This window comes from Theobroma umbraticum, unplaced genomic scaffold (assembly GCF_002168275.2).
Source record: "Theobroma umbraticum cultivar Fairchild unplaced genomic scaffold, ASM216827v3 scaffold_302.0, whole genome shotgun sequence".
Classification (NCBI taxonomy): domain Eukaryota; kingdom Viridiplantae; phylum Streptophyta; class Magnoliopsida; order Malvales; family Malvaceae; genus Theobroma; species Theobroma umbraticum.
The window spans coordinates 177,344-248,192 of NW_018397287.1; the positions used below are offsets into that span (position 1 = coordinate 177,344).

The 70,849-nt window shown below is 32.0% G+C and overlaps 7 protein-coding genes and 1 pseudogene across 16 annotated transcripts; 6 read left to right on the forward strand and 2 right to left on the reverse strand.

The window, feature by feature from the left end:
• Positions 1–3,608: 3,608 nt before the first annotated feature.
• LOC110428562 (cytochrome P450 93B2-like) lies at positions 3,609–5,731 on the forward strand. The gene is made up of 2 exons (XM_021444420.2): positions 3,609–4,582; positions 4,849–5,731. Exons 1-2 carry the CDS (start codon positions 3,674–3,676, stop codon positions 5,500–5,502), a joined length of 1,563 nt encoding a protein of 520 aa, XP_021300095.1. The 5' UTR covers positions 3,609–3,673; the 3' UTR covers positions 5,503–5,731.
• A 6,339-nt stretch (positions 5,732–12,070) lies between these two features.
• Positions 12,071–17,183, forward strand: CPB (Subunits of heterodimeric actin filament capping protein Capz superfamily). Of its 2 annotated transcripts, none has more exons than XM_021444433.1 (8): positions 12,071–12,474; positions 14,032–14,102; positions 14,804–14,917; positions 15,148–15,230; positions 15,319–15,392; positions 15,542–15,661; positions 16,671–16,766; positions 16,849–17,183. In XM_021444433.1, the coding sequence occupies exons 1-8, from the start codon at positions 12,346–12,348 to the stop codon at positions 16,948–16,950; spliced, it is 789 nt and encodes a 262-aa protein (XP_021300108.1). In that variant the 5' UTR covers positions 12,071–12,345; the 3' UTR covers positions 16,951–17,183. The 2 variants fall into 2 exon arrangements, with proteins under 2 accessions (XP_021300108.1, XP_021300109.1); XM_021444434.1 differs by having other exon boundaries at positions 16,867–17,183.
• A 2,028-nt stretch (positions 17,184–19,211) lies between these two features.
• LOC110428567 (co-chaperone protein p23-1-like) lies at positions 19,212–21,871 on the reverse strand. Its single transcript, XM_021444427.2, has 6 exons — positions 21,726–21,871; positions 20,187–20,373; positions 19,936–20,101; positions 19,794–19,831; positions 19,655–19,706; positions 19,212–19,515 (listed from the first exon to the last, which is right to left on the reverse strand). The coding sequence occupies exons 1-6, from the start codon at positions 21,728–21,730 to the stop codon at positions 19,415–19,417; spliced, it is 549 nt and encodes a 182-aa protein (XP_021300102.1). The 5' UTR covers positions 21,731–21,871; the 3' UTR covers positions 19,212–19,414.
• An 11,107-nt stretch (positions 21,872–32,978) lies between these two features.
• Positions 32,979–35,254, forward strand: LOC110428574 (Tetratricopeptide repeat (TPR)-like superfamily protein). Its single transcript, XM_021444437.1, has one exon. The coding sequence runs from the start codon at positions 33,135–33,137 to the stop codon at positions 34,857–34,859; it is 1,725 nt and encodes a 574-aa protein (XP_021300112.1). The 5' UTR covers positions 32,979–33,134; the 3' UTR covers positions 34,860–35,254.
• A 152-nt stretch (positions 35,255–35,406) lies between these two features.
• On the reverse strand, positions 35,407–40,208 carry LOC110428575 (very-long-chain aldehyde decarbonylase GL1-9-like). 2 transcript variants are annotated; one of them, XM_021444439.2, is made up of 3 exons: positions 39,990–40,208; positions 39,364–39,733; positions 35,407–36,197 (listed from the first exon to the last, which is right to left on the reverse strand). In XM_021444439.2, exons 2-3 carry the CDS (start codon positions 39,592–39,594, stop codon positions 35,655–35,657), a joined length of 774 nt encoding a protein of 257 aa, XP_021300114.1. In that variant the 5' UTR covers positions 39,595–39,733; positions 39,990–40,208; the 3' UTR covers positions 35,407–35,654. The 2 variants fall into 2 exon arrangements, with proteins under 2 accessions (XP_021300114.1, XP_021300113.1); XM_021444438.2 differs by having other exon boundaries at positions 39,966–40,208.
• A 3,261-nt stretch (positions 40,209–43,469) lies between these two features.
• On the forward strand, positions 43,470–44,775 carry LOC149526229 (protein ANTAGONIST OF LIKE HETEROCHROMATIN PROTEIN 1-like; annotated as a pseudogene).
• Positions 44,776–54,696: 9,921 nt separating this feature from the next.
• On the forward strand, positions 54,697–58,840 carry LOC110428545 (NAC domain-containing protein 17-like). Of its 7 annotated transcripts, none has more exons than XM_021444399.2 (6): positions 54,697–55,116; positions 56,417–56,694; positions 56,780–57,472; positions 57,602–57,724; positions 57,803–57,956; positions 58,272–58,840. In XM_021444399.2, the coding sequence occupies exons 1-6, from the start codon at positions 54,924–54,926 to the stop codon at positions 58,616–58,618; spliced, it is 1,788 nt and encodes a 595-aa protein (XP_021300074.1). In that variant the 5' UTR covers positions 54,697–54,923; the 3' UTR covers positions 58,619–58,840. The 7 variants fall into 7 exon arrangements, with proteins under 7 accessions (XP_021300074.1, XP_021300075.1, XP_021300070.1 ...); XM_021444400.2 differs by having other exon boundaries at positions 57,608–57,724; XM_021444395.2 differs by having other exon boundaries at positions 56,780–57,724.
• Positions 58,841–62,801: 3,961 nt separating this feature from the next.
• CSTF64 (cleavage stimulating factor 64) lies at positions 62,802–70,592 on the forward strand. 2 transcript variants are annotated; one of them, XM_021444429.1, is made up of 10 exons: positions 62,802–63,147; positions 63,403–63,481; positions 64,558–64,732; positions 65,877–65,910; positions 65,974–66,218; positions 66,304–66,381; positions 66,881–66,916; positions 67,012–67,500; positions 68,073–68,321; positions 70,012–70,592. In XM_021444429.1, the coding sequence occupies exons 1-10, from the start codon at positions 63,117–63,119 to the stop codon at positions 70,159–70,161; spliced, it is 1,566 nt and encodes a 521-aa protein (XP_021300104.1). In that variant the 5' UTR covers positions 62,802–63,116; the 3' UTR covers positions 70,162–70,592. The 2 variants fall into 2 exon arrangements, with proteins under 2 accessions (XP_021300104.1, XP_021300105.1); XM_021444430.1 differs by having other exon boundaries at positions 65,992–66,218.
• The last annotated feature ends 257 nt before the right edge of the window (positions 70,593–70,849 follow it).

Below are 70,849 nucleotides of genomic sequence, written 5' to 3' on the forward strand. Positions count from 1 at the left end.
TTATTAAATAAAATTATTTTGAGAGGGCCATTAAGAGAATATTTAAAAATTTTATATGTTATGAAAAAATTTTTAAACCCCCATCAATTAAGGAGGTTCTACCCCTGCTTTTACCTGATTTTGTGCTCTCCAATTTTATAGTAATGATTCAAGCCTTTCAAAAAAAAAAATACTCTTACTCATTTTATAAGATTAATTTATTGTAGAGTTTTAAGTTAATTAAAATTCTAAATCTTATTTGATTAGAAAATTTGTTTGCTTATAAACATTGAATGGCTATATAATTTTAAACTTTCTATTTTACATTGAGTCCTAATCCTAAAGAGGGAACATTTTGTAACTTTATCTTTTACTCTAGCTGAAACTAAAATGGGTGTGAGTGAGTATTCTTTGAAGATTATTGACAGAGTGTGTATAAAGGTCTTTAAGTTAGTTTGGAAAACCTTGAAGAGACATTTTATTGTATTTTAATTCCATAATAGTAGAACTGTTTCACTTTGTAGTCATATGCAAGAAGTTGAATTGCGTATGTTAATTCTTGTATTTTTTGTTTGTTTGATTTCTTTGGATTTTATTTTTGTTATTTTTAAGTGATTTTTATACAAATTGATATAAAGTTTTAGGGTTCGGTAAATTCACATTTAACAAGTATGTCGAAAGTTGTTAACTTTACAATTCTTCATTAAAAAGTTGATGAAAACTAGTTTCATATAGTGGTAGAGAGGATGAAAGATCTCTTTTAGCAGTAAGGGTTTTATGCAACTTTTACTAAGGAAAAAAGAGAAGGCAACTGAAGGTACGAAGGACGCAAAGTAGGCAGAATTAGATACAATTTGCAGGTTTCATATCTATTTACAGGTACATAACATATTTAATAATATTTTTACTAAAAAAATATGTCAAAACACTATTAAATATTGTATTGCAGAACATATAGTATTTATGAAAAATGATCTGTTGCCTAATAAGGAAAAATATGACTAACTATTGTTAGATCTTTAGAAGCAAAATTTAATGAAACAATTTCGTTATAGAGATACTTATAGATAAAGGATAGGTCTAAAGTGATAATGCATGGCAGTTTATCTATAATTATTTTCTATAAGAACTAGGTATTAATTGGGCCTCCTATATAGGATTAATTTATGATACAAAGATAATTACGTGGGACAGAGATATAAATAGATAATGCATAGATTTAGAATGAATGTAGAGAAGGTTGTGGTGGGTAGGTTTTTCACTGTATTCGAGTATTTAGTTTAATGATAAACACATGTATTTATGTTGGGCGAAAACATTTTTCTTGGTTTATTCAATTTCCTCTTGTACCAGTCCATTCTATGCTGTTTTTCTCTTCTACATAAGTTTCTTCTGCACATTTCTTTTCACTATGGAAACCTCAAGGGACAAAGATTTCCAGAGTTTGAATTGCAAACGTCATTCACTTATATGTTCCATCAATTATTTTACAATAATTCTCTATAGCTTTGGCTTGTGGAAACTGAATGATTCTTTATTGTATGAATGGTACATAACAGTGGACTGGTTGCTGACATGTCTTTTATCAAAATTAAATTCAATATATAATTCTTTTAATGCTCTAAATTCATGTAATTTTTCTTTTTTTAAAAAAAATACTATCAATATTATTTTCAGCCAATCAAGTATTTTCATTAAAATCAATGAGCAGGTACAAAGGTCGGCTTAAGAGACCATAGGCACAGCAACGGCAAGCAACGGGTGAGAAAAAGAACAATCTGAAGCCGTAGGACAGCTCCAGCTATCAAGAACTTGGAATAGTAAGCAGCTACAGAGAAAAGAGCCTAAAGCTACGGCATAGAATTAAATACATAACACGGCATTAAACAACACAAAATCACAACAGAGCATTAAGATTGAGAACAAAAACAGAGTTACGGTATTAAACGTCATGGGAACGAATGTTATATATATATATATATATATATATATATATGTTTGTATGTATATTAAATTTAGTATAATATTTATTAGATTTAATTTTTTTTTTCTTAAACTCCATGAAGTCAAGTAAAAAAAATACAAAATGAAGTGGAGGTATAAAAGTTAAAAGGCATTTTTAAAAATAACCTTTAAAGATAAGAAATTTTTAAAAATAACTCTTTTTATAATTTTAACTATTTTTAATCAAGTTGTACAAAAAATTTTTTAATAAAATTACACGTCATGATGTTACACGTTATGTACAAAAGTATACAACAAATCAAGGTTAAAAAAAGTTGTTACATATTATGTTGAAATAATATATTATTGTTATACGTCATGTACAAAAACATATTACATGTCATGGTTAAAAAAAATTATTAAATGTCATATTAAAAAAAATATATTGTTGTTATACACCATTATAAAAACATGTTATACACCATGGTTAAAAAAATTGTTACATGCTATTTTAAAATACCCTCAAACACATTAAAACTACCGCTTAGCGTCTTGAAAGCATAGAAGAGAGAAATTTGAAAACACGAGAGAGAAGTCAAAAGAGTAGCAGATGAATGCTGAAGAGAGAAATTGATAAAATTACAGAGAGTTGGGTGGTTAGAGAGAGAAATCGAAAGCACAAATGGAGAGAAATTGTAATGAATGATTTAATTTATTTAAAATAATTTTAAAGATATTTTTGTCAAGTTATAACTAAATATAGTTAAAAATAATTAAATTTATTTTTATGTTTATTTTTTAAATACCCTTATTAAGGATGGTTATTCCTCACAATTTCCTCTAAAAGTTATCTACAAAATGTTAATTGAAATATATATATATATATATATATATATAGTGTTAATTGAGAACAGAAATGATCAAGTGTCATATCGAAAAAATTGACAAAAAAATATAAGATGTGTGGATTGAATTTAGCTTTTATTTTATTAAGTAAATGTTTTAACGTATATTAATGTTTTCATTGGTAGATACTCTTTGGTAGGTTTTTCTTTGCTATACATAGGAGCCTGGTTCTCATAAGGTATAATATTCGAAAAAACTCTTAAATTATTTAAAAAAATTTAAATAAGTATTTATTCTTCTACTGCATTCAATTAAGCCTCTATATTTTTAATTTTGATCAAATAAGATTTTATCACTAATAATTAACTGATATCAATTATTCAAAATATCATTTATTATTTTATATTCGCATGGCACTTATGTTGCATTAATGTGAAGGGATGAAAAATATCACATAGCTATATCTAACATGTCACGTTAATAGGTAGTGTTATAAAATAACAAATGATATTTTTACTAAGTCGACCACTATATATAAAAAATTATTTGACTCAAAATAAAACTATAAAGATTTAATTGAATGTAATAAAATAATAAAAATATATTTACAATTTTTTGAATATTTTAAGATATTATACGTTTTTGTAATGTTTTCACTTTTGGTAAGCACAAATTGCACTAAGTGAAAAATTTAGTTGGACAATGCAAATGGAAAAACGAACATTAATTTTGAGAATTTAGGTAAAAGTGGTAGGTAGAGAATATTTATGCATTCTCGTTTTTACCCTTGCAAGGATGTCAAAATATATACGAGGTTCTTGTGAAGACAACGTAGGCAAAATCCTGTGGGTTGAGAAAATTTGTCACCAAAACTCTCTGTTTCAGTCATTGAGTTGAGGTAGCCATGATGCTTCAACTTCTATCGTATTTCACCCTCTACATTGCGTCGTTTCTTCTTGTGAAAACAATATTAATCTCCATCAACAACCGTCCCAAGCTTCCCCCGGGCCCCATTGCCTTACCAGTCATCGGCCACCTCCACCTCCTCGGCCCCTTCCTTCATCAAACTTTCCACAAGTTCTCCTGCCGCTATGGTCCCTTAATGTATCTCCGTCTTGGCTCTATTGGGTGCGTCGTGGCTTCTAACCCAGAGCTTGCAAAAGAGCTTCTCAAAACTTACGAGCTGGCATTCGCCGCCCGCATGCACACCGCTGCCATTACCCACCTTACATACGACTCTTCCTTTGCCTTTGCACCCTACGGACCTTACTGGAAATTCATAAAAAAGTTTAGCACCTATGAGCTCCTAGGTAACCGAACTCTTAGCCAGTTTCTTCCCGTTCGGACCAAGGAATTGCACCATTTCATTAAGTTTCTTCTTGACAAGTCTAAAGCAGGCGAGAGTGTGAATGTAACTCAAGAGCTGTTGAAACTAACCAACGACACCATATCACAGATGATGCTGAGCATGAGGTGCTCGGGGAGCGGAAACCCCGCCGATGGGGTTCGAGCTCTAGTGAGGGAGGTGACTGAGATCTTCGGAGAGTTCAACATCTCAGACAGCATATGGTTTTGCAAAAACTGGGATCTGCAGGGATTCCGAAAGAGATTTAGGGACATACATAGAAGGTATGACGCTTTGTTGGAGAGGATCATAAGAGATCGCGAGGAAGTAAGAAAAGGAAAGAAAGAGTGTGACCAAGGAGACAATGGAAATGAGGTCAAGGATTTTCTGGACATGATGCTTGATGTATTGGAAAATGATAACTCGGAGATGCAATTAACCAGAAATCACATCAAGGCCTTAGTTTTGGTTAGCATCTCTAATTTTCAATGGCCTTAACTATTCTCACCTTGATTACTATATCTTATTAATAACTTTATTGGGATCACCTTTCTTTTTTTTTCTCGAATAAAATTGGAATCACATTTGATTATTGCTAATATTTTATTATACTACTTATTTATTTATTTATTCGTTATTTATAATATTTGACTATAGCTAATATTCCAAGATAGTGAGAATGTTATATTTATAATTGCCAATTTTGATCATTACTACACTTGTGACTTGTCCAGGATTTCTTGACAGCCGGTACGGATACAACAGCAATTGTACTTGAATGGGCATTGACAGAGCTCATCAACAACCCGGAAGTACTAAAACTAGCTCAAAAAGAGATTGATATAGTTGTGGGAACAAGCAGGCTGGTAGAAGAATCTGACAGTCCTCGTCTCCAATACATCCAAGCCATCATAAAGGAAACTTTTCGGCTTCACCCACCGGTCCCGATGATCAACAGAAAATCAATCCAATCATGCAAAATTAAGGGATACACCATCCCTGCCGACTGTTTGGTGTTCGTAAACATTTGGGCTATAGGAAGGGATCCCAAGGTCTGGGCAGATCCGTTGAAGTTTCAGCCTGAGAGGTTCCTGAAATCCTATGAGGGAGATCATAGTTCAGGGCCTATAGATGTTAGAGGCCTCCATTATCAGCTGTTGCCTTTCGGTACTGGGAGGAGGGGCTGCCCTGGTGCTTCTTTCGCAATGCAGGAGCTGCTCACCACTTTGGCAGCCATGATTCAGTGCTTTGACTGGAAGCCTGCGGCTACTTCCAAGACTGGAGATGGTGTTGACATGTCTGAACGGCCTGGACTTACGGCTCCCAGGGCAAAGGATCTAGAGTGTGTTCCAGTTGCACGCTTTACTCCCACTGTCTTTGCAACTTAAGCAGGTGACCACTTACGTCTCAATGTGATGAGCAATCGAGCATCAGTCTCCCCTGTTCTCCTGATTTCCTAGGTTCTGTTTCTTTAGCGTGGTTAATTGTTTAAGTGATGTCACTATGATGGCATGCATTTGGGTAGAAATAAATGCAATAATATTGCATATTTGCTTGCCAAAAACAAAATTAAAAAAAAAATGTATTAATAGTTTATGAGTTTGTCTGTTTGGTTTATTTCTGTTACTTCTTGTTACCTAATATTTGCTTTTATTTTCTATAAAATTATTAAAAAGTAAAAATGAAATTGAATGTCCGAATTTTACTTAACAAGACATTAAGAATTGATAAATTCTTTAGCGTACTTAATTTTTTGTAAAATTTTTTATAGCATTGATAAATCATAGAAGTTTTTAACGTCGAAAAATGTCAAAGAAAAATAAAGAGTCATAGGTGTTAAAAGAAGAAAGTACCTAAACATAGTTTTTAAACGGACTAAAACGAAAATGTGAACATTCAATTTACACAAATAAATAAAAGAGACGATTTTTTTTTAAAACTTTCAATGATAAGGTGTTTTTGAAACTAATATTTTTTTTAATTTGAACTATTTTTAATCAAAAAAATATTTTTAAACAAAATTATCTATAATGAAAACTCCTCGTATTCAAGTGCAAAAAAAAAAAATGATTTTTAAAAAAAAAATGATTTTTTTTAAAATAAAAAATCAACACCATCACTACTAAAGAAAAATGATACAGAGGTGCAAAAGCTAACAACAAAAGAGTTAAAGTATAAAAATGAAAGATGAAAAAAAAGAATCATCATAATCATCCTCTCATACATACAAACGAACATATGGAGAAAAAGGAAAAAAAAAAAGTGAAGACAAAGCTATTTTATTTTTTAATGAATTATTTTTTTTTCTTTAATTGGCGGGGTTGTTGCAAAAAGATCCCAAAGCCTTGATAGTTATAGCCCTAAGGATGTATTAGTAGTAAGCAACTGCTATAAGAGCTTCAACAAAAGAACCAGCCCAGAAAATTCAAAAAAAAATATTGTTATATATTATGTTGAAAAAAAATAATTACACATTATATTTAAGTTGTTTAACTCTAAGAGTTTATATTTTAGTGAAATATAAAAATAGAGATCAAGTTACATGTCATGTTTAAAAATAATACTGTTGCACGCCATATTTAAAAAATGTTATTACACGTCATATTTATCTTTTTGTTCAAATCCATTTCATCTCTAACCTTGAATAATTTTTTAATATGTATTCATTTTCATGCTAAATTCTTTTTTTATTTTAAATTTTATCTTTATCATGAAGGTGTTTAACTCCTAGAGCTTATGTCCTAATGAAATACAAAGATAGAAAACAAGTTACACGCTCTATTTAAAAAATGTTGTTATTACATATTATGTTCAAAAAAATATTATTACATTTGAAAAAAAAAAGTTGCTAAACATTTTAACTTCAAGAGTTTATACTGTCATGATATACAAAGAAATAAATTACACGTCATGTTTAATAATAGAAAAGAAAAACAAAATGACATTACAAGCCTAAACAGATGTTGCAAACTTCAGTAAAAGATGCTACACACCAAAACTTCAGCAGCAAATGTTACATGCCAAGGTCAAAACTTTAACACCAAATGTTACATACCAAAGTCAAAGTTTCAGCATCAGATGTTACATGCCAATGCCATAGCTTTAGCACTAGTTATTACATGCCAAAACTTTCTTCTTCCTATTGATGTTACACACCAAAGCATGAATAACTTTATTATACACTAAGAAAAGTTCTACCAAACTTGAATCACTAAAACACTCAACATCAATAAACCCAAGAACATATTGTTAGTCACCATACCATGCTTTTTGGTCTATAGATCGACGATGATATGACGAGATGGCGAAAGATAGATAAAGAAATGGTTTTGTGATATAAATTAATAAATCCAAAAATATATTGTTACCTTTCATGTTATGCTCTTTGATTTGTAGATCGATGATGATATAATGAGATATCGAGAAATAAACAGAGAGATGGTAATGGTAGTAAAATTAAAGAGAGTTGAATGGTGAGACCAAAACTTAAGTTTATGAATATATAGAAATAATATGTATCATCTTCAAGCGATGGTCACAATCTCTCTAGAGAATGAGATGTGACAAATATCATATATCGAAGTTCAAACTCATGTTGAGGCATTTAAATGAATCAAACTCCCATAAACTACACTTAACAACTAGCCAAAGGTCCTTATATCTTACACCTTGTTCGTGCACTAGATGATTCGAAAGAGGCCAAAAGACATTTATATATTTATATATTTGTTCATGTAACAATAACCTTATTCAAAATGCACAATGGCTAATCATGTATCATTGTTAGATTTATTTTGGTTTAAATGTCAACTTCTATTAAAATGGTCTAGAAAGTACATAAACCACTTCAAAATTCTACTTTATTGATTAATAATTTTAAAAGAGTTCAAAAGATAACTCATAATATCATAGTAGATCAAATGTTGTCAAAATGCTCTTAATATATTTTAGAACACACATATTCATAAATAAGTGCAATACTTCATTTCCACTTAAAAACTCAACTCTTATGATTCTAATTGATGAATAAGCTTTTAGACAAAATCAAAGAGAACTAGATTGAATCAAAACTTTAAAGTTACTCTAAATATTGATAACCATGCTAAAAGCACTATAAAGGGAACTAATCAGATAAGTTTCATTTATAAGTAAGTTTTTAGATGAGGCCAGCTATACCATAAAGCCACCAAAGCTCTTGCTTGAGGTTTCAATTTTTCATAAGTCTCATAATTTTATAAAAATATAATTAATTATGTTAAAATATATATTCATAAAAAATTATGCTAAAAGTATATAAAATTAAAATAATCAATAAAATATCTACCTATTCTTTCCCTTCTTAAATTAAGTGCCTAATAAATATTTATTTTCTCTCAGCTTCCATATCCTTATTAATTCTCAACTATTTATCTTATTTCCCATTATGAATATGTAAAAGTCAAGATGATTAATAAAACGTCATATTCCCTCACTTCTCTAATTATATGTCTAATAAATCTTAAGTTGTCATCACTTCTTAATTCCCACAATACTATTAATTCTCAACTATTTCACTTATTTTCAATCAACTAATAGTGATATGTATTTAATGATCCCAAACAACTATGTTTTCCTTAAATATAAAATTATTTTTTAAAAATTTATAATATCTACTTTTGAATTCTTCTTTCTTCATTTGCTCGTTCTTCTTTACCTTCAATTTCCTCCAAAAAATACATAAAAAGTCTATTATTTAAGTATCCTCATAAAGTTGTGAGCCTCATTTGTTGTTTTAATAAATATTCAACAATTAAGTACTATTGTTTTAATCTTTGCAAACTTTTTTACTTTAATTTAGAGTTTATATTGTATTATTATATTGTCTCTATTTTATGTAATAGTTAATATATTGAATTAGAAATTTTGATTAATTTTTTTTTATGGAAAGCAAAATTTTATTGAATTAGACTTTTGATTATTCGAATATTGATTTTATATTAGCCATTTCAAAAATATAAGATAATTACAATAACTAAATCTTTTTGGTACTTCATAATAGAAATTTGAATATCTCAAATCAAAAATATAAATATGGTTATTCAAAGCTTAAAAAAAAGGAAGAGTTGAAAGTTTAATACAATCTTTAAAAGGAGTACTTGATAAATTTTTTACAAATAATAAAAATAATGAATTAGAAATCATTAATGAATGTCCCTTAATAAGTTAATAAAATTTTTTTCTTAAGTTTAATAAAAAAGACTTTATTTGAATATTTAGTTTTCAGCTTTTCGAGGTTATTGAACTGCTTTTGGGATCTGATAAGATTCAGTTGTAAATAAGTTGTTGGCATCATTTTAGTACACTAGACGTATACACAGAGGCTTTAATCCAAACTTAAATACAAATTGACAGAAAGAGACATATAGATTTCAGTAGCCAGAGTGGCATGGATGCTTCTTTGATTCTGTGGTATTCATTACATCCACGTCAAGTGATCGATCAGTCAATTTTGTATAGGTGATGGATGCATTACTGGACACTGAGAAGACACGAAGAAAGCCTCAGAACGCTATGGCTCTAAAGATACCATTGGTCCTTCAATCATGTGAATTGAAGATGCAAGGTTAGGTACATGACACACAGAAATGCACCTCGTTTCTTTGACTCATACTGCATGTAGGATACTGATTTTTTTATGCCACAATTTATTCAGAAAAAATGAAGAAAAAGCTTGTGATATTGGCAACCATTCGAGATTGAAACATTTGAGTTATCCAGTGGTTTTATGTGTGGATTTTGGGTAATCACTAAATATACACTTGGAAAATGAATGTCAGACATGTACTAGCTTCAACCTGCAACTTTTCATGAGGCTGTTCTGAGCAGCTTGCCCTTAGCAAGTAGTGCAGAAACCAAGTTTCAACTTGATTACTTCTATCAGAGTTTTAGTTCTGTTTGTTTGTTGATCCGTATTGCTGAAACAGCTTTTGAATTTTCAGACCAGAGCTTATTGAATGAGGGAATGATCAAGAAGGTGGCTTGTTCCTCCTCTTGAAGCAATCATCATTCTCCTGCAACCCATAGGTCCCTCGGAACCTTAGGCCCAAGGGCAGAGTAGAGTTAAATCAATTGCTTGAGGTATTACGCTTTAAAGGTCAGAAGCAAATAACCAAACCAGGGGTCGTGGTGCTAATCATATTGGCCAACTGTAGGGGAGCTGCTTGTGGGTCTAGCCCATCCTTCCAGCCTACACAAACAAAAGTTTTGTTTCCAGTTCTCTCCCAACTCTTTGCTTGGCTGTGCTGTGAATGTCTGAAGTGTCTTCCAATCAGCCTCTCATACCTCATCATGGCTAACAAAAAGTAGAACCAAAAAAGCTAAAGGAAAGGGTTCTCAAAAGGGCCAGACCACCTAACCCTCTTTTGTTTTAGATGGGGGAGGGGCCAATATTTGTAGGAATCATGTCCATATCCCCTCCAAAATTACCAACCAACCATGTTCAAATTTTATAGCAACAAGGAATGATTATTGATTAGTATGGGATGATAACATAAAGCAATGGGTCATAATCAAACAAAAGTGTTTAAATGCGGGTGAAATATGCCTATTCAAACTAGGTGCCTACATGAATCTGTTTATGTATCTACCCAACTTCGGCTTGGGAATATGATTACTTCGAGTTTGACACATGAAATTACTTTATTTGTGTCACATGTGTCTGGTCTATATTTGGAATTAGAGTCCCTTCTTATTCATGGTAAATCTTCTTTTATTTTGATAAATTAAGTATAATATAAATAAATTTTTTTTTGCATAAATTTGTTTTTAAAAAATTTAAATAATTTTTACTTTTTTATTATATTCAATCAAGCTTATATACTTTTTATCTTTGAATAAAATAAACTCTTATAACTAATAATTGATTAATTATTATCAGTGAAAATACTACTTATCATTTTATGTCACGTGATATTAATGTGACATACTGGCATAATCAAGCTTATATACTTTTATCGTTGAATCAAATAAACTTTTATAAGTAATAGTTGATCAACTATTGTTAATTAGTCAAAATGCACTTATCATTCCTTGTCATGTGATGCTAATGTTACATGCTCATATATCATGATGGATAATGACGTAGTATGATGATATGATCATATAACATTTTTACCTTTTATGTTAATATCTCGTAAGCAATAAAATGACAAATGGTATTTTAATTAATGATAATTAATGAAACATTTGTCAAAACAACTTATTTGACCTTACAATAAAAAAAAAGAGACTTGATTGAACGTAAAAAATAATAATTTTTTTGAAATAATTTAATTTTTTTAAAATAGTATGCTTTGTTATTAATACTGTAAAATAGAAACAAAATTATTATATTTTATAGAGTAAAATACTTTTATTTTCTTAAATTTTAATCGAAATTACATGAAAATCTATTAATTTTTAAAATAGACACTTTATCCTAAAAAAATTTTCACTGAATATATAGATCCAGCTAATAATCAATTATTAATATTTCTGTTAATTTGATGATGTGGTAATATTAAAAAAATATTTTTTAAATTTTAAAAATTATTATTATATAATTTTATTAATTTTTTCTTAATTTAAAAAAATGGGAAGAGAGCATTGCTGCTTCGATCTAGTGCTTCCTTTGAGAGCCTGATTGAGGCTCCAATACTCTCAAAGAGCATCAATCTAGGATTCTTGGTGATTAGTCGATGCAAGAAGCATTGTCAATTAACCTGTAAATAAAAAATTAATAAAAAAAATATTTTAGATATTTTGTATTTAATATTAATATCATTTAAATATTTGAAATGAAATATTTATTTTAAAAATTAATGATTCTCTGTATAGTTTTAATTAAAACTTATAATAATAAAGGTATTTTACCTATTTTATATCCTCCGGTGAAACATAATGGTCCCAATTTTTTAGGGTAAAAAAATAAAAGGAAAGAAGAGTTTTGTATACACAGTGGTGGTTCCCGCGAGGGAAACTCGGATCAAACAAGGCGCTTCTTTCTTTCGTTTTTGTTGTTTTTTTTTTCTCTTTGCATTTTGTGTTTTCCCTCAATTGTCAAAATCAAATACTACTGACATCGCCTTTCTCTTCTATTTCTAACCAAAGAAAGAAAAGAAATCTCCTTTCCCTTCCTCTGTTTGGGGTTGTATAATAGTAAGTGCTGGTTGTTGTTTGTTAGTTCAGTTGGGAGGGGAAATAGGAAGGAACAAATGGAGGCAGCGATGGGACTAATGAGAAGAATGCCGCCTCGTCACTCGGAGACAGCGCTCTCCGCTCTTTTAAGCCTTTTGCCTCAGCACTCCTCCGATCTCCTTTCTCAAGTCGATCTCCCTCTTCAGGTCTCTCTCTCTCTCTCTCTCTGTGTTTACTTCATTTTTGGAGATTTCGCTGCATAATCTTGCTGAAATCGAGTATTTGCTAGGTTTTTTGTTCTTTTCCTGAGAATGACTTGATAATGTGTTTGCTTGATTAGGAATGGAGTAAAAGTTTAACATTATCGTCCTTTTTAGGGTTCATTGCTAAGAGAGAGTTTTCTGTTAAAATCGATTGAGGGAAAATGTACTTGCAAAAATTTGATAATGAAGTTTGAGATTTAAGCGAACAATTATTAAAAAGTTAGGCAACGTTAGCCACAGAAGAAAAATAAAATGCAAAAAGTGGCTTTGGAAACTCTTTTTTTAGAAAATTAAAATATTTAACTTTTTTTTTTTAAAATCAGAATGCCTGATTTTATGTTTATATGGCTATTATGAGAGAATTGTTTTGTTAAGATCCAGCGAAAAAGAGCTGGAAAAATACTGTTGGACAAGACTTAAAAAATTGTCTGTTTCTAAAGAAGTCCTTGAATGTTAGTGTATCACATCTGCAACCTACATTGTGTGCTAGTTCAAAGTCATAGCAGTGGTTTAAATCTTTTGAAACAGTGCATGTCTTCATTTTGGTTTTCATTACTTCATTTCTCAAAGCTGTGAAACAAGTGTATTTGGCCATTGGTTGTCAAAGATTATGTTATAGCTCAGTTGAGAAGAATTTAATTTTCTCTTCTCATATACTAAGAGGAATTGAGCAGTTTGACCAAATAATAGGATTAGGGTTTAGTTGTATTGGGATTTTAGTTTTTTAGGACCTTGATTGCGTGTGACATTCAGTTACTCAGATACTGGAATTGAGTACTTTCTCTTCTTCCTCATTTTTCTAACCAATGCACGAGCCTAATTGTTTTCCAAGAGATATCCCAGCTTGATAGCTCCGCATTATAACCTCATTGTAGTGGCCTTGACTTATGAACATGAGAAAAGGGTGATTATGCGTTGTTCATAAAAATTGTCATGTTATAGATCCCCTACTTCACTTCAATTTTTACTTTCACCAAATCCATTGTTTTGTTCAATACGTGCTAGTCTCTTTATATGTTTATCTCCTTCATCAATGAGTACAAGGTCAAATGTCTATCTGCATCTGAAATGGAAATCAATTTGATCTACCTAAATGGGGTGTCATGATGTGATGTGAGAGTAAAACTCTCTATCGGTTGGCCATTTGAGTCTTGAGTGCAGCCGTATGAACAATAAGTGTTTCACTTTTAGCTCTTCATTTAATTTATGGAGATAGCAGTTTTCTGTTTTGCACTCTTCTGTAATCAATTAACTTATATTGTTGCTGTTTGGGTTTTAATCTCTTATATAATCATCCATTACTGGGATTTTTCAATTTTCCGTTGCTAGCAGTTGAGTTTATGGTGTCCTCATACCAACCAACTTGTCAAATACAATTCAATTGTTACCAATAATTTTTTAAGTTTTGGTATGATTGGAAACTTATTAACATGAAATGAGTTTTGTACCCTTAATATGGATGAATAATTGATTAGGTTCTTGTATTTTCCATGCAAACAGGTTTTATGTGATGTGGACAATGGGAAGGAGTTCATTTTGTGTGAATACAACAGAGATGCTGATTCATATAGGTAGCTCTACATATCTGATTAATTTATCTATTTGTAAGTTATACCATGAATAATTTTCCCTCTCCCTTTGTAGCCTAATCATCACCATGATCTTGCCTAAGAAAATAATGGCTATGCTAATAATCTTCTGGAGTTTTTTTTTTCCTTAATTCCTAGATTTGAATGGGGGTGTACAGTTGTTTGCCACTCCTGGGGCACTTTCCCCCAAAATATCCATAGAAAAACCGTTGTAAAGTGTTTGTCATAGAAGAAGCATGCACCTATAATCCAGAGCACCTGCACTTGTCACCATGATGCCTATTTTGAATAAACATTATATAATATAAGAATTATGCCACTGTCGTCTCTCTTTTCCTCTTTCTGCTCTGTGTCTTTGTGTGTGTATATATTTGCATGTTCATTAACCATATGATATAAATTTGCGCATGTGAACTTTAATACCAACACTAGCTTCAGAATTAGAGTGTTTTTTGAAAGTCAGTGCTCTCTCTGTTTGCTCTGGTAGGGAACCATGTGAGCCACAAATCATGCTTACTTCAATTGCTGCTGTTTCTGTTTCATGTCTCATAGGCTGTGCTAAGGCCTTGTTTTGAGTTACATGTTAAGCTCATTTTCACTTGCTGAATGGCTTGTGTTCTATTAAAAATCATTGTAAGCAACACAATTTGTGACTCTGTTCTGTGCAATTTTAATGTTTGTAGATCACCTTGGTCAAATAAGTACCATCCACCGTTGGAAGATGCGCCTTATCCATCTTCAGAATTGAGGAAACTTGAAATTGAAGCTAATGATATCTTTGCAATCTATCGTGACCAGTGAGGTTCTTACTTACCTCGTGCTACAGTTGGTTTATTTCATTTTCTTTTAACATTGGTTTGATTAAAATTGATTTCAAATATCTTCTTGTTTTACCTTTTTTCTATCTCTCATTGGACAAGGGGTTTTAAGGCATAACTCAGTCAAATTGGATTTTTGGTGCAATTATACTAGGCAATATTTGCTTCATTTATTGTTCATTTGTTTATTTTAACCAAAAAAACAATAGGTATTATGAAGGTGGCATTTCATCTGTCTATATGTGGGAAGATGACAATGAAGGTTTTGTAGCCTGCTTTTTGATAAAGAAAGGTAAGCAGCTTAATTTTAATCTAAATAAAACCAGTAACCCAATGCTTTGTTACTTCTACTAATTTGCTGTCATTATTTTTGGAGAAAGATGGCTCAAAGACTGCGCATGGACGAAGAGGTTGTTTGGAGGAGGGAGCTTGGGATGCTATACATGTTATAGAGGTGACCTCAATGTCTTGATACAATTAGGGATAAAACTTTCATTCTTATCTCAAACCTTTATGTTCTGTTTACCCATTTATTCCTCTATGGACAGTAAGTTTTGTTAATAAATTCTTTAACTCATGCTGCAATGCTAACCTTTGAAATAGGTTGGACCTGAAGAGGAAGGTACAACACGATATTGCTTGACCAGCACAGTTATGCTGTCTTTGACTACAGATGATGAGTCATCAGGCACTTTCAGTTTGTCGGGATCACTAAGACGACAGGTAATTGGTACTGGGATTTTGTTATAAAATGAAAAGTAAGCTTTTCCCTAGTGGGAAGCTAATAAATTGCTGGAGAATACAGCTTTATGTTTATTGAGAGTGGTTCATTGACACTTTTTCTACTTTTTGATTATCACTTAGTGGTGTAAAAATGGAGAAGTACAGTATCATCTTTTCTTTTTGGAAAAACTAGGAATGGGTTCTGGAGTTTCTTGACCCCCAATTTTCAATGAATAAATGACCTTGGACATCGCAGGCAATGATTTTCTGGATCTGTTAGAAAACAGGTGCATAACTAGTGATGGCCATCTAAAATCCTGTACTTGTCCTAGGTGTTGCTTCCACAGCACCATTTATAAATAGGATGATGTAACCTGAATTAGGATTGAGAATGCTATTTTGCCTAATTATTATAGATGTTTTCACAATAATTGAATGTCACTTGTGCTCCTTCTGTACTTGGGGTAAAGGCAACAGCTTGACTGCAGCTCCACATTGCCCACCCGCTACCCCAAAAATCCAATAAAAGAACAAGGCCTCCGTGGTACAAATAAGAGGAGAATACAGCAGAAGAAACTTTTTGAGAACAAGTTGCTTGGGCTTTGCATTACTAAAGTTAAATATGATTGCAATTTATTTGGGTCATTATTCCATAGATTATTAAAATTTATTTTTTAAGTTTGTTCCCAGAGTGGAACAGGGGGAGGCAGAATGCTTAGTTCTTCTTGTCATTTCTATCAAGAAGGCTTTCTTTTTGGTTTCCTCTTGCCCCCCAAAAATGTGGAGTTTTAAAGATGGATTTGTTTCATGATGATACTGATATGTCATGAAATAAGCATAGGTTCCTATACAAAAAATAATTGAAAAGCGTAGATTCTTGTTTGATTAATGTATTTATGGCTAGCGTAATACTTATTGACCACACTTTCTGTGTCTATGCACTCATCTTATAAGTTCTTGATTAGGGTCTAAACTCCCTTTTTAACCTTAAAACTATTTTTGTCCATAGATGAATATGAACCTCGCGGTTGCTGATGGTCATCTTTGTAACATGGGAAAGATGATAGAAGAAATGGAGGGTAAGCTCCGGAACTCATTGGATCAGGTATGTTGACTACTTTCTTGATTTCAATTGCCTTTGCATGTTTTCGATATTGACAATCAAGCAGATGGTACTCTAAGTTCAGAACATCTACGTATTGCAGGTTTACTTTGGCAAAACAAGAGAGATGGTTTGCACTTTACGACCGCCTGCTGAAGTGGCACAGCTGAGATTGCCTGACAGCTGATGTGGCTTTTACGCCATGTGAGATCGAAGATTGTTTCGTATTTGCAGTACTAGAGTGACTAGCATGCTTTCTGTATTAGATATTCAGGTCCATACTAATGACTCTTGTGGTTGACATATTTGCTGTCTGCTGTTACAACAGAATATGTTCCTGATGAATTTCGCTTAATACCATCCATCAACTTTCTTTAGAAAAAAAAGAAGAAGAAGGGAATGCATAGCTTTTTATTATCTTATCGCTGGAAGTCGGTGTGTATACTGGGTTGTGGATACTGGATTTGCCAATCATTTGGCAAGAAAAGCTTTCACTTGGAAGTCAGGTACTTGATTGCAAGACTATTTTTGCCAATGCCTCAAACTGATAGTAAACATGATACAGGAAATTTTGTTTTGTTGCTATTAACTAGCAGGTGCGCAAAAAGTTGGTTAAAATCGATCTAATCGAGTTATCTAACAAAATTAGATTAATTTAGATTGATTGATTTGATTAATTTGATTAATCAATTGGGAGGTTTGGTTAAATCGATTACGTTTAGTTGATCGGATTAAAAAATTTCAAGTTGGGCAATCAATGTAAATTGATTTTGAATTTAATATATTTTAAAGAGTGTTTTTGCATGTATGTGTTCACACAAATTTTTCATATATATATATACACACACACACACACAAAGGATTCAAATTTAATCAAGACATCAAATAACAAAAAATAAAATACAATAAATAACATAGTCTAATTAGTAGTTTAATTTTTTTTTTATTTTTAATATATAAAACATATAATTCATGTCTATATTCTAATTTCTATTAAAACATCAATTTATATAATAAATTCTTATTTAGACATTAATATCATTGATATAATCATACAAAAACCTATATAAAATTAAACATAATGCAACATATAATGAAAATAATATAAAAATTTTAAGCTATTAATATATTAATATATTAACAAAACTTATTATATTAGCTTATTAATATACTCATTAGACAATAACATATATACTAATAATATATTACTTGATTAGTATACTAATATACTATACTATATATCAACAATATATAGTAATATATAGTATATTGTTATTATATAGCTAAATATCCAAAAAAGCCCCTAAACTATGTCAAAAAATCAATTCAGTATTTATCCTTTTATTGTGTTCAAATAAACCATTGAATTTTTATTTTAAGTTTAATAAGCCCTTCTCCCTAATCGTTGACTAATTTTTATTAATCAACCGTACATGTGGTACTTTTATACCATGTTATCTGTCACGTGATAGATAATGTGGTATTAAATATTATTAATTAAGATTGAGTAAATAGGTAAAAAGTAAGCATACAAATCCTAATCAATAATTTTTAATGTCATGTTATGTATCGTTGACTAATAAAAATTAGTCAATGGTTAGAGAAAATGGCTTATGTGATCCGATATAAAAATTCAACGGTTTATTTAAACGCAATAAAAGGTGTGGGAGATGACGTGGGAGATGACATGGCATAAAAATGCTATATGTGTCATTAACTAATAAAAATTAGTCAACGGTTTAAGAGAATGGCTTATTTGATCCGACATAGAAATTCAATGGTTTATTTAAATGCAATAAAAAGATAAAGACTGAATTGATTTTTTTCACCTAATTCAAGAACTTATTTAAGTATTTAACCTTATTATATTAATAACCCAACCATTCAATTACAATGGTGAAAAAGGATAAAACTCAATCATATGCATTAATAACCCATGTTCTATGTAATTTTTAGATTTCCTATTGAAATATGAATTTTTTTTAACAAATTATGATTTATGAAAAAATTTAATTAATTTTTTCTCAAAATAAAGTTATATTAATCATACAACAAATACAATACCAGTAATTTCTCTAAAACTTATTAAAAAGTTTTAAAAATTTGATTAAATCAACTAATATCAATTTAACCGACTAAACTCAATTAACGGTTAAGTTGTTCTTTAAGACAGGCTCACCCCAGACGGATTTTGTACATCTTGACAAGAAAATAATATTAGATTTTTTTATAAAAAATTCCTTAATGTTTCAAAACAATCCTTGTGACTTGGAAATTTAAACTTAAGGATTTCTAAACCCTTTTCAAAAAACTACATGCTGATCCAAAATGAAAAGGAATTTACTTGCTAGTTCAAATTCCAGAGCTACAAGACCTAAGCAATATAAGACCATTGCCCATATATTTAGACTGCAAGGAGCTACAACATCTAAGCTATATAAGATATAATTTAGACTGTAACACCAGCCAGATTATAATTTCACTATCTATAGTTGATAGAGACAACTATCCAACTCTCACAATCTAAAAATCTCATAATAAACAGAGGTTCTCACTAAAAAAGAGGCTCATCAAGTAAAACATTTCATAATATTTGCTGTAAAAACATTTAAAAACCCAATCTTGATACGAGCGTGGGCCAAAACACAGCTTTAATCTTTTTTCACTTCAGGTTGAGCACCAGCTGACGAGGCGTCTTCCTTCGAAGGTGGTACTTCTTGCACATTTTCCTCCTCCGTATCACTGTCATCATCTGCAAGCCAAGGAGAATGCATTGACGTTGGTTACTTTAATAGAAGAGAAATTAGCTGTTTCAAAACATGCTTCCAACTCAAGATCCAGATAGCTAATTGGCACGCTCTAAACGATACTGGATGGATCATGAAACTTACCATCCTCACATTCAGCTGTGCCAAAGCCTTCACCACCACCCATGTTCAGCTTCTGTAACAAAAAGGAAAAGCAAAGCATGTCAAGGTCTGTTTAGATGCACTCAAATCATAAGATATTGGGCAATGAAGTGCCACTCACTGAAAAGTCGAAGTCACCATAGTCCATATCAGGTGCAACTGGCAACAAAAATCCCCAGTAAGTCAAACTAAAAAGGAAACCCTTCACCATGAAGATATAGTAGTGGAAAGAAAATTTAAGGCATCAAGGAAATAAGACTCACTCTTGTCGTCCTGATCCTCCTCATCTTCATCAACCCATTTATCCCAATCAACTTTCAAAAACACAGGAGGTTTCCCCTCCTGTTTCAGCAATCTGCTCCACCACTTGTTCTCAGCCTTTTTCACAAGGTAACAGATATTTCTCTTGCCAACACTAGCCTTGCTTTCCTGTAAGCATCACAATTATATAACTGCATAGGTAGAATATACTAAAAGTTAGTCATAAGAATTGAGATTTTAACTGTGGACCTACAGCAGCATCAACTTTGTCATGCAGATCAATATCAACTTCATAGGGAATCTTATCCACTCCACTAGTAGCAGAGAAGAACAATTTCCCTTCAGGCTCCAGTTTAAGCTTCACATCCTGTGCATCAGGAAGCTCAATAGTTATGAAGACTACATCTGACCTCTGGGCCCATTTCACTGTAGGATGTCGGCTGCAATATGGAAGTCCAAATGGAAACTTAGAAACAAGTTCTCATTCTAAGAACATATTTTGTTCTTAAAGCAATGTACTCAATCCTTGAAGCAAATCTTAAATGACGTATATTTTGAATCATAGTTCAGAACCCTCACATCATTGCTCCAAGGTAATGTATTACCAGAAAACCCTATTGACTAAAGAATGCTGAAATAGATAACTTACTTCCAAGTCAAACATTTACAGAACTATTATGTAGAAAAGAAATTCCACAAACATGAAAATCTATGCTACATATGATAATAAAGGTTGATAATTTAAAAGATGAATAACATGAGGCAATAAAGCTGATGTAAAAGATATATAAACAAGAAAATGGATAGACGGAAAGATCAGGTCATGATCTGGCAGCGATAAAATGCATCCTAGAGACATGACAGGTCTATACACACACTTCCTCTATTTAAATGTGTTCAACCCTCATAAATATCAGCAAGGATAGCATAACAAAATAACGCAAAAACTATATCAATATTTATGTGCAAGTTTCCTGATTTGAAATGATAGTATTGTCAAATTTTAACAAGTTTTTTAGATTAAATAAGTAAAACTCTCGTCTATGAATACCCTTGTATCAAAGACACTAAATTGTAAGAAGGGTATGAATTTCTTTAAACTTCCAACAAAGAAACACAGTCATCCCAATATCTCGCTCATTCAACAGAAAGTGCACTTCTCGGGCTTCATCATTCTATACTCCAGAACAAGAAACGTCTGACATCAACATCCTCTAACCAAGAGGCCACGAACTATGATATAACCCAAAGACCTCACAAAAAATTGAATATGAGAATGAGGGCATCAACTTACTACTTCAGCCAAATCTAACAAAAGGGTTTCTCATTCTCATAAAATTTTACTCTTTAAATTGCAAGTTGCGGCATTAAACAGCAATAAAATTATGGCAGAGGTCGGGTGTCCAAATTTACCAGTTATCCTAATGTCATGAGGGGGAAAAAAAGCAATTAAGCCAAATATAACTCCTTGGAGAGTTGCCCGAAGAGAAACCCTTGAGAAATCATAGTAATTTGATAATTACAATTCAAACCAAACCTTCTGTGTACAGCAATCTAAAAAAAATTTATAAAACAGAGAAAACCCAAAAATAAAAATAAAAAAAAGACAGCAAAACAGTCAATAGTGGCAATGGAACTTCATGTTTAATTTTACATGCCTTTTTCCTTTCAGTTTCCTCCATTTTCTAAGCAACCAAACAAACCAGACACACAAGTATAAAATAAAAAATGAGCAAAAAATTAAAAAAAAAAGGAAAATTAAAAGATTTTAAAAAAAGAAGAAGAGAGAAACCTCATCTTGGGGATTCTTAGCGTACTCGGTCCGTTTGCTTTGCTCAAAGAATTTATCAGAGAACGACAGAGAGAGAGAGAGAGTTGTAGACTATATAAAGTTTTAGGACGTCCCGAATTTATTTACAGGTTAAACAAAAAAGTTAAAAACAGGATTACTAAAAATTACTGCTACAGTAAAAAAATACAGAAAGAAAAGTTGCCTTAGCCTCTAAGTGTATATCTTTCCTCTGTTGTACGGCCGCTTTGGACAACTTTGTAAATATCAAAAGATAAAACATGACAGGTGATATTTATCACTTGATTTTAAGATAATGAATTAAATTTGTGATCCATGGGTAATTTTATTACCACTCTATTTTTTATGGATTTCTTCTGTTCTGTTCTAGTTTATCAATAGCTTTAACAAACTAAAAAACAAAAAAAAAAACCCATCATTGATATCTAAAGTATAAAAAAGTAGAAAAGAAAAAGAAAATGAAAAGCATAGATCTAATCAAAGATTGAAGATTGGAAAAGTCTAGGCCTTGGGGCCCTGATGCAACAGTAAATAATCTCCCCATAAAATCATTTGCTTCCATTTCTCCTTTCTTGAATGCTGAAGTGCTATTTTTCAATTGGCCCGAAAAGGCTCTCCATTGTCTTCATGGGTTGTACAAATGAAAGCATTAACAACAAACCAAGTCAATTGAAATACATGATTGCCACAACCTAAATCCAAAGGCTATGACTAATGGCAAAGTATAATGGAATGATCCCATTTAACTCAAGCAAGCCTCAAAATAAATAAATTCAATTATTTGAATTATATCATGAGACTCATAATCATGGAATCATATACAATACATGTATATTTATATATGTCAAATATCAAAATATATCAGTTTGCATGATTCTATGCTTAAAATGTGAATGCAAAACATTTCAAAGGTCAAAGTATAAGCTTACTCATGGCTTATCCAAAATATGGGCACCTCATGGCAAATCCCAAATTATGACATTTATTTACAAAGTGTAAAACAAAGTTCAATATCATAATAACAAATAAGACTAGACCAATGGAGTACAACTTAAAGCAAAGGATTGACACCTATTGAATCAAACACCTACCAAAATCGATTGTAGAAGTAGCTCATCCTAGAGAACAACGAGCTAGGCAATCTACTAATCTAAAATAACAAATGTATCTTACATGTGTGAGTTATAAATAACTCCACAAGTAAATACGGGGAGGGAAAACAAGCTTAAACGGAAGAGTGTTTGTCAAATACACTTTCAAATTAGTGCAAGTAAACCATTTCCAAAACAATTTCCAAAGCCCGCTTCCCAAGTGTAATCAAATTTTCAATATTTCCAAAGTTTCGCTTCCAAGGCATAATTTGCTCCTTTCAGAGTAATTCAAATGAAAACAAAGTATTCATAAAGTTTAGTAGTTTAAAATAAAATCTTTTGCATTTTAAAATCTTAAAACACGGTTTGAATTTTAATACAATTAAACAAGTTTTCAAATATTTCCAAAATTCACTTTATAAATGTAACTTTATCGTTTCAAATTGTTTTCAATAAAATTAAGCAGTTATAAAACTTAATAGTTAAAAACAAAACCATTTGCATTTCAAACATGCTTTTAAAACTATGAAATTTTGAGAATAACCTTAAATATCGTTACAATGCTCAAATGTATTGATACATTTCAAATATAATGTCTTCCAAGATTTCCTGGACCAAATGTGTCAATATATTTATTCAATGTATCGATACTTTTTATCTATAATGCAATTCTGGGAATCTCTGAAGAACATATATCGATACATTCTCAAATGTATCGATACATTTAATACAAAACCTGATTTCTCAATCTAGAACACCCTTCTAGGACCTCATACAAGTTTAATACTCTTCCATATTCAAATACTCAATGTTCAAATATCAAAATCGAGTACATTTCAATTCCAAATCAATAATCATTAAGAAAATTTGTGGAGCACTAATCTTAAGAGGAACTTTCAAAAAGGGTACAATAACATCGACTATCAAGTAATCACCAAGTTGTGCTGAAGCACCAAATTAGTCCAAGACGCAAAGTCACCAGCATTTAGAGATCAAAAAGGTAGGCTCGCATCAACTACCAACCAAATACAGAGTTGTGCCGCAGCATTAAATGGTCTGGTATATATAGTCACTGACCTAAATTATACAACTTATTATGCACAATTGCTAATGTATACTATCACTCGCAACAAATCCTTAACTTAAATAGGCCCTATTAAAATATTTTTACAAGTCTCAAAGTTAACCAAAAGTCATTTTCAAAACGAAAAGTGAATCTATTCACCAAGAAATCAAAGAGGTCATGACAAACTATTCAATTGTCATCAATTGATTCCATCATCTCAAACATAAAATGACCCAATGTTATGGTCTATACAAAGACAATCATTTTTCATCTCAAATTTCACAGTCATCAAATCAATTATGCAATCATAGACAAATATTAAATATTTGGCAGGTTTATTCCCTATGCTCAAAACTAATACATAGTAGACATATTTATATAGCATATATAGCTTTCATCAAAACATACTTAAAACCATCATTCACATCACAAATCATCGAAATACGTTTTAATTCAAGATTATGGAATAGGCATACTTAATTATATCAAAATAATTAAGAACGTCGTATCTACTCACCTTGTTGAAGCGTGCCTTTCCTCTTAGCACATTTTGTAGAAAGCTTTACTTCTTTAAAAGTTAAACTTCTTCAAACAACAACTATCACAAAGTTCCCATCATAAATACGTTGTTCTATAACTCTATTCCTAATATATATCCAATTATCCTTTCATAAACTTCATCGCTTAAACATAATCCAAGATCAGCATCTAAGTCTAATATAATAGTGAGCTCTAAAAGTTTACTAGCTAGAGTGTCTTGCAACCTTACCTTGGTGAGCTTGAAAAGTCATGCTGAGAATGAAGGCGACTAAAGGGTTTTAAGGGTTTAAGGTATGTTTTATTAGATGAAAAGTCTGAAATACCTTTATTTTTTTTGAATCTAGGATGTAAGCATCGACACTTTTGGTGTAAATATCAATGCTTTTGGTTTTTGGGTAAAGATATTGATACCTTATAAACAAGTATCGATACTTGTTCATTAGAATGGTTTTCTGGCTTTACAGGTATTGATATTTTTGGTCCAAAATGTATTTTGGGTGTCTTTAACAAGGCTTAAGCTTATATGCATTCAATACCATTTAAGTAAATGTCTTCATTTTTATTTCTTTCCTTTGCAATCCCCATATGCTTAAGATATTTAATGTAAATAAGCAAATACCCCCCTCCAATTTGGATTCCATTAAACTATCTAAAAAATTCAATTTCAAAAGAATAAAAATCTAAGCAAGCATACTTATAAAATTAAGGAAAAATCATTTTAAGCTATTTTAAAATCAAAGGAACCATTATCGCATTTTTTATTCTCATTTAATCATTTTATAAAAATTACATATTTTTACCCCTTCCAAACTTAAAAAAACTTTTACTTTTAATGGAGATAGCCAAACAAATTTGTAAGGTCACGGGGGATAGAAAACGTGGAAAGAACTATAATCCATAAATAAAATCATATATGATAGAGGATAAAAGGCTCACCAAGTAAATATCCATATTACCAATTTGTCCTTATGTAAAAATTAAGATCTTATAATAATGTAACAAAGTGGCAAAAAAAAAAAACCCTCCAAAATATAAGAGAAAAACTACAGATAAAATCATATGCCACACAAGAATAATAGTGTTACATCCCGTTTTGTGGTGGAATCGTAATCAGTGCATGGCCCTAAACAGGTTATATCCATTTATTCGTAATTTGGTTCATTAACCACTATTGTAATAAATAAAGGCAATCAACATATCTTTCACTTGCATACATCCATAACCAATAATACATGGTTATGGAAATTCTCAACATAAGCAATGTATTCGCTTCCATTCATTAATAACATCAATGTCAAAACTCATACAACATAACATGTGATCATTCATCTACATCGTTGGGTGTTCATGTAGGCTCTCAAGCCACCTTTATAACATTTAAACATAACATCTATAAAGTATATGCCATTGTTGGCTACACCATCATTTATATGTTCATTCATATATACTCATAAAAGTAAAGAATGATTTTTCAACGAAACATAACTCGACCTCTAGGCAACAAGTGAGTTGCTAGAGACCTACCAAAGAAAGAAGACTGGGAGCTCATCTCTGCAACAAGGGTAGTAAGCTAATCACTGTTCTGTAAAACAAAATGAAAAACTAACTTATGAGTCATAATGACTCCATGAGTGGCTATGGGGAAGGGAGCAAGCCAAATGAGGGAGTTTTTTTCATAAACATTCATAAAAACTTCCTTTATTTCCATAATACTCTTGAAACATGACATTTGGACACATTTTCAATAAAATTCAATTGAAAACAAGTTTGCATAAATCATCAAAAACCATTTCCCTTTGAAAAACCTTGCAAAAACATTTAAAAATCTTATTCTGTAAAGAATCTATCGATACATTTGGAAATGTATCATTAAATTTCACATAGAATGCTTTCTACAGCATTTTATGTCCAAAATCTATCGATACATCTCCCTCATGTATTGATAGATTAGGCAAAAATCTCAATTTCTTGAGCAATTTCTTGCACATAACCATTCATTAAGTTATACTGTTTCATAGGACTGTTCTATAGGCTAAATTTCAATGTAGCCAAGCTTTCATTCATCACATTCTAGTATACATCATATAAACAATATTCATTCAAACATAAACATAATCTTAACATCATCAATTCCATAAAACTTTCCTAGTATATCATAAACATTTAAAGGTTTGTATAGTCCCTTCAGATAAGGCTTATTAGGGCACCATTTAAATACTAACTTGGAAACTAATATTGTAGGTAAACTCTATCAATGGAAAGTGTTGATTCCAAACAACTCCAGAGGCTAATATAGAAGCTTTCAACATGTCCTTAAGGTTTGTATAGTCCTCTTCAATTGCCTATCTGTTTATAGGTGGCAAGCAATACTAAAGTTAAACTTAGCCCCCAAAGCTTTTTAGACTTTCCCCTAAAATCGACGAGTGAATAATGTGCTTCTATTCAATACTATAGTGATTGAAACTCCATGCAATTGCACTATCTCATCAATATACACCCTAGTATATTATACTATTCCATAGGTGGTTTTCACCGACAAGAAATTGGTGGACTTAGTAAGTCTATCTACTACCACCTAAATAGAATCATACCCCTTGCTTGTGCAAGGTAGTCCAGTCACAAAATTCATAGAGATAGGTTCCCACTTCCATTCGGGAATAGTTAAAGTCTAAAATAAACTAACAAGGCCCAAATGTTCTACCTTAGCCGTTTGACACACTAGGCACTTGACCATGTACTTAGCCACGTCCTTTTTTAGGCCTTCCCACTAGTATATCTCCCTTAAATCATAGTACATCTTGGTGGTGCTTGGGTGCATTATGTATACTGCCACATGAGCCTCTTATAGGATCTCTTGCCTCAAATCATCCATATCTAAGTAACATATCTACACCTCTAGTGAACATTTGCTCTTTACTCCCTTGAGGTTCCTCTAAAGTCTTAGCCACAAAATCATCCTTGCCTTGGGCCTCCTTAATGTAGTCCATCAACATAGATCTCATTCTAAAATAGGCTAACAATGCCTCTGTACTGTCAACTTTAAACTCTGTGCCTTTGGCCAAACTCTTAAAAACACAAGATCCCTGACCTCAAACTCCAAATCTAAACGTCTATTGTCAGCATATGCCTTTTGATGACTCTATGCCGTCAATATCTTCTATCTAATCAACTGTATCTTGTCGGTAGTCTCTTATACTATCTCTAGTCATAAGAGTTCCTTTCACCAACCTCAAACCAACACATGAACGATATACATCTCCACTCATATAAGACTTCATTAGGCACCATTTGATTAATAGCTTGAAAATTATTATTGTAGGCAAACTCTATCAATGGCAAGTGTCGATCCCAAGCGACTCCAAAGTCTACAACACAAGCTCTCAACATGTTCTCTATGTTAGGAATTTAAGAAAATGGTGCCTTGAAAAGCAAGTATATTCTCTTGTTTAATTCCATTTATTTTATTTGTAACGAAAGTACATTTTGATAATAAGATGAAGAATTTGTTTTAAGTAAGCATTTATTTTCTAATTATAAAGGTACTATGATTTATTGAGATATTAAAATATATTTGTATGAATAGTCATACATAATAAATGTGTATTTTAAGTGAATCTAAAAATCGTTCACAGCCATATAATAAAGTTAGTTACTTTATTATGTTAAAGCTATAGTATCCAAATTACTTCCAACATAAAATTGGGCTAAATAGAATTTTAAAAAGTTCTTAAAAAAAGTAATTTTTTTAGAAAACAAAATCTTAAAAAAAAAAGTTTCCATAAAAGCTTTAGAGATGAGCTTTCTTTTTTTCTTCTTTTAAAAACATGCTAGCTTTTCAAAAGAAATTTTTTTTTTGTTTCAAACATGTCCTCATCTATTAAAAATAATCTCAATGTTATCCTTTTAAAAAATACCCCCTCTCTTTCAATCGAAGGAAAATAGCAATCATTTATTTATGAATTATTTATGAATTGTGTGTTACTTATAAATTATTTGTGAAACTCCTTTTTTATGATTTATTATTAATTATAAACTTTATGTTATATAAAAATATTTTTTATATTTATAAAAATTTGTTTTAAATAGATAAAATATATAAAGTTAACCTTTTTTCATGAGAACAATGGAATTCTTGATTAATAGAAAATTATTTATTAAATATCTTTTATGCTAATTTAACTAAAATTAGAAATTATATAAATTGCTTTGCCAAACAACTTATCTATTAAAAAAAATTATAAAAGCAAATTTACTAAACAGTTTTAAGTTAATTTTAAAAGTTATTATTTTTTATAAAAGCTTCATAATAACTTTTAAGATTAAAAAAAAAGACAGGCTAAATAGCTCTAAGAAAAACCACAAAACCTTTGAGCTTTAGTATTCAACAGAAAATTTGAGCCTAAAAAATGCATTTTTAGTGTTGAAAAATTCATGAATCAATGGTTCAGAGAGTCGAAAAACATCACCTTTGCTATAAAAAATCAAACCCCAGCTTTAATCTTCCAAAATGATGATTGGGTTGAAAAAAGGGGTTGAGAGAGCTTAAATTTAATGCAAAACTAATGGAAAATGGTTGCGAATAATAAGGCCTTGTAAAATGTGACCTATTTATATTTTAGGGTGTGAAAATACGTTTTCATCTTTTTATTTTTCTGAAATCGATGAAATCTATCAATAGATTTGGTCATCTATCGATAAATTTGGCAATGTATTGATAGATTGTAAAATCCATCGATACTTCTTCATCAAAATTCTTTTTAAAAGCATTCTAGGTAAAATCTATCAATACATTCATGCCATCTAATAGGTAAAAATAAACATTAAAAACTTGTCCAATTGAGTTTCTTTTTACGCCAAACTTTGCAAAACATCTTAGTAACATCAAAACATGAATTTTTCCAATATTAAAAATTTAATTTGATGTTTCAAAACATGAAATCTATATACTCACTTAAGGATTTCTTTAATTTACTTTCCTACTCAAAGTAGGGTTTCACAAATGGTGTCAAAAGGTTATAAAAACATATATAGAAATGGTAAATAATAATTTGTCTCCATAATTATATATCCCCTTCTAAACTTCAACATATTTTCAATTCAAAGACCATTATAATGCAATTCTTCATTAGTACCATGTTTAAACAAAGCCACGTAACCTAAAAGAAAAAAGTAACCAACCTAAAGCGTCACAATTCAACAAGACACCAAACCCCATGCAACAAAAGAAACCAAATAGAAAACAATCATGGCAACCAACAAATGGTAAAAAAGTTGATGCTTTTGTCATGTGCAACCCCATTGAACGAACAGAAACAGGCAAAAGAAACAAACCATGGGCAGCCAAGCAAAGCCACGAAGAAATCAGAAGGTGAACAATAAAGTCAAGAACAAACAAAATCGCAACCATAAATTAGCACCCGAAAAAACAAAAAGAAAACCTAATGTAACAGACAGAAACTAATAACTAAATCCAAGCAAAGTAAGATGATTAAATTTATTTGCTATTGATCTTTAATTTAGTCAAAACTAATGTAAAAGCTAATACCTCACTACACACATTGATAATTTACAAACTTCAGTTAAACTCTCAAACTGCTAAACCCTAACATTTAGGCTACGTCCACATATAAAGATGCATGTCTAGTTCATTGTTAAAATTAGACAAGCTTACTCTCAACAAGGAATCGAGGAAGATTTACTCAAAATTATTATGTTTAGCACGAACCTTAATACGATAGATAAAATTGAAAATCTTATATCCTAACAGTTTTAAAACAAAGACATATATCTCTTCTAATTGTACGTAATGTAATGTTGTAATTCTTCATTAAATCAAATGATTACCTTAAAAGGATAATAAATCTAATCTCATGATAACAATATGCAACTTTTTATTGATAAAATAGTTAATTGATGGTGTATAGCAAAAATGAGATTTCAAATCTATCCAATCGCTCACATGTGAAATGCACATGATATCGAATATCATATCCATATGCTTGTAGATATTCTACATATGGGTGACCTACATTAATTAGCCAAAAAGAGCAATATGACCACAAAATCTTCTACACCAAGGTTTTGATACAATAACTAATAGTAATGTCTAAGTCCAACCACTCATAGCCTATTAGGTTAAACGGGCAGCTTTTCTAATTGTAAGTTCACCAATAGATTTTAAAAAATATATTTGGAATTGGATACAAAATTTTAAAGGTTCTAGAAAGTGCACCTCTTAAGTTCCACTAGGATTCTTTGCAATTTTCAATCAAATTCAGATATAGAAACCACTCAAAATGTTTGATTAAATATCTACAAACATATATTTCAGTGGACATGTAAATAGATCTGGACGTCTAAGTTGAACGGTATCAATTGTTAAACAAAAAGGAAATGGAAACATCATAGTTACTTCAACTAGCTGATATGCTCTTAGTTTTCAAGCAATCATATAATATACTTTTGCTTAACATTTCAGTCAAGTGTCAGCTATTGAATTTTCTTTCTTTCTTTCTTTCTTTCTTTTACCATAAATCTTAATCAACATAGAAAATTCAAAGATCCCACTTTCCTTATCATGTAAACAGCCATACAATCAAAAAGCCATTTAAGATTATGACTCCACATAGGCTAGAACTACAGTAGCTTGGAATAAAAAAAAATAAAGATAAAGAAAAGACAAGGTAAATGACCCACAAAGCTTACCCTTTATGACCAAAGCTATGAATCTGAATAACAATAAATATAAACAAAAACATTTCGGTTGATTTCTCTTTGCACAACAGAAAAGGGAAAATGAATTTAGCAACACTTAAAGTAGAATGGATATGTCAATAACCCATGAAATCCTATAGCCATAAACAATTTAGCTTACTCAAAAAATATGGGCAAAAGCTTAAATAAAAAGAAAAGAGAAAAAAAGAGAGGTAGAAAAAATAGCTAAGCAAAGCATAAAATTTACACTGATTGTAGTACGAGCATGAAATTGATATCTTATTTTTCCTTTCCCGAAAACAAGAAACAAATGAAACAAAAACGAATGGTAATATTGTTATCGAACACTATGTCCATATGCTTGCAAATATTCTAGACATGGATAACCTATGTTAATCAACCAAAAAGAGGAATCTGACCATAAAATCTTCTACGTCAAGGTTTTGATACAATAGTTAATGGTAAAGTGTAAGTCTTACCATTCACAGCCTACTAGGTTAACTAAATAGTTTTTTCAATTGTGAGTTTGCCAATAAAGACTAGAAAATTTATTTGAGTTTGGCTACAAAATTTTAAAGGTTTTAAAAAATGCATCCCTGAATTCCATTAGGATTCTCTACAATTTTCAGTCAAATTCAAATGCAGAACCAATTAAAGAATTACTGCCTGTAACACCAGTAGTTGGTCTGACAGAGAAAGATGCTTAACAACGAAGCCAGTTGGGAGCCAGCTCATCCGTTTTGGTAATTTTAGGAGCTCATCAACTAGTACTATAAGCAGCAAGCGACGAAGGTGTTGCCAAAATAATTAAGGGGCAACATATGCCACGCCCTTTTTGTCCTCTCAGACATAGATAGTGCATGTGGAGCCAAACTAACCCAACAAGTGGTAGCCTGCCTAACGCCCAAAAGAATGGCACAAACAGGCTGCAAACGAACCAACCTAGGCCACAGATGTGGGGGATTATCTGCCCAGTTGTAGGACTATGTCTAATGAGACAAAAAGAACGATAGGCTGCATTTTGAATTAGAATGGCTTCCTAACCGTTTGTACAAGGCTTCAAGTCGTTTAGGATCATTTGAGATAAGGCTTTTGCCTATAAATATGCTCCTCAGTACTCCTTGTAAATGTTGGTTCTTTGTCCATTCAATACATCATTAATACAAAGACTTCCCTTATTCAATTCTCTTTATTTCTCTATTAGACTATGTGTGCGAGCTAATTTAGACTTGAGTGAGATCTTATCTCAAGGAGGAGAGGATCGAAGGCTAACTTAGCTAGGAAGGTTGAGGTTTGGCCCAGCTAAGGCCGCACGAGAGTGTTCTCAAGCAAACACCCTATGACATATATATCAACCTTAGTAGAGAATTCTGACTTTAACCCTTAGCCTAATAAAAGGCTCAAACCTCCAACCATGGGACAGTTAACGGAATCCTAAACACTCAAGTTTAGGGATGTAAATGGATTGTTGTTATATTTGTATTTGTGGGTGCTCAACTCTATAACTTCTGATATACTTCCCGTATCACTTTTAGAATACCCTAAACTCGAACTTAATTATAAGTTCATACATATATATATATATATATATATATTAATATTATATATAATGTTTTATAAATTTACAATTTGTGAGATTCAAAATATTAAAAATATTTCAAACTTTATACTTTAAAAATATATGTATTTATATAATAATAATTATCATTATTTAAAATAAATAAAAATAAATATTACATAAAGCACATGTAATGACAAATACAAATAAAACACCTTTAACTACTCTTTCTTTCTTTTCTCTAGCCCTCCATGCTTTCCCTCCTTCATTTCTTTTGTTACACTAACTGATCATAAATGGTGAGTGAATGAAATCCATTTTTAAGTCAAGAAAGCAAATAATTTTTATTTATAAAGAGTTGCAGTTCTCTAATGATTTTATTTTAGACATAATTGTGAAGAACAAATCCCAAAATCCATGGAATGGCCAATCTTGAGTCACTCATAGAGAGATGCACCGCCTTCTCCCACATAAAGCAACTCCAAGCTTACTTCATCACCACCGGCAACTTCCAATCCTGCCGCACCCGCTCCAAGCTCCTCGACCTTTGCGCTGTCGCCCCCTTCGGCTCTCTGTCCTTTGCCATCGTCCTTTTCCGCCAAATCCGAAGCCCTTTTACCAATGACTTCAATGCCATTATCCGCGGCCTGATCCAAAGCCCTGAACCCTCGACCGCCTTCGAGTGGTACAGAACCATGCAACGTGGGTCTTTCAGATTGGATGCCTTGACGTGCTCTTTCACTCTGAAAGCTTGCGCACGCGTCTTGGCTGCTACCGAAGCTCTTCAGCTTCATGCAAACATCGTACGTTTTGGGTTCATGGCGGATGCTTTGTTAGCTACTACTTTGCTAGACGTGTATGCGAAAGTTGGCGACCTTGGTAACGCAAGGAAAGTGTTTGATGAAATGCCGCGAAGAGATATCGCCTCGTGGAATTCCTTGATTTTGGGGTTGGCTCAAGGGGATCAAGCGAGTGAAGCCTTGGATTTATTCAAGAGAATGGAAGTTGAAGGGTTAAAGCCTAACGAGGTTACTGTTCTTGGTGCTCTTTCTGCATGTTCGCGCATGGGTGATTTCAAAGAAGGGGAAAAGATTCATGGGTTTATAAGGAATGAAAAGTTGGAGTTGAACGTGCAAGTTTGTAATGCAGTTATTGATATGTATGCGAATTGCGGGCTTGTGGATAAGGCGTATGGTGTGTTTGATGACATGGGTTGTAAAAAGAGTCTCGTTACATGGAATACCATGATAATGGCCTTTGCAATGGATGGAGATGGACATAAAGCGCTTGAGCTTTTCGGGCAAATGGATGGAACTGGGGTGCAGCCCGATGCTGTAACTTACTTAGCTGTGCTATGTGCTTGCAATCATGCCGGCCTGGTGGAGGATGGTCTTAGATTGTTTAATACAATGGGGAGGCATGGAGTGAAACCTAATGTGAAGCATTATGGGAGTGTGGTTGATTTGTTAGGTCGAGCCGGGAGGCTCAAAGAGGCCTATGATATTATCAATTCTATGCCAGTGATGCCTGATGTAGTGCTTTGGCAGAGTTTGCTTGGAGCTTGCCAGATTTACAAGGATGTGGAGATGGCGGAGATTGCCTCACGGAACCTGGTGGAGATGGGGTCCAATAATTGTGGAGATTTTGTGTTGTTATCCAATGTTTATGCAGCACATGAGAGATGGAATGATGTTGGTAGGGTGAGGGATGCCATGAAGAACAGGGATGTGAAGAAGGTGCCTGGTTTTAGCTACATTGAGATAAATGGTATGAGGCACAAGTTTTTCACTGATGATAAAAGCAATGCCCAATGGCAAGAGATATATTCAAAATTGGATGAGATTAGGTTCAAGATTAAAGAGATAGGCTATGTGGCTGAGACTAGGTTTGTTCTTCATGACATAGAGGAGGAGGAGAAGGAGAATCAACTGTGTTATCATAGTGAGAAGTTGGCAGTGGCCTTTGGTTTGATTAGTACCAATGAAGGAACCCCAATTCAAGTGATTAAGAATCTAAGGATATGTGGAGATTGTCATGTTGTGATTAAGCATATATCGAAGATATATGATCGAGAAATTATTGTGAGGGATCGAGTTCGGTTTCACAGATTTAGAGATGGATCTTGTTCCTGTAGAGATTACTGGTGACCTTGATTGTTTTCCTGAACAGGTATAATAAGTAACACCTGCAGGCAAAAAAGAAGTGCAAGTTGATCATTTAACAGATTATTTTTCTCCCCTTCTGAGGCTGATCATCCATGTTAGAGTAGGAAGTTTAACCCTAAACTGTGAGTGTTGGTTCAATTCATTTATGTCATACACGTTAAGCATTGGCGCAATGCAGGATAATACCAACAGTATGGTTGGATAGACAGCAGGTTACCTATACGCAAAATGCATCACCATATAGAAGCAACCATTGCTCTGAGGATTAGCTTGACAAGAGGCACCTCCAACCCCAGTTTCTAATTTTTCCCTTTAGTAGCATTTGGGTTAGGGGAGAAGAAGAGGGGGAAAAGAGAAGCAAGAAATCAAATTAGACATTAACGCAATATGAAGCATACTAACAAGGTGAAATCAGTACTTAGGCACCATAAATTACATATAAATAGTCATGTAGACCCATTCTATTAGCTAGTCCCAAACAAATTACCAAACATGAAAATCTAGATCCCCAGGAACATAACAAATATGCTACGATAGACAACCCAAAATGGCATAATTAACAACAAATATAGTTGGTTGGTGAAATAATTGTAACACTTTGAACATTCTCATGCAACCAGAAATAAATTAACCCAATGACCTCCTGCCGGAACCCTACAACTTAAAGCCTCAAGCAAACCAATTCTAATTCCACTTCCTAAGAATGGCACAACCTCATCAAAAAATTGTTCCTGTGTGAAGCGCGAGCCTCTAGTATTACACAATAGAAATATGCAACTAGTCCTTTTTTAGCCTTGCCTCAAAACCTCCTTCCGGTCGCTTTAGAAGAACATAAGGCATGTGAGTTCCAAGTAGCTTATCCCACATCGGGAAGAATGGCTGAGAGTAGTTGTACTTTGTGCCTTGGAGTTGATGATGGATGTCATGATAAGCAGAGTTATTCTGGAATAAAATGTGGAATATATTGCCAGGCAACCATAGCCCACAATGATCATCCACAGTTTTAATCACAGCAAAGCAGAAGAAAATTACAGCTGTTCGTGCAGTCATTCCTGAGATGAGAAAAGAGATGGCACCGCCAAAAGTATCAAGCAAGAGACCCTCAAGTGGGTGATTATAAAGGGCCCCAATTGCATAGGGGACAACCAGCCTATGATGTTGGGAGTGGATATGACGGTACAAAAATTTGTTTTGATGCATGAAACGGTGCACAAAGTACTGCCATGTATCCATGACAAGCATTGCAACAATAATTTGCACAATTTGAACAGGAATGGAAGGCTGTATGGTGGTTCCAGATATATCTGCCGTTGATGTCAACTACAGCAAGAACACAAGAATGTTAATTAGGCAAAAAAGTGTACTTCAATGTATGAAACTTCCAGATCAAGGTTCAAATATGAGCCATGGTCTTATTATCTAATTGAAACTTCCATTATCTAAGTAATAGCAGTTCTTCAACCTCTTAGCAGACACTAACTAGACACTAAAGCTACTTAATCAACAAATTGTTTGCAGATTATGTAAAAAAATACAAAGGTTTTGGCCAATAGACATTTTACAGGCAAGGCAGAAGTTAAATGAAGAAAAGTATGTATAATCACATCATAGTTCAACAATCTAATGACCTCAATTCCCACCTCAACAACAAAGCACCAAAACAAATTAGAATTTGGTTCTCGAAGTACAAGGCGTTTCAGCCATTCAGAGAGATTTCCTCCATGGCTAACACAATGGAACCACATATATGAGCAGAAGCAAGGTAATATGCATATTCAACTACAAGGAAGCCATGCTATCCATATTTCAAAGAAAATTAAAGCCTATTTTGGCAATTTGATTGAGTTAAGAAACTGTGAATATTATAGAGATTTGTACAAAAATTGGGGAATATTATGGTGATAAGCCACATTTTCACTTAAATGTCAGCTTAGACTGAAAATAACGAGTCCATTTGGTATCATTTGCAGTAAACCAGTTTTTAGGAACCAAAGGAAAAAACCCAAACTTACCATAAACAAATTACGGACACAAAACTGCCTAAAGAACAAACTTTGTAAAGAAAAGAATTCAAACACATGCCACCTATCTGACTTTTCAGGCTCTTAGAGGAACACAGAATCTCCTGGGTCCACTTCTATGATCAGTGCGAATAGAGAGGCACCGATCACATAAAAATTTGGCTATTCCAGCTTGGCCTACTTGGCTGACTGGAGAAGAGACCAAGGTGCCTTAGTATACAAGGACAACAGATGATTTCAAGTTGTCACTAACTACTATTGAATTGACAAATGGCAACATGTATATCAAGTATAAATGAGGACAAGAAAGAAAAAACTAAGTTTGGATGATTATATTGGGGGGGAACAAAGATGTCCTCATCCATTACCCAAACTGTCAGATTACCAATAAGTGCATTAAAATCCATGAGCAATTATTGGACACACTTGATAGAGCTGTAAGCTATGCTGTTCTTGATGATGCAGTGTTGCTTGGATTAAAGAGAGTTACAAGCAATTAGGACCAAAATGCAGGAGAAACTTATCAAGTTGTGAGGCATTCTCCTACATATATGAACTCCATTGTATTCTAAAACTCAAAGAAGAGCCCCAACAACATTGTGAGGAAATAAGTAAACGAAACTTAACACTTATAGGACATCTTACTGTCATGATTTGTACAAGCTAAGAATCAAAATTGGGTAAATCGCATCAACATACACAAAAGTTTTTACTTGATTTTAAGTTTCAAATGAAAATATGCAATAATGTGCCATGACCAGTTATCATGCACCAGAAAAAGCTTTTCATGCATCAGAAAGTAATTATATTCAACAGTTCATAATATGTATTAACAAATCAAATATGTAACACTAGAATATATTATAATTAGAGGTCTATATACGCCCAATAAAGAAATCACCATCAGTCCTAACCAGTATCATTTAGAAGAAGGCGATGAGTAGGGGGAGAAAAAGATTGAAAAAAGCACAGCATTGTGGTAAAAAAAAAAATTTTCCCTTGTGCATTACATCACAAAGATTTCTCACAAGTCACAAGAATCAAGCCTGAACTAAAAGAATTTCTCTTAAATCAGTTACCAAGCCCATTGCAAATGCAAATTTTACCTCCAAAAAATGAAGAACCAACAATTCTTGAATGTGCTTCTCTACAAAAGATATAATCTCCTATGTAAATTCTATGCCGTGTAGATCACATCAATAAACATACACAGCAACCTACAAAAGTTAACTAAGGACAATAGAGTTATGCCAGCAACAATTGACAATTTGATCTTCCTTTTCTTTTTCTTTTTTTTTTGTTTCCCCTTAGAGTGGTTCTAATCAAACTAAGTTAAGAAATGCAACTACAACTGGGTCATCAAGTATTAACGTTTACAAAGTAAGGTCAAATGCTAGCCCAAGATAAGCTGCTTAAGCATGTTCCATCCCCCCAAAAATCCTACCTTTTCTTGGTCTTTCTCTCTATACCTAAATTCAAATCCTCTCCCTAATGTCATGGAAGTCTTAGGCCTTCATCCTTATCCAATTTTGCCTTGTTGCATCAATTATCACTTGCCACCATTGATCATGCCGACAAATTATTTTTAATGATGAAGCAACTAAAGAAGATATTCAAACTTAATTCAAAAGTTAAAACTTAATCTACCTCTACTCTATCCTCCTAGAAGTCATAGAAGGGAAAAAAAAGAAAAGAATAAACTGATTCCAGAAACTACAAGGAGTAGGCAACATATCAAACCTAGTGTGAGGCATTGCTACTTTCACACAACTAGCTCTCATTTGCCAAAGCTATGATTAACTTACACATAGTATCCATGCCCAATCTTATTTTGAATCACAACTAATTCTCAAAATCAGTGAAATTTTCCTTGTTAATTTTAGCCTCATCTCTGCCTTAACTGTAAGGATTATTAAAAAAGCCCATTTCTTCAACAATGAGTTTGGTTTTACTTCTTTTCTTACTGCAGAGGCATTTGTAAGGAATTTAAATTCACAACTGCCAAGATCTAGTTTACTTAAATGTGAAATGTAGGCTTATGATTTATTTTGTATTTAATACTACGATGTTTTACAAAATTAATCTTTCCAACAATCATTATAACGTTATACTCCTTTTTCTTTCTTTCATTTTTTACTTTTGGCTATCATATTTAGTAACTAACTAGTTCATTTTTCTCTGAATTTTAAGTTGTTATATCCATTGTTAACTCATAACTGTACTCTAACCTATTGTTTTATATTTACTTAAAACAATTTCCAGCGTATCCTCAACAACCAAGATAAAAAAATGAAGCCTTAAACCATAAGGCCAAACACCTAAATCAAATTACACTATCTACTGAAGAAAAGAAGCCAAGAAACAGCAATTGATCTGATGATGCTAAACACATTTGACAAAACAACTTACAATGAAGATTAGAAAGCAGAGCAAAAGAAAAAGGAGAACATGATTCAACAACTAACCAGAAAGAGCACTTGAGCAACTGTTGCTTGAACCAGCTGTTGAAGCAAAACACCCTTAACAACCGAAGCGAGAGGCACTGAATTCTTCTCTTCCTCCTCTTTTCTAGTATGTAAACGGTACTTATCCAAAGGCGGTAACAGCTGATAAAACCCAGCATACAACCAATATACTACAATTGGGGCAAATGTCCCCATTGCTTCATCAGTCGCATATCCTTCCCAAAACACCATTTTCTTTCCGTTTTCTTAATACCCACTTCACCAAAGCATACAAGTTCTGGATCAACAAATCTTCCTTTTCCTTTTGTTTGTTTGGCCTAATACCCACTTCTAAGTTTACAAATTTGAAGCTGCATTTACAGTGTTAACCCTGAAATAAACCCAAAAAATTCATTAAATAAAATTAAGCAAAATTTAGAAACATCGAAACGTCATTTTCCACTGTGATTTTCCTTCACTGATTTGACATAAACAATAAAATTTGACTGGTGACTAACTTCCATTGACCCACAAAACAGGAAAAAAAAAATTAACTCAAAGTTTTGGCAGAAAATGAAAAAGATGATAACTTTGAAGATAGAAAAACTAATGCTTTGACTTACATGGAATCGAGATTGATCACGAACCTTAGGAATTGCCAGTGAAGTTGATGATGCATTCAGATCTTGACAAGTTGAATTTTTCAAAATAAAAAGGTTTTGAGCAGAGAGCAGAGAGCAGAGAGCAGAGAGAGGAAGGTCTGGCCGCTGGGTTTGTTTGGGAGACAAGAAAATGATTGGTGCTTATTTTCTTTTCTTTTGTTTTCTCTTTTTTCCTCTCTTTTGGATGAATGTAAGTTTCCTGCCAATGTACGCATAGTACGCACCGTACCGTACGCATTGGATTGTTGGTTAGTTTTGTATTCAACAAGATGTTGGAGGAAGGAAAATAAGTCATTAATGATTATTGGTAGGTAAGGTACTACGGAATTTAGCCATTTAGGGTTAGTACTAATAGGTTAAAATTGATTTACGGTTTAAGGTGGATTAAGTATAAATATATTATATTATAAACAACTAATTAATAAGATGAATGGTTGACAAGAGCTTGAAATGCTTTTCATCCTCACACAAGTTCATCCTAACCTTAACAAAATTGTGTTTATTCAATTATCTATTATTATATACTATATAAATAATATTAAAATTTGTATATATGGGTATTGAATACGGGTACCTACCAATACCTTAATATTAACATAATTGAGTTTAAGTATTAAGTATTCAAGGGGTGATACCTATATCGTATTTGAACACAAGATAAATAGTAAACATTTTATTCAAATTCATCTAAAACTTAAATATAAGGTACATGAACTTATATAATCTGGTTAGATATCCATGGTTACCCAATTAAAGAGTACCAATTGTCATCTCAAATTAAAGATGGTAACTAAGTAATGAGAGCTCAAGTTTTAGCTTCAAGATGTGTTTGTATGCCACAAATCACTATGTACACCTTACCTATGTCACAACTCATTAACAGCACCTTTGGTGCTATTCCCCTTTATTCCTAGTTGTTAGTTACATCTTTGTATGGTTAGTAATTTAACAAGTAATAACAATTCCTAAGTTTTAACTATTCTTTAAAATTTATAAAAACCCCTTTTCAACTAAACCTGACCCTACTCTTCATATTAGCTATTCCATGTCTCATGGAATAACTTTCAAAATCATTATGACTAAAGTGCCCCTCTTAGATTTAAAAAATTACAACCTTATCTATATAAAAAAAATTTTCTCTCTCTTCTTCTTTTCCCTCCTTATCTCAATCGTATGGTTCTCTTCCATGATTTTCAGCTTCACCAGTCACCATCGCCTCTCTCATCCACCTTTCTAGCTACATTGCTCTCTTCCACAAGTACTTGCTTATTTTGCTCTTGTTTTTTGTTGAAAGTGGAAATGACCCAAATGTTGAATTAGCTTATGTTCGAAGTGATTTGAATTTATCTGATTTGTGTATTTTTTGACTTTTTATTTGTGAGTCAAGTTTGTTTTTTGTTGTTTCTTTGACTCATTGTTTGTATTATGGATTATGCTTAATGGCTGTGATTTGACTTAATTTTGGTGCATATATTTTTTTTGAAAGTTAAAAAGAATTCATTCATATCAACAAAGGGAACCTTTATACATCCAGGACAATATCAAGCCTGATTGAATTAAACCTATCCCCGGAAACAACTAGTTAAAAAAAACCACTAGCAACGTCCCCTGCCTCACCTAGCAAAAGCCAACCCAACCTATATACAGTATCAACTCACCAACACAAGGTCAAGACCAAAACAAAAAAAAAAAACAAAATTAGTACGGTAGGAAACACGACCATCTGCTGGTTTCCTATCTTACTAATACCCCTATCTTAGTTTTGGTGCATATTAGGAAGTAGTTTTAAGTAAAAATGGTAGATTTGGGTTAGTTTTGATGCATAATGCATAATTCTTAATTTACAAATAATTTATGAGTATATAAATATCTATCTCTAATATAAACTAGCTAATTATAAATCTGACCAATACAAAGCAATTAGTAAAATCCATATGAGCACCATCAATCTAGACTTGATATTCCAAATGCCTAGTTGATACTCTATTTTAGTCTTGAAACAAGAAATACATGATGTTGTTAAAATATCAAATTTCAATATAGTATGAATCTTTAGTTATTGGGTATAAGAGTTTCAACTTTCAACAATATTAGTTCACAAGAGGAAGTTTTTAGAAGGTTAAATCTCATAAAGACACTTTTAGCTAGTTAAATTGTCTAATTACAGTACTTTTGTTAAAAGGAAAGATATGATTATGAATGAAACAAGCAGAAACTTCACAGGATGTGTCATAGCCTAGGTTCTATAAATTCCATGTAAAGCCTTCACACATGTACATATGTAATAAATGTGAATCAAATTGCTCACACAATCAATCTACCTTGGAGGCTAATATAATTGGTGATTTGGCTTGGTATATATAGTTGACTTAATGGGAAGGGGTGATTAAAATTGTATGCATCACTGTTGGTGTTTGGTTGGAGAATCCCAACCCTCTTAATGCCAAATGCCCAACTCTTTATCCCTATTAAATTCCACAACAAACTCTCATCATGCCAATACCCATCAATGCTACCTTTATCTATCTCTTTTGATAATGCTATCCATTATCCACCCAACCATATCATTGTGAATTTTTTCCCCCAACGCAATGCAAAATGTTCTCAATTTTTGTCTTTATAAATGCTAAGAAAAAGTTCAAAATTTTGTTTAAATTTTTATTAAAGAGGAATCAAGTTATAATCATTATTCATAATTATTGTGCAACCTTATAATGATAATATAAAAATTTTAAAAAATACTAATTGTGCATACACGCTTATTTGCTCGAGTTAAGGTGATATTTAAATATATTATGATAGATATCAAGTGAGGTTGATTATACAAATTAATCAAATAATTAAATTAATGAATGTGATAATCAACTTATATATTAACTTCAACAGACCCACTCAAGCCCTAATTTATTCTTATCCCCACACTTGTGCTTCACCTCAACCAGCTTACATTCAACATGCTCAATAGAAAATATTGCTCACCTTATTAAAAGATATATTTGTTAAAAACTCTTTTTTCACCTTATTCACACTTACTTTTTAAATTCCATAGATTTCAACCTCTTAGTTGAAATTTAACTTAATTTAGAGCTTGTAACGTTGTAATTGGAATTGTCATAGTCCTTGAATTCTACTATAAATATACAATTAAATAAGGAAAAATTTAAGGTAAAGGGCTTTTAAATACGATTTCTATTAAGTAAGGTAAAGGGCTTTTGAAAGTTAATTGAAATCAAATTCACTATTTTAGGATATTGATGCAAAGATACATACAACATGGCCATAAATTAATATTATTTATTTATTTATTTTGTTTTATTTTCTTACGTTTTATATGCCATATGACTCTAATTTTTTTGTACGTAATAAAATAGATTAGAACATTTATTTTTTATAGTCATGGTTCATTTACGTTTGAGAAGAGATGTTGAACGATGAAAAAAACTACTAGCAATATTTAAATTTTATATGGAGATTTGTCGTGCTGTTAATTTGTTCTTGACTTTATTGTCTGCAACGTCGACTTTATGTACTTATAGGCCAAGAATTAGATCTTATGTACTAGATTTTATTGCAAATCGAGAGCAATCGAGAGCATGTGAGGCAATTTGTGTATGATAATAATATTTCATGTATTTTACAAATTAGGATGAATAGACAGACCCTTTTTAAATTATGTGAAATATTAAAAAGTATTGGAGGATTGAAGTCAACAAAGAACATGCTTGTAGATGAGCAATTAGCAATACTCTTACATATTATTGCTCATCATGTTAAGAATCGAGTAATTAGTTTAAATTTTAAAAAGTTAGATGAGACAATTAGTCAACACTTTTATAATGTTTTAAATGTAGTGTAAAAATTGTAAGAACATTTGTTTAGAAAACTTGAGCCCATTCCAACAAACTCTACAGACAATTAGTGGAAATGGTTTAAGGTAAATTATTGATCATATTACCTCTATAACTATATATACAAAACATCAATAGATTTACTTATAAGTAATTCATTACCTTTGATTTGTAAAATTGTTTAGGTACTCTAAATGGGACATACATTAGGGTTAAGGTGCCAAGTGTAGATAAACCTAGATATCACACTCATAAAAGGAATATTGCAACAAAAATGTTGGTGTATATACACCAGACATGTAATTTGTTTTTATGTTTTTTGGCTGTGAAGGGTCTGTAGTTGATGGCAAAGTTATTCGAGATGCACTGAGGAGGAGAGATGGACTTAAAGTGTCTCATGGTAAACTTTCCTATGATAATAGGAGGGTATTTCAAATTATGCATTATATGATTATTTTAATTAAAAATAACTTATTTAGTTTGTTTTATATAGGTTGTTATTACCCAATTGATGCAGGTAATACAAATTTTAAAGGCTTTCTTGCATCTTTTAAGGGTCAACGATATCATTTGAATGAATGGCATCAAGGCCATGAACCAAGCTATCTGAAGAAATTTTTAATATGAAACATACAACTACTCGCAATGTTATAAAGAGGTGTTTTGGGTTTTTGAAAATAAGGTGAGGTATCCTTAGGAGTCCATCATTTTATCCAATTAAGATATAAAATTGGATTATTATAGCTTGTTTGCTTCATAATATTATTAGGAGGGAGATGAGTTTTGATCTTATTGAAGTTGATTTAGGGGAATATACTCAAACTAACAAAGCAGTTGATGAGGATTTAATAAGTTTTATTAATCCCATTGATATTTGGAGTAATTTGAGAATGGAATTAGAAAATCAAATCTTTAATGAATGACAAGCATCTAAGCAAAATAAGGATTGACATTTGTTAAGCATATTGTTAATTGAAAATTTGTTTTTGTTTTTTTTTCCTTTGTCAATACAAGTTTTGCTTTTTTCTAGTTTGTTATTAGTGTCTTAATTTTTTGTCATTTGTTGCCATTAATTGTTGTTTATGTTGAACTTTTTATCATGTGAATAAAGTTTGACAAAATTTAATATAATATTAGATAAATCTCTTTATCCCTTATTCTTTTAGTATTATAATTTTTTTATAATAAAATATTTAGTGTATGGTAGAAAACAAAGTCTGCATCTTCAACCCTAGCTTCTCAAAGTTCAAAAGGAACCAAAAGAAAATGAAATTATCATGAAGATGTTGCACTTATTTCAACTTAGATTGATTTGCACAATATAGGAAAATACAGTGCTAACACTAGTTTTAGAGGTGGCTATCTAATGGAACTTGAAAATATGCTTGCAACAAAATTACTAAATGCAAACTTGAAGGTGAAACCTTATATAGAGTTTAGAATAAAGACTTTGAAAAAAGAATAGGCCATTATATATAATATGGTGCAAAGGACACATACCAATGGATTTGGGTGGGATGATCAAAGGAACATGATTGTTACTAATGATCCTGTATGGGAATCTTACATACGGGTAAGTTTTTAGTTTGAACTTATTTAAGTATTTTCATCTTAGTTTCTTAATAATAACATAACTAATAGTCACCTTTTTTATTATTATTAAAGTCACAAGGAGCCTGCCCCTTTTAGAAGAAAGAATTTTCTTTTCTTTAATGAGCTTAGTCTTATGTATGCAAGAGATCGTGCAACAGGAAAAGATGCACAAACTGCAGCAGATATCCTCGAAGAAATGCAATAATGTAATGACACAATAAATGAGAAAATTGAAGGTGAAAACCTAGCTTAATATAGTTTTGACAATGAAGATTGTTCTAATATTCAACCTTAAACATCAGCTCGTAAAAGTGAAACTACTTCAGCAAGGAATAGGAAACGGCCAAATGAGACGAGTGATCCCATTACATTCCAATCAATTATTACTGTTGCCATGATATTGGGTGAAAACATAAAAGAGGTTGGAATTGAATTCAGCAAGAATGTTGAGGCAAAGGTAAACATCCAACAAAAGGCTCAAGAGCTAGATAGGATTTTAAGTCAAGTAGAGTGATTGACAGGGAAAGAAAGGGTTCTTACTTCAATCAAACTTTTCAAATCTCCAACTCTTATGTTTGTGTTTTTCAGTATTACTCTTGATCGAAGACTTGAATGGCTGAGTACATTTTTTGCTGATCGTTAAGCTCGGATGGCTCTAAAACTTTTTGTGAATGTATGCTCATGATATTGTAATTTTTTGGCATGTGTGATTGATGTTGATACTAATTATAAGGTTCATTAACAAGTCTAAACCTTTTGAGCTTACCGTTGTGTTATTGGTTGTATAATGATGTTGTTATTGTAGCTACCTTAATTTCAAAGATATGATTTTCCGTTTAATATATCAAAAGACATGATTTTCTATTTCTATTAGCTTTTTAATTTTTCTCAAATATTTCTTCTCTAATATTTTGTTTAAACAATATTTTGAAAATGATCCATAATATGTGAAGAATTGACTAAAAATAAACATCTATATACAAAATTTAATTAATTATGATGGGTAACATATAATGTGATTAAATTATAATTTAGAATAAATGTCCATTTATAAAATTATGTGAGTAAATTATAATTATTTTTACATTTGGGATAAAATACAAATATGTGATAAAATATAATTAACTTTATGTATATAATGAAGGGAAGAATTTTCAAAGTTCATATTCATTTCTTATATCCTTTTCACTTACACTTAAATGTTTTCAATAAGGGCACAGAGACTAATTAAGTTATGGGTAGTTTTTAAGAAATTTCAAATGCAATATACTAATGTTTTTGTCATGTCAAAAAAAAAGAGATTGTTAGCCTTAAATTGCATCATTTTTTGATTTGACAAAAATTACAGATTGTCTTAAACATAATGTCAAGCATTTGAAATTATCTCAAATATATTTTTAATCCTTTAAGGTCACTTAATTGTGTGAAAAGCCATGCATCATTTGAAAATATCATAAAAGTTTTCAAACAATGCATATTCAGCTAAGAAAATAAAAAGTAAACATGCCTTGAATTATTATTTGATTGTAGGAATAAAGCAAGGAAAAAATAGCTGAAGAGAGGCATTAAAAAGCTAAGGAAACCTCAAGACACAAGTCAAAAGTCGACCATAGAAAAGTTCAAGTGGATCCAAAGGCAGAAAGAGTACAAAACTTTAAGAATATAAAGCCAAAGTCAACCCAGGAGTGCTTATAATCGACCCCATTCCAGAAAGCTCAAGAAGATGAAGAATTAAACAAACATAGTCAACCCTGGCTCGAGTATAGTCAATCTTGACAAGTCAAAAGCCTAAGAAAGAGGACTTTACACAGCCATAATCAACCCTAGCCAAAGGATAGTCAACTACCACAACCTAGATTTACAAAAATCACGCCTTCAAGATTTAAATCGAATAGAGGAATGTTATTTGACTATGGAACCCTAATGTGAGAAATTTGAAGAACATAGTCAACCCTAAAAGTGTAGTAGTTGACCCTCAAGCTTCAATAATAGTTAGATTTAATTCAAACTTGTGTTTAACAGTTCTAAATTAAACAAACATAGTCGACCTTGGCTCGAGTATAGTTGACCCTGATAAGTTAAAAGCATGAGAAAAAGGACTTTACATAGTTATAGTCAACCTTGGCCAAAGGGTGGTTGACTACCATGCCTAAACTTGCAAAAATCATGCTCTTAAGGGTCAAATCGAATAGAAGAAGGTTATACTCAACTATGGAATCCTAATTTGATAAATTCGAAGAACATTGTTCACCTTATTTGACCTTAGGAGCATTATAGTCAACCCTTAAGCTTTAAGAATGGTTAGATTTGATTCAAACTTGTGTTTAACGATTCCAAACTTCATATCAACTATAAATAGTCTGCTTTGAGTCATTTGGAAACAAGGAAAAACCTGAGATAAAGTTTCAAACCCTCGGGAGACCTCCAAAAGCTTATCCTCACTCTCTAGCTTCATTTTAGTCTTTCACCAGGCTTTGAAGAGTCATATACTTGCTTAATTCAAGTTGAAATATCTTCTTTCACTACACTTAAGCATAAACTCCTAGCACCTAACCTTTGTAGAGGCATTTTCTTGCTAAACATTATACTCCATTGTAAAAGTTCTAACTTAACCTTAAAAAGTTATTTGTGAGTTCATGGTTTAGCCCGTAAAAACCATTGTTGAAGAGTTTGCCTGATCTCGTGAAAAAGCATTATAAGAGTTTTGCTTTACACCGTGAAAAAGCATTGTGAGGGTTTCACTTGATCCCGTGAAAAGTTCATTTTCGTTATTAGATTTGAAATTCCTTAATGTTCCAAGAGAGTGGATATAGGTGCTAGAAAAAGCTCAACCACTATAAAAATCTTATGTCTTATTCTTAATTTTTTGCATTGTGATTTATTGCTTGCATTTAGCTTAGGAAAATATTTTACCTTGATTCATTATTTTTGCTTAGGAAAATATTATATCTTGATTCATTATTTGTGCTTGTACTTAACCTAGGAAAATATTTTTACTTTGATTTATTATTTGTTCATTACTTGACTTGGGAAAATATTTTTACTTTGATTTATTATTTGCCCATTACTTGACTTAAGAAAATATCTTTACTTTGATTTATTATTTGTTCATTTCAATTTATTATTAAAAATTTGTTTAGAAAGATCACACACTTTATTTTTGACATAAAAAGAGATTTTTAGTTGCAAAAGCTTTTATTTTTATACTTAATTTTCAAAAGAATTTTTAAATACCAATTCATCCCTTCTTGGTATATTACTTATTGAGACTTCTACACTATCAAGACAAAACATATTCATTTTCACATTTGCTTTCTCTCTACTTATTTGCCTTTCTCCTACTTTCTTTAAATTTCCTTTACCACCGAAGGTCGGTATAGAGTGACGACGACATCGGTGCCTCCACGGTAAGATTTGGCTGCGAGAAACATCAATCTAGCACTCCACAGCTATATCTTATTGAGGAAGCATTAGATCTGGCAGCCACAGCCAGATCTGGCAACTAAAGCATTGGATTAAGCGTTTCATGGCCAAATCTAGTCATGGGAAACATCGAACAAATGCTCCATGGCCAAATCCGATCGTGGGAAACGTTGATCTTGTACTTCATGGCTAGATCCCCGTGGTTGGATTTGGCACTCTATAACCAAATTTGATTGTGAGAAGCGCCAATCTAGCTTTGGCCAAAAGGAATGACAAATTCGCACTTCACTACACTAGCTACAACTTCAATGGTCCATCGACCAAAAAGAAAAAAAAGAAAACCAAAATGAATTCAAAATAAAAAATTTTATAAATTGTAAGAAATTAATATTTTAAGTTTGAAAATTAAATTAAAGTTTTAATTATAAATTATTTATATTTCAATCATTTAAAAATAAAGAATAAAGAATAAAATAATCATATTACTGCTTTAATTATAAATTATTAATATTTTAAATAAACTAAAATTATTAATATTTTAGAAAATAAAATATAAATAAATAAACATATTAAAGTTTTAAATAAAAATTTATTAATATTTTTAATAAATGATAAATAAATAAATATTTAAAATTAAAAATAAAATCTTATAATAAATAATATTTTTGTTTTTTAATAATCTATTCCTTTATTCTAATGTTATTTTTACTAGCCAAATATTGGAATAAGCCATAAAAGTAATTTCATTTTATGAACCAAACTACATAATAGCTTTTTTTTGTCTTATTTTATTTCCACAAAATAGTCATTCTATTCTATTTTATTCCATAAACCAAACATGCCTTTAATGTATTGTTAGATTTGTCAAAGATTGCATTGGACCCTCTAATTGATTAGAAAAAAAGGTGTATTGACCAATAACTACTTCAATCTTTAGGTAATGTTTTTGTTAAGTAGTATACATGTTTTCAATTATAATATATATAGGCTATCCTAACACATTAATTTAAACTAATTATAATTATTTTCTTTAATATTTTAGGGATGTTCGTATGGGGTTTTGGTGATTGGTCGAAAATCTACGTTGTGGAATTTATGAATATGTTGTGTAACTTATGTAGTTGACATGTAGTGAATTTATGGTATTACAAATGTTAGCTCAATAATAATGTGAAAATATCCAAAAAAGGATGAATTGGATTTACAAAAAAATTTTGCAACAAATTCAACTTTTAATGAAGACAAGCTTGAAGACAAGTCTCTCAAATTTGTTTTCACTTTAAAACATGCCAAAAGTAATTTAATAAACAAATTCATGAACAAATAAGTTGAAAACAAAATTTCCAAACTCTTCAAAATAAAATGCACAAGTGTAAATAGTGAACAGTAAGTTTCTCAAATTTATTTTTACTTGAAAGTAAGCCAAAATTAATTCGATGAACAAATTAATAAGTAAATTGTAAACAAAATTTTCAAAACTTCTTAAAGGTGAAATGCACAAGTTCAAAGAGTAAAAAGTAGAAAGAAAGGACACAAAGAATTTATAAAAGATCGACTCATTTCATAGGTGCTTATATTCTCTCTTTTAGCAAGCTAAGAAGTTTAATCCATTATTAAATAAATTCAATACAATGTCTTTTAAAGGTTTAACTATAACCATTACCTTTTCAAGATTCAATACTACCTTTTCAAAGCTAAGGTGTAACCTTTTACTTTCTTACAACATTGAGTAGCAAGGATACATCTAGAAGATAAGTTAAGTATGATTCTTGAATATTTGATCCTTTTCTTCATTCTTCTAATATTGTAAATGTGTTGGAGTAGTCTTTTTTATAGTTGGAAAAGGCTTTAGAATCGCTGAAAATGATTTAGTGAAGAAACTAATTGTTTTTTTTTTTTAATTTCGTGTCTAAAAACTAGTTCTGGACCGCAAGTTTCGATACGTTTCACTAGGTATTGATGCATTTGGTCGAGATATTAATACTTTTCATAAGGTATCCATACCTTGCATTTATAAGTATTCTATGTAAAATGTATCGATACCCAATGCAAAAGTATCGATATTTGTAGCTTAAAACATTGAAAATTCATCTTTTTAAATCTAATTTGATGCCAAATATTTAGACATTTCAAAAGCAAATGCGAGGGCAGTTTAAAACTAATTTAAACAAGTTCAAAAATAATTCAAGCAATTTTAAAACTTATTCAAGTAATTTGAAACTTTTTACATGGAAACACTTAAGCACTTCAAAACTTACAAGTTTAAAAACTATTCAAATAAGTTCAAAACCTTATTCAAACAAGTTCAAAGATCAATCAAATAAGTTCAAAAATCATTGAAGCAATTTTGATCATTTTTGTCATTTCAAAGCTATAGTCATTTTAAAGTTAATAAAGCTAACATATAAATATGCATAATTTTTTTTTGTTGTTGTGAAATTTATACTATTGTGATTGTGGAATACAATTTATTTTTGCTAACTAATAATACTTTTATTCATCTTTTTTTTAAAAAATATGTTGTAAAAATTTAAAATATTATTTAATATTTTTGAAAAGGTTTACAAATTGACCAATTGACTTGAACAACTAAATAGTGGTCAATTCATTTATGTTAAATAATACTACAATGCTTAGTTAGTCAATTTTCTCTCTCCCAAAATCTATTCCATCAATTTTTGAGTTTTTTTCATCCGAACTAACCAACTACTCTACCCTATATAAGATTAGCATTTTTTCTTACCCAATAATGATTTTGTATATCCTTAATTTAAGGATGTAGCAAGTAAATCGGTTTGCATAAATACGATAGTAATAAAATTTTTTATACAAATACAAAAAAATATTACATAAATTATACAAAATGATTAATATGATTAATTTTAAAAATTGTTTTTAGAGATGTCAACTTAACCCAACTCTATACTTATTTATTAAAAGTCTCCCTTGAAGGGAGCAATTGGTTGACATTTAGTGCTCCCAATTGACAAATATTTAATTATTGTGATTGTGTTATTTTCCTGATAATAATTATGCTTATTATTACTCTCTTCTTCTATTTCTTTTGTTCTTTTTTATCTTTTAAATAGATATTGAATGCTTTTATAATCAACATTTGTACTCTCACAGTCATCGAGCATTCTTTTTTTTTTTTTAATGAATTCGTTGTTTTTATTTTTTTTTCATACTGTTTTTTCAATAACCTACCTTTTTATTTATATATTCTTAAAAAAAAGGTTAAATATCTATAAATATGAAATAAGTTTGAAATATATTGCCGAAATCTTTTCTCCTAAATGTATTAACCAACTTGTGTCATATTTGGTTTAATGTTGAAGATTATTCATATTATTTGTACATAATCTTTCATTTTTGTTAACGGATCAATGTTTGGTTACTTCATTTATAATCGTTTGGTTCTAAAAAGAACATCGTTCTTCTTGTTAACATAAGAGGAGACTAATCTATAGTTAAAAATCGAAATGAAATATATTTTGGAATTACTTATGATGCAATGTGTCCGATTAGGTAACTCTATAACCATGGCAATTACTTATGAAATCATGTAATAAACTTAAATAGTTTCTTGCTTTCATTTATAAATTGGTAGCTGCTTGACTAAATTAACAAACAAGACATCCTTTGTAAAATAAATTATTTTTACGTATATTATTTTAATTACTATCAAATCAAAATTTATTATAATGCTTCGTTTATAAGATATATCCCAAAAGTAACGCATGGGTCACTCTCTAGTTTATTTGAAAAGTTGCATCCTCATCTTTCTTAGAAAAGAAGAAAGTTAAGATTTTCCAAAGACTGAAGCAAGTAATAAGAGGAGATGGTTTCCAAGTCCTATTGTAAAGCATTGACCGATGTGAAGGGAGAGAAAGTTCCAATTTGTTCAACCCTCCGTGCAATGCATGAATAGGGCAAACTCTTTAAGAAAGGAGCTAATCAAATAATCATTCATGTGAAAAAAGGAAGAAAAAAAAGGGAAAAAGGCTTAGTCAATTATCATTCAAGGGTTGACAACCTCTACCATTAGACAAAGCTTGTTATAAATAAGTAGGCAAAATGAGATTGAATTTTGTTCATAAAGGGAACCTTCCTTTCCATTTTATACCTAAATATGTTGTACATAATTCCTTTTTCTTTATTTCTGAGGTTTTTTTTAAAAATTAAAATATTAATATAAATTTTTAAATATTTTTAATAATAAGTTTAATTTAAATGGGGTGAGATTTAGATTTGAATTCAAATCTGAATTTTAAAAATGTTAATTGAGTCTATTTCGATCCGTAGACACCATATATATACTCATTTCTCTTCTTAAATCCCTCAATTTTTTAGATTAATTAAATATAAATTAACTTTGTTTTTATTAATAAACTTTGGTCCTTCTTTTTTGGTGCAAATGCTTCTTCTTTGTAAGATTATAGTTTAAATTATTACATTATCATCCAGAAATTACTTATTCTTTTAAAGAAGTTAACAATCTTTAAACTAAATTCATGTGTTTTTATTTTTCATTTTTCTTAACCATCTTTATATTTAATCTAATGCTCTTTCTCATTGTTACATGGTTTTTGGGATCGAGCTCAATCCCAAATATTATTATATTAATAAACTAATTTTTATTTTTAAAATATATTTAAAAATGTTAAAATATTAATATAATTTTTTGAATATTTTGTTAATAAATTTAATTTAAATGAAGGTTCAAGTCCAAATTTGAACTTAACTTTTGAAAGTGTCAATTGAGTAACTCTCTACTTTCTCATTTCTCCCTTTAAATTCATTCTTTTTCTAAAAAAAAAAAAACTACAAAACTATGAACCAAAACATAATTGCAAAACATTTGATAAACTTTTAATCATTTATGTAGACAAATATTCTTATAAAATTATTTTTTTCACACGTGCCTCTCATGTTATGTTAGCATATATAATAAAAAACATGATAAGATTGTAAAAAGATAACCAAAAAAAAAAAAGATTGATTTGTATATCAAATCATTCTATATTATAACCTATATTAATTGTATTATATAATAAATGCTACTTTTACTATTTTATTGGGTAATTGGTTTTTTCTTACATGCATTTAATAATCAGATTTATTGAATTTATATGAAATGGGGATATTATTAAGGTTTCATTTGATGATAAGAAAACAATTTGGTGAAGGAAAAATTTTTTTGTATAAAATATTTTAATGGCAAATTTAATATTTTTAAATTATTTAAATAATAAAATAAAAATAGTTTTTTGTTATTTAGATAACTCAATAAAAATATTTTTCATTATAATTCATTTTTAAATATTTTTTAAAAAATTAAAATCGAGGAGCCACACAAAATTAAAAATTATCATGTAAACATGTAAAGCTTTATATTGTTCATTTATTTGACATGAAAATTATTATTTTATTTTTTTGGAGAAGTGACATGATAATTATTGTTATATTGACTACGTCATACATGTTCACGTGATAATTTTAATTATATATATTTCTAATTTTAATAAATACAATGAACTAATAACTAAAGATTTATCTAATAAATTCTGTTAAAAAAATGTAATTTTTAGGCTTTTTCTAAAATTTTAATGCTATAATAATATAAAAGGTAAGCAGTCAGATTGGTGGTGAGCCGTCATACACTTTCATAGTTTCAAAGAAAGGAAATTTCCGAGTAACCACACCTTTCAGGGATTTAATGTGAGGCACTCAGTTTCGACATCAGCAGTGCCTGGGTTTGGACCCACCGGTCCGAACCAGCCCGGTTTTTAGGAACCAAGTCTCGCTATAAAAGTCCTCAGTCCAACCACTCCTAGCTATTTCCCCTTCACATTTCTTTCTTTGACTGCAATTATCTCTGTACCTCTTCTAAGGGTTTTTATCCTAATATCAGCTCTCCATGTAAATTAAATTTCTTGTTTTAAAATTTTGTTCTTGTTTGTATCATTTTTAGGGTTGTTGATCAGTTAGGTTTCTGAGTTTTTTTGTTTATTTTGTGAAAAAAAAGAGGAATTTTTTTTTATTATCAAGAGAGATGACAGTGACGGCGGCGGCGGCGGATTCGTGTTTGGGTGACGATCAAGTTTGGCCCCCGGGGTTTCGGTTTCACCCTACTGATGAAGAGCTGGTTCTTTATTATTTAAAGAGGAAGATCTGTAGAAGAAAGCTCAAGCTTGATATCATAAGGGAAACTGATGTTTACAAGTGGGATCCTGAGGAGTTGCCTGGTAATATTTCCTCTCTTCGTTTTGCCCTGAAATTTTGGTTAATTATTGATTCCTGATGTGGGGTTTTCTGGTTACATGTTTTCATTTTGTTGGTTTAACTCATATTATGGCGGCTTTATTTTTCGACCTACAAGTACTAAGGGTGTTGATTTGCTGCGTTGACTTTGTTTTTACTTTGATCGAATTGCCTATTTTTTTGGGTTGGGTTGAGGGGGTTTGTTTTGATTTGATCTGTTCTTCGTTTGCTTTTTAATGTGTTTGTATCCTGAGGGTTCTTTGGCTATTGATTTTTCTATACGCAAATTGCTGTTGCATAATTTTCCTTATTCATTTGAGAATATCCTGGGCTTGCGTTGACTTTGATTTGCACATTAATTGGACTGTTTGTTTGTTTATTTTGTTCCCATTTTGTTGGTTATTGGATGATTTTGATGACAATCCCAAGTGTAAAAATTGATTTGGATGACATGGGTTATAAAATTGTGTTGTCGTGTATGATTTATTCACGTTCCATACTACCATTTAAGAGTTGTGGGTTTATATCAGAATTCTGTTTGTTTTTGGTTGGGTATTGGCAGCCTACGGCTCGATATGTCTATGCTGTATCTCTGTTTGCCTTTGTAATTGCTTGATTAAATTGGTTTTGATGTTTTTATGTTTGTGTTGGTTAACAAAAATAACTATATTCTTGCTCTTTGCAGTTGGTATGTTTCCCTTGAATGTTTAATTGGGTATGTTTCACTATTAGCAGTTTATGCTTATGGTTCAATACGTCTAATATTATTTGGCTATTGGCAGTTTAAGTATGTTTATTTGGGTGTGTTCACTAAAATGTTTCCTTTGGGTGGCTTTTGGCAGTTTACCGTTCAATATGGAGAGATATCATTAGGTTTGCTTTCAATTAATTGGTGTGGCTTGATTGATATTCTCTTGGTTATTTGAAAATCACTGTTTTTCTGTTTGGGATTGGTTTTACTTTTAAGTGTTTGTTTAGTCATCTAAGACATTGGAGCTTTTGTTTATCTGAAAGCTAAGTTTAATTTTTAACCTCTGATTGATATGGTCTATGAAAATTGATGTAGGGGATCAATGATGAAGTTTTCAAATATCTTGATGTTTCTATAGAACAAGAATGGTTTGTTTTTGTTCCCATTTTAGGCTCTTGATGCTATCTGTTTTAGTTGGATTGTTCGTTTGAAAAAGTTTAGCAGTAGATTATGTTTGTTGGTTTCGAGTTTTTGATTTTGCTTTATTTGGTTGCATTATCAATTTTCTAATGAACAAAAAAAATGATAAACAGCACAATCGATACTGAAGAGTGGGGACAGACAATGGTTCTTTTTCAGTCCAAGAGACAGGAAATACCCTAACGGAGCAAGGTCAAACAGGGCAACCAGACAAGGGTATTGGAAGGCAACAGGAAAGGATCGTACTATTACCTGTAATTCTCGGGTAGTTGGCGTGAAGAAAACTTTGGTTTTCTACAAAGGGCGTGCGCCTAATGGTGAGCGAACTGATTGGGTGATGCATGAGTATACCCTTGATGAGGAGGAACTCAAGAGATGCCAGAACATGAAGGTATGCAGATTAAGAATTTCATAAGAAACTTGTCCTCCTGTATATGTGCTGTTTACTAATTCTGGATTTCTCTTTTGGATTTCAGGACTATTATGCTCTCTATAAAGTGTACAAAAAAAGTGGACCTGGCCCTAAAAATGGTGAGCAGTATGGGGCACCATTTAAAGAAGAAGAATGGGCTGAGGAGGAATATGTTAGTAACCCTGTTACAGTCACCCCTGTGAAGCTACCTAATGAGGCCATTCCTGATGATAATGTAAAAGCAAATGGTCAAGTTCAGTCTGCATTAAATGATATTGAGGAGTTTATGAGACAATTAGCTGATGAGCCTGCACTTCCACTGCCACAAGCTCAATCTGGCTATGCGTTGCCACAGGTTGTCAGTGAAGAAGAGACACAAAGTACTTTGCTGGACCCGTCTCCAAGGGGTGTTATCTTTCCTGAACCAATTGGGGTTTGCCATGAGCAGGCAGGCTTTGAATTCTCCCAGTCACCTACTTCTCATTTGCATGAGGCACCTGAGGTCACATCTGTTGCTGACCACTTTGGACAGGTACCTCAAATATGCGAGGAGGGTTTCCTAGAAATTGACGATCTCAGTGGTCCTCAAACTTTGACCCCCAATGTTGGGCAACCTGCAGAGAACGTGCAGTTCAATGAGTTGGATGGACTGAGTGAATTTGATCTGTTCCAAGATGCAGCCATGTTTCTACAGGACATGGGGCCTATAGATCAAGGAGCAGTTCCATTCTCATATACAGATAATATGATAAATCAGGTAAGTTACCAGCTGGAACCCCAATCAAATATAAGCCTGATGGAGCAGCAGTTGCAAACCCAGTCTAATTTAAACCTGATGGATCAGCAATTGCAACTCCAATCAAATATTAATCTGATGGATCCACAGTTGCAGCCGCAATTGAATGCCTTTGGGGTTAATCAGCATTTTCAGCCTCAGTTGAATGCCACTGGGGATAATCAGCGGTTGCAGCCTCAGTTGAATGCCTTTGGGGATAATATGTTAAATCAGGTGGGTAATCAATCTCAATCCTGTTCAAATATAAACCTGATAGATCAGCAGTTGTTACCCCATTCAAATGTGGCCCAGGTGGATTACCAGTTGCAGTTCCAGTCTGTTGGAGATGAGCTGGATCAACTAATTCAACTGGATCAGATTAATGGACCACTTTGGACACATGATCAGAGCAGTGATGTCTTCACTCCATCAGGATCAAATCTTGGGAATGCTGCTCCAACTTCAGGTAGAACAAGTTTGCATTCACTGAGCTATGCTTTTGTTTTGGACAAAGTTGCTGTCTTAGCCCATCCTTGCAGAGCTCTTGATCAGATGGATGGTTTGGTAGACATGCCAAAGTCCACATGGCAAAAGCCTTTTGTAAAGAGGGGAAATTAAGCCTGCTTTAAGAGATTTTTTGATACAAGTATTTCATTTATAGTACTTAAAGTGATTAGGATTCCAATATTCTACTCATTTTTGTCATAGGAAAAGCTGCTCTCTCAAATACTGCTTAACTGTAAAATTTTGCTTATATGTGGTTAATTTTGCTCATGTTTAGGTCTGATATACAATGGAAATAATCAAGACCAAGGTGACGAAAACGGAGGTGGCCCAAGCAGGTTTTCTTCTGCTTTGTGGTCGTTTGTGGAGTCAATACCTACTACTCCTGCTTCTGCAGCTGAGAATCCTTTGGTAAATCGGGCATTGGAGCGAATGTCTAGCTTCAGTAGGTTGAGATTAAATGCTAGAAACACTGCTGTTTCTGCAGTTAATGGTGCTGCAACTGCAAGGAGGACAGGCGGTAATAGGGGTTTCTTTTTCATATCTATTTTAGGTGCTTTGTGTGCTATCTTATGGTTCTTAATAGGAACCGTTAGGATTCTAGGGAGATCTATCTCTTCATGAAGATATATGTACATGGGAAGTTTTGTCATTATGTTCTACTGGGAGGTTGCTGAAATTATTGCGTAGTACTCCACATTTTGACAATAAATAGTTTAATGTCTCACATTAACTTTGAATGTAAAGGAAGAAGTGTTGGCCTAAGCAGGGTTGTAGGTATTTTATATTTCCTACTAGAATCCCTTATGTGTCTGGATTCCATTTTAGTGAGTAGTCTTATGTTTATATCTTCTGCTTTACTGTAACAAGTTATTCTGAAGCAATTAACTGAAATTAGCTGTCAGCAAACTCTTATCTCCAACTAGTGTTCATTGCTCCGGGATGCAAAATAGTTTTGCTTGCTCCAAAATTTAAATAAGTTTGTACAGAGAAAAAAAAAAAGGGGGTTTTCTTTACCAATTTCATAGTGGCAAATCAACATAGGAAAGGGTAACCTGAAGCAATTTGACTCACGTATAGGCATCTCAAGTTTCCGCTTCAGCTCAATAATCAACCAATTAAATTAAGGCATTTCAAAAAATAAAACTCAAAGATGGGATGTTTAAAAAATAATTTATTTTATATAATTGTAATTATTATTAGTCAAATTGAATCTTTAATGATGTTACATGTTATGTAGATGATATTATATGCCAAATTAAAATCAAGGTAATTGTCCAAAAAACAAAATGTTACACAGCAAACTAAGTGATTGGCAATGTGATTGCTGATCTAACTGGCATGGTTTTGGTGATTGCAGGATACGTTGATCCATTGGATTTGTGCTGTGGCAGCTATGGATGCCATGGGCACCATGTCGACTGTGGGGAAAAAGTTAATGGAACAGTTCATGGTAGTTCATGTAATCACCCATCAAGGCACATTAGTTGGGATGGCATACACTTCACTGAGGCAGCCAACCTGTGGGTTGCAAATCGCATTCTTAATGGCTCTTTCTCTGATCCTCCTGTTTCTATTGAGGAGGCTTGTCATCAGAAATAAATATAGGAGTATGGGTTCATTGTCTTCAATGTTTTTTGGTTTCAAAAATAGAGAATATTACTACTAAGAGCTGACTTTTGGATGTCTTTGGGGCCAAGTAATTGAAAGAGACAGTCATCTTGTATGAGCTCATTGTCCTCACCAAACTTAGACCATCCTCCACAGAACATCTACTTAGTACTGTACAGCTAAGTGAGGGGACAAGATCCTTCTGAGTTATAAAACAGGAAGTCATCAGTTCCTTCTTTGAGGGTGGAAAGTCATAACTCAGCACCAAGTAATGTTTGCAATTCCTTCATGATGGCAACATATTTGTTATGGCAGCAGGAAACAAAGTAAAGAAATAACAGAATCCAAAGCCAATGAGAATGAAGGCCTACCTTAAACAATTCATTTAAGTGAAAAAGCCTTACAAAATGTTATCATATGGCCGAAAGGAATCTCTTTCCATGCCTGTCGACAATTTTGGGTTGCTCTAATTTTGTATGGGAATTGGGTAATTGGTTGGGTTTAAAGTGAAAAAGTAGGGTTCAATTATATAATTACTATCTGTATTTCGTAAAAATATGAATTTAGTGTTCATATAATAATTTATGTAAATTAAGTTTTTGTATGTTTTTAATTTGTTAATTTTAGTCCAAACTTTATCACTGTTGAAGTTTTATTTTTTAAGTTTAATTTAGTGTTTTTGATCAAGTTAACATGACATTAATTGAGATGGCGTGTTATTAATTATGTGTTGACATAACATTGATCATGTTTATATTCCATTATTTGAACAGACAACTTGTTTGTGATAACATGACATGGCTACCAATCGACTAGACACTCCAAATTTTAATAAAAAAAAAACCCTAACCTTAAATTAATAAAACAGATTATGAAAAACAATCAAATTGGTCGAAGGAAAATTGTGATTAGTTTTGAATTAAGAATTGAAAAAGGGAAAAAAAATCTCGAATTGAAGATAAAAAAAAGACTCAAGAGGTAAGAACCAAGGAATGCCACATCAATATAAATTTATTATCAGTTCAATTAAAGCCACTTCAGCACAATAAATATAATGTCAGCACATAGTTAACATTATATCAACAAAAAAAATATATAGTGTCATCTCAATCAATGACATGACATGTCAATTTGTTCAAAATATCACACATCATCTTATTTATCGATAAAAATGTAATAATGCTAGGATTTGATCGAAATTAACAAATTAAAAAAATATGAAAATTTAATTTACATAAATAATTTTGTAAAAATTAGATTTATTTTTTATAAAATATAGAAATTAATTATATAATTTTAAGGAAAAAATAAAAAAAAAAAAGGGAATTGAATGACAAAGGTTTTAGATGTAGATTGAGAAGAGGGAGAGAGTTGGAGTGAGTGACTGCTTGAGCAGAAGGTGAAAATATTATATCAGAATCAATTAGCTAATCATACAGTTTTGTTTCCAAAGCCAATGAGAATGAAGGCCTACCTTAAACAATTCATTTAAGTGAAAAAGCCTTACAAAATGTTATCATATGGCCGAAAGGAATCTCTTTCCATGCCTGTCGACAATTTTGGGTTGCTCTAATTTTGTATGGGAATTGGGTAATTGGTTGGGTTTAAAGTGAAAAAGTAGGGTCCAATTATATAATTATATCTGTATTCCGTAAAAATATGAATTTAGTGTTCATATAATAATTTATGTAAATTAAGTTTTTGTATGTTTTTAATTTGTTAATTTTAGTCCAAACTTTATCACTGTTGAAGTTTTATTTTTTAAGTTTAATTTAGTGTTTTTGATCAAGTTAACATGACATTAATTGAGATGGCGTGTTATTAATTATGTGTTGACATAACATTGATCATGTTTATATTCCATTATTTGAACAGACAACTTGTTTGTGATAACATGACATGGCTACCAATCGACTAGACACTCCAAATTTTATAAAAAAAAAACCCTAACCTTAAATTAATAAAACAGATTATGAAAACAATCAAATTGGTCGAAGGAAAATTGTGATTAGTTTTGAATTAAGAATTGAAAAAGGGGAAAAAAATCTCGAATTGAAGATAAAAAAAAGACTCAAGAGGTAAGAACCAAGGAATGCCACATCAATATAATTTATTATCAGTTCAATTAAAGCCACTTCAGCACAATAAATATATGTCAGCACATAGTTAACATTATATCAACAAAAAAAATATATAGTGTCATCTCAATCAATGACATGACATGTCAATTTGTTCAAAATATCACACATCATCTTATTTATCGATAAAAATGTAATAATGCTAGGATTTGATCGAAATTAACAAATTAAAAAAATATGAAAATTTAATTTACATAAATAATTTGTAAAAATTAGATTTATTTTTATAAAATATAGAAATTAATTATATAATTTTAAGAAAAAAATAAAAAAAAAAAGGGAATTGAATGACAAAGGTTTTAGATGTAGATTGAGAAGAGGGAGAGAGTTGGAGTGAGTGACTGCTTGAGCAGAAGGTGAAAATATTATATCAGAATCAATTAGCTAATCATACAGTTTGTCCCTTTTCTTTCTTTTATTTCCCCCTAAAATTCACACCATGATCATATGTTTTGGATTATGTCAAGTTTCCATTTAAAGTTAAAATAACCCATCAAATTAAATTGTTATAATATTATTTAATAAAATTAAACTGGAAATTTATACCCATAAAAAGATTTATCAAATAATTGAATTTATAATGCACGTGAGTGTTATTAATTCATTATTTTTAAAGGAATTTTTAATAGTCAAAGTCTAATACGAATTAACATTTGATTTATATATTTATATTTGAATTACTTGTGCAATGATTTTATTATTTATAGTCAAAGTCACCGTACGACGTACCTCATCTTATGCGATCACATACCTCAATAATTACTCTCATAATTCTACTTCGTATGTAAAACATTTTTCAAGTTTGGCCAAAAAATCACATTTTCAATTTTTAAAACGAATGTGAAAAAAATAAAAAAAAGTTAAAATAAAATTTATAAAATAAAAAAAGTTTGTAAATTTATAAAATTAAACAAGTTTACTTCTCATTAAATAATTGAAGATTAAAAAAATAAAAATGATTAAATTATACTTTAGGATAAGTAAAAAAATGAAAATAATAATAATAATAATATTAGAGTTTTATAAAACTGGGAGCTTAGCGTTGCTTTGGGGTTGAAATTTTCTCAGTCAAGACTTGAGAGAGAGAAAAAGCGAACCAAATCTTTGTTTCTTTCCTTGGTTAAACCCGAACCAGAACCAGAACCAGTGAGACGAGAGAAAACCAAATCTTTCGACGAACGAATTCACTTGCTCCACCCATTGAATTCCTTTAAGACAAACGCAAACAACTCTTCTCTAGTCATATAATTCAATTCAAACAAGAAGAAACAAGATACAAGAGCGATGTGGAGGAAGAAGAAGATGAAGCAGCGGCGCCGCTTCACCTTCTTCTCCTATTGATTCCCCCCCTCCCTTCCCTCCTCCGCTCTTTCATGGCCTCTTCTCAGCATCGCTGCGTTTTCGGTCTCTCTCTCTCTCTCTCTCTCTCTCTCTTATTGCTTGTGATTTTTTGGATTGTTTATTTCTGTCTTTATTGCTGAGGATATGTTTGTGAATTTGTAACAACTACTCACAGGATTTGAATTTTTGTTTGTCATTCGTTAATTGGTTAATTGGTAGTATTTCAAAGGGGAATTTTATCTTCTTTTTTTTCTGCTTGGATTTATAAATTTAACTGATTCTTAGTACTAATATTTATTTTGTTTGTTTTGGTGGCAGTGGGGAATATACCATATGATGCTACTGAGGAACAGCTTATAGAAATCTGCAGGGAGGTTGGCCCTGTTGTTTCTTTCAGGTTTCGATTCTTATATATATATATATATTTCAACTTTCAGTTTTGAGTCCTGGGGATTGAAATTCAATTTGCTCAATGATATGACTTCTAGTAATTTAGATAAGTGAACAAAAAGTTTAAACCTTTTTGTTGTTGTTATTATTCAGGAAGCAAGTGTTGGTAGTGAATGCGAAGCTATTTTTAGCAAACTGAACTGCATAATTGTTTTCATTGCTTTAGTCGCTTGGTCGCATATATGATAGTGATTGTTGCGCCAAATATTTGATTGTGAAATTATGAAGATATGACTTGTTGAGAAGTTAAAATCTTTTACCACCTTTGAGGCATATGATGGGATTTAAGTTAATGAAGAACATGGCATAAAGCTCATACTCTTCAGCAAACATGCAGGCAGATACACACAAACTCCCTTTGTAAAATAAAATTGGGTGCATGAACTATGAAATATCTACAGAAGGAATTTTTATTTACATTAAGTTGAGATTTCATAAGTTCAAATATAGAAATTGAGGAAGATTATTTGACTGGAAATTGCCTTTAGATCAAACTGCTTCGTACCAGTTGGATTATTTGCTGATCTAGATTACATGTTAAGGTTAGGAAAGCTATCCTTTTGTGTCAACATTGATAATTTGGAACCCATAGGTAACAATGAAAAAGAATTATGATAATGGCACAGGCTTATGGCAGCATATTAACCGCATGTTTGACAGAGATAAAGTTAAGTGTGTGATAGTTCAGAGGATAGAGTCCAAATCAATTTGACCAAGTTGTTCTGAACTCACTAATTTGCTTTTTTGTCCTGAGTTCACCTCATAATTATATGCTTACTTGGCCTTAAGCCTTCCATGACAAAAGCATTGCAAAATATTTTTTATTTTTGCTTGTGTGTGTGGCATCAATTGAGTTCTACATGTTAAGCTTATCGTTACTGTTAAAAAAGAAAAAATTCTCGCACTTCCTGCACAAAATATGTTTGGAAAAGTATTTGCAATCCAGTACCAAAGGCATGTTTCTGTTTTAGTGTCCTCATTTCCTTGCATAACATGATTTTTAATTTCCCTCTTTCATTTCAGACTGGTTATTGATCGAGAAACTGGCAAACCAAAAGGTTATGGGTTCTGTGAATACAAGGATGAGGAGACAGCTCTAAGCGCTCGACGAAATCTTCAAGGTTATGAGATCAATGGCCGGCAATTACGAGTTGATTTTGCTGAAAATGACAAAGGCTCTGACCGAAATCGAGAACAGGTGAATTAGCTGTGGATTTCTCTGCATCTTTTATTGTTTTGGTCAGAATCATAAATTTGGCACCTTTGTAGGTTTCTTCTTGCATTGGCATTGTTCTTTCTGTGAGTAGATGAACATTGGGTGTGATGATACTAAAGAAATGTAGATAAAGCTAGTATTTTATTTTTTATTGATATGAAGTACTTGGTCATTTAATTGAATTAATTTATGCCTATAAACCCAATTTCCCTCCTCCCTCAGCCACTCATTCTGTATTTTTATCCAGTAATTCCAGTTACCTTGGCTCACTATGTTTCCTATGTGATGACTGTTTATCTGAAATTGGCACTTATGGATTATCTATGCAAAACTTTGATGCTAACACCTAGCCTCTGATGCATGAAAGTTACTTCAACTTGTTGGATGATATAAAAGGATGCCTGCTCTTGTGTGTCTATTGTTTGATACAGTTCATATTACAATTATAAGGTTTTAGATTTTCAAAATTCCTGTATGATTATTATTTTAATTGGGAATATATTTCAATTGCTATTAACAATTGCACTTATTAGAAAAAGAAAAACTACAACAAACTTGATAGAATGTCCCCACATCAACATCCCTTGTCAAAGAAGGAGAGAACAGTCGTTATATATAGGAAGAATGAAAATTACATTGAACTTGTTGCAATGCACCCACATCAATATTCCTTCTCAAAGAAAGAGATAATTATTATATCTAGGAAAGACCATCTGGGTTAGACTGTTAATGTGAATTTAGAGCAAAATGAAAATTGTGATAAAGTAATCTACATTTATGTATATGTATGGCTGAGATTTACACTCATGGATATGTTTGTAAATACTATAGTGACTGCCTGAGCCTAGCAAAACTGTGAAACTTTATCATTTGGCTTTAACCATCTATTGGAGAACAAGCCTACTGCCATTCCTCATAGTAACCAAAAAAGTGACTTTCTGTTTAATAACCTGGGTGGCCCTGAGGCTTATTTCATGCAACAAAGCACATGCACATGCCTTATCCTACTGCTCAATATGGTACAACTTCTGCAGTGAAATGGTTTTCCTATGATTTGATCTTGATTTTCTGATTTTATGAAGTTTTTGGTTATAAGCTATAATAAGTGAATTTCGTTTTGTTTCAGGGTCGTGGTGGACCTGGACTGGCAACAAATGTTGGTTAGTATTTATGTCTCTTTAGGAATATAACCTAATTTTTTTAATTTAACTGACACATCACAGACCCTCAAAAACAAGTAGGAGGCCCAGCAGCCCATGGGGAATCTGTTCACCAGCAGCCTATTGGTCTCCATTTAGCTATAACTGCTGCAGCTCTCATGGCTGGAGCTCTTGGTGGTGCTCAGGCTGGTCTGCAGCCTAATCAAAGTGCTTTGCCGAGTCAGCCAGCACCGGCCAGTGACCCCTTAACGCTCCATCTTGCCAAAATGTCTAGGAGCCAACTGAATGAAATTATGTCTGCGCTGAAGGTATGCTTTGAGCAACACATGCAGTTTACAGAGCTTTGCTCCATCTCTTCAACTAATGATGTGTCTTTATATCTTTTCTTGACAGAAAATGGCCACACAAAATAAGGAACTAGCTCGTGAGCTATTGCTTGCAAAACCTCAGTTGCTGAAAGCTATTTTTCAGGTAATTTTCATTGTTTCGTGTTTCTTCAAAAGGAAATACAAAGAGATAATATTTTATCGAAGATATTGTAATTTCATCTCATAATTTTTCATATATAGTCCCTTAATCTTGAAATATTCTTAGTATTCTAAATTCCAAAAAGAATTGAATTTATTGCTATAAAATCTAGCCTTTTTATGTTTTATAAGCTACATGAAGAAAGCACTAGATGGGGTTACTTTTTACAAGTTTAAACTGGTATTCATCTCAGCTATAATCTCTCAAATTTGTCATCAATGTTATCTCTAGAGAGGAATTTTAACAATGCTCTCTATGCGAGTAAAAAGAGTAGCAGGTGGTATTTGTTAAGAGACATTGTTTCTATAACCGAATGATAATGGAAATACCTTTACAATGGAAGTACCATAGTGGTCTTTACAGAAGTTTTACACCTTTTAAGCTACTTTTATTTATAATAAAGATATAGATTTGGCCTTACATCTTTGCCTTTGCTTTTCAGGCACAAATAATGCTAGGAATGGTCACCCCCCAAGTGGTACATTGCATTGTCTCCAAGAATTTTGTTACTTGGTTGGTCAGTGCTTTGCCATTGTGTGACATAAAGATTGTTTGTTTCATTAAATTTTGCAGTTGCAGATGCCAAACATTCAACAGCCTCCAGGTCAACTAACACAGACTTCATTACAAGATGGCCAGCACAGTCAGCAGCCAACAGCACAAACTCTTCCCCAGAAAGTTCAGACTGGCTTAATCCCAAAAGTACAAGGTCAATTGGCTGCTGTGCCTCATAATTCTTTAGCTCACAACCAATTTTCTGCAACCCTACAATCAACTTTGCAGCCTCGAATGCAGCTTCCACAACATTCCAGCAATCATGTTCTACCACCAGCTGCTGGACATTCTGTAGTTCCCACAGTTCCTTCCACAAATCCCTCTGTTAGACCTCAAATTCAGGTGGCAAATTCCTCATCTTTTAACCAGCAGGTGCAGCCATCATTGCCACACTCAGGACAGCTTGCAAGTGCTAATTTAAGTCACAGCACACGGTTGGTTCTGCCAAATGCAGTCATGCAGTCAGCCCCTTTGCCTCATCCTCCCTTGCCAGATGCTGGCTTTCAGGTGCAAATGCTTCTTTCACCAGCTTGAGCTAGTACATGCCAATAGAGAAGGTTTAGTAATGGTTTTAGTTGTTTACAAGTATGCATCTTCGGAATGAGTTCTGCTTTGGTACTTCATAGTTAGGCTATTTCTCTTGAGAGAAGTCATCAAGTCACTGGATTTGTAATTTAAGAATTTTTAGTCCCATGATTTATCAGATCTCTTACTTTTTAGGGTAGCATGTTTTGAATATTTAACAGGAAGAATTAGTTAGTCCGCCATTTTGCTATTCAATTAGTCAAATCCCTGAGAGATACTGAATTCAGGTCAGGCACTAAGAAAGTCTCTCTCTCTCTCTGACACACATGCACTCAAAATAACTAGAAAGAGTGAGTGGTCTCCCTTGAACAGCATATGTTCTCTTTCCTATTTGTTGAACATAATGTTGGATCTGTGCCCCTTCTTTGTCCTTCCTTTTCCATGAAACAAATACCAGCCCTTCTTGTGATCTTCTTGAGTATGTAGCAGCTAGACTGTATGTTTTTCAGATTAGTAGAGCACTTGTTTTTACCATTTTTTTTTTTTAATAACAGCCTGGTCCCTCAATAACACCTGGCTGTTCAGAGAAATTAAACATGGTTCACTATCCTTCAGAAGCAATAAGTCGGCCGTCGAAAATGGTGAAATTAAATGATGGAAGGAGCACTTCTTCCACAACGGGGGGGTTGAATATGTCCAATGTTAGTGGCTCCAGAACATCACAAACATTTGGTGTTGATTCAATGCCTGTAAATCAAGTACCTAGAGCAGAAGAGGTGCAATATCCTGAAAACCAGACACAGGTAATGTATTATAATCAGTGATATGAGAAATTACAACCATATTATACTTTATCTGTCAGTTTGATTTTTCATGGGTCATTGATTCAGCCTCAAATGGCAGAAGGTTATTTGTAGGTTCAGTGGCTGGGATTGAATAGGTTTTATGCAAAAGAAGTATAGTTCCTCTAATGATACCACTTCTTGCTTTAGTTTGTTGTCAGGGCTAGATGTCTGTATTGCCTTCCTGATGTCTATTTAATCATTTTGACTATATGCAGAACTATAAACATGAAGCGGTGACTAAAATAATTACACATCCTAGACACTAAAGTGAATATTATCTTGCAAATGATATGCTTAAAAATGGTTAGGGTTGTAATTTAGATATGGTCGTTGTTAAATTATTTTGTGTGATCTCACTGTTCGGGTGACTTGAATTTGTGCTGTTTTATTTGTGTCTAATGGATGGGAAAGTGAAGCATATACTCAACTTGTTTAAAACTGCAGAGTAGTTGAAGTAGTTACTGTCTATGTAAATTTATTTGCCAGTTTTCTTTAACTCCAAATCTCTCTACTTTTGGAGATATCTTAACAGTAGGTTAAGAAAAAGAAATTGAGTGATATTTTATCTTCTCTTCTTTTCTCTATTTCCAAATAAGGGAGACCGAACAATTTCTCTCCATATCTATTACCTCATATACATATTAAGAGTTACATTTTCATCTGTTGAGGACTTTGTAAATGCTTGCAGTCTTCTTCAAGAGTAAGTTTATGCATTCACATGTCAGTTCTTGCAGACAAGCAATAGATAGCATCTCTGCTCACTTATTTGTAGGAGGTTGGGAGAGCAATGTTTGGCTCACACAATAGGTTTTTCCAATATTTTTTTCACTGTAAGGTGTATCTATATGATAGTCAACATTAATGGCTGATCACAAGATCTATAATAGCAGTTTTAATATTGTAAACAAGATTGCCATAGTTGACTCTGTCAGGTGAGCTTTGGGTCAGTTGTTTGGAAGGTAAAAAATTAGTCAGTCTTTGAGAACTTGAAAAAGTCCTAAACTAGTGGTGTGAGTCTATCAATATGATAGTTGAGTATCTATGTCAAAGTTGAAGCAACCAAAATTATAACTTGATCTCATTTTTATTGGTTTAGATTTCTTCCCTCGGGGTGCAGCGTGGGCAGAGTTTTTGGTTTGATCTAGTTTTGATTGTCTGTTGTTTCTGCTTAGGAAATTTGAAGTTTAGATGTCAAAACTCTAGATATTTTAAAGGACATTTGATTGATTCTTAGTCCATTAATTCCCAAAGATCTGAACTTACCGATCCGACTAGTGTGGTTCAATTGGTGTTTCTGGAAAACCTATCTTGTGGAGGGGCAGTTATGGTATATGATTAGGTGTGGTGCAAACATTTAAAAAACCTGCAGTAACTTATTATATCCAAGTTATTAATAATCGTGGTGCTGATCATTTATATTATCATGGAGGAAATGGCCCCTTAATCTGATGCAACAGTTTGCCAATTTGAAAGAAATGCTTTGCATATCTGTAGGAGAAATACTTGGCATTTTTCTTTAAATTTAGGATGATTTTGTGCAATTCGTAGGTCAAAATGGTTGATTTGATAATAATCACATAATTCATGTCGCACCAGCCAGTGCTATTGCGGTTTCACAGGAACTTACACCACTGTTTCTCTTTGTCAGCCACAGCTTGCACCAGAAGTGGAGTCCACCTTACTGCAGCAAGTGCTAAGCCTAACACCAGAACAGCTAAGTTCATTGCCGCCTGAACAACGGCAACAGGTCATTCAACTCCAACAGGCACTTCGGCAAGATCAGATGCAGCCATCATAGCAGGCAGACCTCCGATGCAACAGTGTTGTCTTCCATAATTTTTTTAAACTTATTGGAAGGAGAAGCACCCTGCTTTTTGATTGATTATTATTTTTCTCAGAAGATAACACTTCTAGATTTGATAAGCAACAGCATGTACCGTTAATGTAACATTTTATAAGATGGTTACGAGAATATGGGAGAAGGAAAACAAAGAAAATTTTGCCTTATCTTCTCATGATCTCTGACCTTTGGTCACATGTTACTTGTACTTTTTGCCTTTTTAACTTGGTGCCTGTGGGTCTACCTTGGGTCAAGTGATGTTCTTGTTAGCCTGAAAAGAGAGCTTGCTGGATTTCTTTTCTGTTTAATCTCGTGTGTATTTGCTGATTATGTTTGTATCACTTTTTCATGTTAGGCAATGGTAGCAATGCAGCCTTGGGTTTGAAGTAGATTTTTGTGGTTGGAGGGTGGGAGGTGGTCTGAGTATTTTCCATGAAAAATGAATCCTTTCGTGGTGCCATTATCTCTCCTCTTTGATTGATCATTGAAGCATCCAACTTCATTCATTTTACCCATTTCTCCCTTAGCTATGGGAATTTAGGTAAGAATCAATGGCATTTAGGGTTTTGGATTGAAACCCAAAGAGTTGGCAAGGTGGTACCCAATTGGAGTGAAACCAGTGGATGAACCTGCATCTGTTTGAAAG

What these genes read in the sequence shown, in the direction of transcription:
- LOC110428562 (XM_021444420.2), top strand. Translation starts at nt 3,674, where the DNA reads ATGATGCTTCAACTTCTATCGTATTTCACCCTCTACATTGCGTCGTTT. An exon ending in ACATCAAGGCCTTAGTTTTG is followed by an intron (nt 4,583 to 4,848) that starts GTTAGCATCTCT and finishes TGACTTGTCCAG; the next exon opens with GATTTCTTGACAGCCGGTAC.
- CPB (XM_021444433.1), top strand. Translation starts at nt 12,346, where the DNA reads ATGGAGGCAGCGATGGGACTAATGAGAAGAATGCCGCCTCGTCACTCG. An exon ending in TTTGCAATCTATCGTGACCA is followed by an intron (nt 14,918 to 15,147) that starts GTGAGGTTCTTA and finishes AAAAAACAATAG; the next exon opens with GTATTATGAAGGTGGCATTT. An exon ending in ATGCTATACATGTTATAGAG is followed by an intron (nt 15,393 to 15,541) that starts GTGACCTCAATG and finishes CCTTTGAAATAG; the next exon opens with GTTGGACCTGAAGAGGAAGG.
- LOC110428567 (XM_021444427.2), bottom strand. An exon ending in GGAGGATCAGGACGACAAGA is followed by an intron (nt 19,832 to 19,935) that starts GTGAGTCTTATT and finishes TTTTGTTGCCAG; the next exon opens with TTGCACCTGATATGGACTAT. An exon ending in ATGGTGACTTCGACTTTTCA is followed by an intron (nt 19,707 to 19,793) that starts GTGAGTGGCACT and finishes TTTTTGTTACAG; the next exon opens with AAGCTGAACATGGGTGGTGG.
- LOC110428574 (XM_021444437.1), top strand. Translation starts at nt 33,135, where the DNA reads ATGGCCAATCTTGAGTCACTCATAGAGAGATGCACCGCCTTCTCCCAC.
- LOC110428575 (XM_021444439.2), bottom strand. Translation starts at nt 39,594, where the DNA reads ATGGTGTTTTGGGAAGGATATGCGACTGATGAAGCAATGGGGACATTT. An exon ending in TTGCTCAAGTGCTCTTTCTG is followed by an intron (nt 36,198 to 39,363) that starts GTTAGTTGTTGA and finishes TTCTTGCTGTAG; the next exon opens with TTGACATCAACGGCAGATAT.
- LOC110428545 (XM_021444394.2), top strand. Translation starts at nt 54,924, where the DNA reads ATGACAGTGACGGCGGCGGCGGCGGATTCGTGTTTGGGTGACGATCAA. An exon ending in GGATCCTGAGGAGTTGCCTG is followed by an intron (nt 55,117 to 56,416) that starts GTAATATTTCCT and finishes AATGATAAACAG; the next exon opens with CACAATCGATACTGAAGAGT. An exon ending in AGAGATGCCAGAACATGAAG is followed by an intron (nt 56,695 to 56,779) that starts GTATGCAGATTA and finishes TTTGGATTTCAG; the next exon opens with GACTATTATGCTCTCTATAA.
- CSTF64 (XM_021444429.1), top strand. Translation starts at nt 63,117, where the DNA reads ATGGCCTCTTCTCAGCATCGCTGCGTTTTCG. An exon ending in TGGACTGGCAACAAATGTTG is followed by an intron (nt 65,911 to 65,973) that starts GTTAGTATTTAT and finishes GACACATCACAG; the next exon opens with ACCCTCAAAAACAAGTAGGA. An exon ending in GAATGGTCACCCCCCAAGTG is followed by an intron (nt 66,917 to 67,011) that starts GTACATTGCATT and finishes TAAATTTTGCAG; the next exon opens with TTGCAGATGCCAAACATTCA.